Source organism: Apium graveolens, chromosome 5 (assembly GCF_009905375.1).
Source record: "Apium graveolens cultivar Ventura chromosome 5, ASM990537v1, whole genome shotgun sequence".
Taxonomy (NCBI): Eukaryota; Viridiplantae; Streptophyta; class Magnoliopsida; order Apiales; family Apiaceae; genus Apium; species Apium graveolens.
Genome location: NC_133651.1, coordinates 15,651,298 through 15,723,386, shown reverse-complemented (window position 1 = coordinate 15,723,386; position 72,089 = coordinate 15,651,298). Strand labels below are relative to the sequence as shown.

Sequence of the window (72,089 nt, the reverse complement as noted above, 5' to 3'; positions counted from 1 at the left end):
AATGTTTAAGTAAGTGTTATATTCTAGTGACGTGTCAGTTCGTATAAAGGATTGATTGTGAAGCGTAATTGAAACGCTTAGCATCAGGCCGTCAAGCAGAACGCGACCCGTTACGCGAAAAGAGGAATAATAATAAAAAAGGGAAATTTTGTGATCGATTATGAGTCGTGATATGTGAATATGTGCTATTGCTTGGAAATATGCTTGATTATATGCTTTGTTGATTTTCAAATGATTTTAAGGAATTTATTTGATTTAAAATAAGGTTTATTGAACCTTTAAATGTTTTATAAAATTATCTGAGTATGTTCAAGGTGTGAAGTTGGTTTGGTTATCTTCAAAATAGTCCTAAAGACTTTATAAAAATGATAGATGGATTTATTTCATGATCGGTGTATTTTAAAATAATTTTATTGAGTAATAATTCTATTTTGAGCGCAATCTCGTAAAATCCATAACAAATAAACCGTACGCTCAAAAATTATTTTAAAAATATGGCTGAAAAGCTAATTTCGAGATCTATATTCTAAAAATGTTATTCATGGTATTTTTATCTTTTCTGAATAAATTATCTATTAATCAAATTCGTTTTTGATTTAAGCATAAAAGGAAATTGGAAGTTTAAATTGCAAATTACCAAATTATCCTCCTTGGTGGCTATATAAGAGAGCACATTCTCCCCATTTCTTTCTCTTCCACCCAACTTCTCTCTTTTCTATCTTCTCTCACTCCCAAACTCTCTCCCTCTCGGCTCTATATCTCTCATACACTCCCTTCTCTCTCTTACATGCAAAGCTTAATTCTAGTTGGAAATCAAAGTTTTCACTATCAATCTTCCTTATTTCTCATTCTCTATCCATTTACCTTTTGCATATAAGTCTTTAAGCTAGTTTTGAAATTAATACCTAAGAAAATCTCAATTTCTTAGTGTATGATCATAGAAGAAGTATAGTGGATGATATGTGGTATTTTCTTTGGTTTTGTTTGATGTTAGTTCGAATTTTGTTGTTAAAAAAAAGGTTTTTGATTTTCAATGATGAGTTACTTATTTGTTTTAGTGTTAAAATTGATGTTGCATATAAATCTTTGTTTCTAAGAAAGTTTCATGGCATGCATGTAAGGTTTGAGTATAATCAAATGAGTTTAGTTTGATTTGTAAAGAAAATAAGTTGAATGGTTAAGTTAAGGGTTAAAATGAGTTGAAATTGTGATTTAAAGCCTTGCATGTCAAAATTGATTTATCCATGTATGTTTTTTTATGAAAAAACCGAATGGCTCTTATGATTGGAAAGGGATTCAGTTGATTTTGTGGGCTTATTTGCTAATTGCTTTATCTACTAGTGATAATCGAAATAAGTACTTGGTTTCCTGTCAGTTTTGGATGGTTTTTGTGTTGATTTTAGGTTCGAATTTTTGATAATTAAAAGAGAGTTTTGATTTTTTTTTTGATTCGGTATTTGGATTAAAAAGCATGAGACTTGATTGTGTAAGTGATTCTTGTACTTCATGTTACTAAAAGAGGTTTATTTGTGTTTGATTATGTATGATTGTAATTGAGTCGTCTTGATATGAGATTGTATAATTATTATTTTAACTCGAGTATAGAGTTTGGATACAAGGATTATATGCTATGTGTTGTAATTGCGTCGCAATATGTGATTCGATGGCTATTTGGTTAAAGTATACGAGTTATGGTATAAGTGTGCCTTGTGTATATGATGGAGTATATATATACTTTTAGGGTGTTGCGATAAAGGGAAACTATTAAGCGTTCCGGGAATGTCGAATGAGAATCTAATTAGGGTTTTGATTTTTGGATTGTAGATTCGGAGCGTGAGGGCATTCAGGCTAGGAAAGGGAAAGGTGTACTAGGTAGTAGTAGTTCAACCCTTGTGAAACAGGAAAGCGAATTCAGGCTAGTAACTTTGCCTACTTGTAAAACTTGTGTTTTAAAAAGTATATTGATGATGCCATGATACCATGATAGAGTAATGATCTTTTATAAACTTGTGATAACCTGTTATTGATTCTTCAGAAACCCTATTATTGTTCCTTGTGAACCTGTTATTGATTCTTGTAATGACTTGATATGATTATTGTTCAAACCTTTATAGTAACCTTTTTATTCATATCCTGATCACCTGTTGATACCTTGAATTCTTGTAAACCCTATAAGAACCTTTATGAACCCCCTTGCGTAATGATCCTTCATTTCTTTGTTTACCTTATTCCATAATGATCCTTGGAACTGTTTTGATTCCCTAACTTGTATACCTTGTTATCATTTGATCAAGATCCTTAGCATTGAACTTTGCTTACCTTTGATTCATTCACTTTCTTTGAATTCTTAAAATTGAACTTAAGAATGATTTTCGACTTAAAAGAGTCTGAATGATTTCATATTCTTGGTAATGTTAAAATGAACTTAGTAAAACCTTTCTTTTCCAACACAAGGTTTTCCAAATGAATTCCTGATGGATTGGATTGAGACGTAAGAGACTAGTGGGACTAGTCCAGTCATATAAGAGACTAGCGGGCTAGTCCAATTTAAGGCTGAAATTATGCCATGAGTACCTTAACGATCAGATGGAGGTCGGTACGGGCTAATCACCCATATTATTATGAATTGAAAGTTAAAGTAGTCCAATCAAGGGTTCTCTATCACTTTATAAAGGATATTGAATGCATTGCTTTAGCAAATTGATTCTTTGAAAATGAAATGGTTTTTTTTATGATTCAAAATGAGTTGATTGTGTTATTGTTTAACATACATCTTTGAGAACCCTGATTCTTATTCTGATATTGTTATCAATCATATAATTGATTTCCAGAGTTGAAAAGATTCTCTCTTTCTATTTGAAAGATCCTTGAGATCCTGTTAATGATTCGTGATGAATGTCGGCTTTCGCCTTAACTTCAACTTTGATTCTTGAAAGCCCAACTATCTCTTCATAAACCTTCCCTAGCCCAAAGATAGAAATCTGCCACCTAGAGATTTTCAGTAGAATGCCTTAAAAGTAATTGTGAATAGACATTGATTATTGTATCATAAAACTGTCATTTAGTTACTTGCTGAGTTTTATACTCATATATTATGCTTTATTCAAACCATGAAAGTTAAGCAAAAGGATGGCCAGACTTAGGCACACTGCTCGTAAGAGCGTACCTGGTGGCCCTACCGTGTTGTAGGCTTCCAGATGCCAGAGCAGGTAGTACAGGTTGTGTGTGAGAAAGCGCTTAGTCGGAAGGTTGTAAAGATACGATGGGTTATCTATCGGTTCCAAGTCAGAACCGATTGTGTAAATTAAATTTTATTTTGGGTTATAATATATATTTTATGGTTGGTAGTTGTAATCTTGTCTCAAACTTAATCCCGTTTGATCCTGTTATTAGTTAGTCGGGTTTTATGCTTATCTAATGTTAGTTTAATGGTGTGTGTGGGTCCTCATTTCCTAACCCCGAGATTTAGGGCGTCACAGATAAGTCAATTAGACTTATCGAGAACTCAGTTCTCTATATACTTTTGATCACTTTGATTCTGCCTTGTGTTAATTTCGCATATTGAAAATGTAAACCAACAATTAGACAGTTTTCTTAAAATTTGAAAATTTTCAAGCTGAATTTTGAATTTTGAAAAATAAATATGCAGAGTTTTCTGAAATATTTATAATTCATATTTCAATTAATTTCTAATAAAATCAAATTACTTTTATTTTACTAGAAATTAATCCGCTGCAACACATTAGTTGAGCTCTTGCCTTGGATGAAGAGTTAAGCATTCCAATTCCACCTACAAGTCTAGTAAAAGTTGCTTCATCCAAAGGTTTTGTAAAAATGTCAGCTAATTGTTTTTCTGTTGGAAAAAAATGAGCTCAGTGGTACCATTTGCAACATGTTCTCTAATAAAATGGTATCTTACATCAATGTGCTTTGTCCTATGATGATTAACTAGATTAACCATAATAGATATAGCACTAGTATTGTCACACATGATTGGAATTTTGTGTAACACTAGGCCATAATCCATTAGCTAATTTCTAATCCAAAGCACTTGAGCACAACAACTTCCAGCAGCTATGTATTCAGCTTCAGCTATGGAAGTTGACACAGATTGTTGTTTCTTGCTATACCAGGATATAAGTCTTTGTCCAAGAAACTGACAGCTTCCACTAGTGCTCTTTCTGTCAACCCTGCATCCAGCAAAATCTGCATCTGTGTATCCAACAGCTTCAAAACTAGTTCCCTTAGGATACCATAATCCCAAGTTTAGAGTTCCCTTCAAGTATCTGAAAATCCTCTTTACAGCCATCAAATGTGATTCTTTTGGATTGGCTTGAAATCTTGCATATAGACATGTTGAAAACATGATGTCTGGTCTACTTGTAGTTAAGTAAAGCAATGATCCAATCATTCCTCTATAGCTTGAAATATCTACACTCTTGCCCTTTTTATCTTCATCCAACTTTGTTGTTGTAGACATATGTGTAGATGCAGGTGAACAATCAACCATGCCAAATTTTTTCAATAAATCTTTTGCATACTTAGTTTGGCTGATGAAGATTCCATCACTTCTTTGACTGACTTGAAGTCCAGGAAAGTAACTTAATTCCCCCATCATACTCATTTCATATTCACTTTGCATAAGCTTAGAGAATCTTTGACAGAGCTTCTCATTAGTAGAATCAAACATGATATCATCCACATAAATCTGAACTAGGATCATATTTCCACCATGCAGCTTGTAGAAGAGTGTCTTGTCTATTGTTCCTCTAGTGAAATAATATTTAAGTAAAAAATCTGCCAGTGTGTCATACCAAGCTCTAGGTGCCTGCTTTAGTCCATATAGAGCCTTGAGTAGCTTCTGGATCTTCAAAGCCAGGTGGTTATTGCACATAAACTTCTTCTTCTAACTCACTATTTAGGAAGGCACTCTTGACATCCATTTGATACACTTTGAAATTTGAATGTGCAGCAAATGCTATAAAAATCCTTATTGTTTCAAGTCTTGCAACTGGAGCAAAAGTTTCATCATAATCAATTCCTTCTTCATGCGAGTAGCCTTTTGCAACCAACCTTGCCTTGTTTCTGGTAACTATACCATTTTCATCCATCTTATTCCTGAACACCCATTTTGTTCCAATTATACTTCTGTTCTTTGGTGCAGGAACTAACTCCCAAACTTTGTTTCTTTCAAACTGATTAAGCTCTTCTTGCATGGCAGATATCCAATCAGGATCTATTTGAGCTTCTTCAGTTTTCTTAGGCTCTACTTGAGACAGAAAGCATGCATGTAGGCACTCATTAGCAGTTGCACTTCTAGTCCTTACACCAGCATTGGGATCACCAATTATTGCATTTTGATTGTGACTCATATCCCATTTTTTGGTGTGAGTTTGTTGACTGGTGCCTTCATCATTTTCTTCATTATTGGTATGACTAGTGGATCCTTCTTCTCTTTCTCCCCATGAGTTTGTGCTATCAAATTCAGGTGTTTGAGATGAGCTTCTATTTCCATGATTTTCCTATTCAGTAGTATTTATATTCATCATTTATTGTACAATAACTTCAGCTTCTTTATCAGAATCACTATCAATGTTGAGATTTTCAAATGTATGGGCTTCAACTTCATTATCAAAAGTCACATATGTGCTCTCCATGATTTTCTTTTGATCAATTACATAGACCTTGTAGGCAGTTCTCTCCAATGAATATCCTAGAAAAATTGCTCCCAAACACATGAAGATGCTTTTAAAATGTAACACTTACTCCCAAACACATGAAGATGTTTTACAGTAGGATTTCTCTTAGACATGATTGAGTAAGGTGATTTGCCATGAACATTGTTAATGAGATATCTGTTTTGAGTGTAGCATGCAGTATTTACAGCTTCTTCCCAAAAACTAGTTAGAAAATTTGCATCTTGCAGCATTATTCTTGCAACTTCTATTAATGTTCAATTCTTTCTTTCAACTACCCCATTTTGTTGAGGTGTTCTTGCAGCAGAGAACTCTTGAACAATGCCTTTGTTTTTGCAGAATTCACTCAATGTTGTATTTCTGAATTCTGTTCCATTATCACTTCTCAATCTCTTCTCACAGTTTTGATCTTCAGCCTATTTTTCTATCTTCTTTATGTGCTCAATTATGATGTGTGGAGTCTCATTTTTAGAATGCATAAATTCTACCCATGTGTATCTTGAGTAGTCATCCACCATCACAAGTGCATATTTGTTCCTTGAAATTGATAAGACATTCACTGGCCCAAACAAGTTAATGTGAATAAGTTGTAATGGTGCACTTATGGAATTCACAGTTTTTGATTTGTGACTTGATCTTTTCATTTTTCCTTTCTGATAAGCTTCACATACTTCATTTTGTGCAAACTCTAATTTTGGAATGTCTCTCACCAGTTCTTTCTTGACTAGAGTGTTGATTTCCTTGTAGTTTATATGTGAGAGTTTCTTATGCCATAACTTGCTTTGCTCTATGGATTCCTTGGTGTAGAAGCAACAAATTTCATCCTCATTTGTTGAGTCCAAGTCCGCAACAAATAAGATTCCTTTCCTTGCTCCTTTCAGAGCAACTTTATTGGTTTTCTTGCTGATGAAGATACATTCTTCTTTGTCAAATAGAACTTTAAAACCTTTGTCTGCAAACTGGCTGACACAGAGAAGATTTACTTCAAGACCAGCTACCAATACTACATCATCAATGACAACATTTACAGAAATAATATTGCCATATCCCATTGTGAATCCTTTACTGTTGTCTCCAAAGGTCACCAAAGGGCCAACCTTCTCCTCAAATTGTGATAGTAAGGTCTTATCACCTGTCATATTCCTGGAGCATCCACTGTCTATGATCCATATGACCTTCTTCATTTTACTCTGCACACAATGAGTTTTAAGTATGTTTAGCAACCTAAGCAGTGTTGGGTACTTTCTTCTTGTTAACTGATTTAACAGAAGTAGAGTTAGAAGTCTCATAAAGAATATCATTCATAGATGTTTGTGCATTGTCCCTTGCAGCTGAAGATCCAATACTGACTTCTTTGAGATCTATTCTCTGTGGTAATTTTTTATTACTTTTAAGTTACAGGGAATGCAGCCAAACTTATCATAAAATGAATAGGGATCCTTAGTTTTGGTTTCATTATACTTGCAGGCTCCTTCAACTGGCTTGCTAACAACCTTTTTACAAAGGCGAGTTAGGTGATTCACAGATCCACACTTTTTACATTTCTTTCTTGGAGCATCTGGAATATAAGAAAAATTATTGCTTTTGTTTATCCCAATCTTCCCATTTTTATTCTTCTTCTTTTTTCTTGCATCTTCAGTTTTTGTTTCCTTGACAGGTGTCTTGGAATCTTGGTTATCCATGAGCTTCTTTTCAGCTTTTGAAGTTTGATCTGTCTCTGCATTTTTCTTTTCATTATCTTCATCAACAATTTTTTGCTTTATGATCAACCCCTCTTCACTGAAATCTACTTCACATGCTTTGAATATAGGTGAGCCAACCTTTTTCAGCATAGCTGGAACATCTTCATTTTCATTTGATTTCCCTTTTCCATCTATAGCTTTCTTCTTGTTGTTCAAGGCATCATAATCAAGACCAATAGAAATATTTATATATGACTTGTTCTTCTCATGATATTGTCCAACCAACTTAGATGCATTCCTGAAAAATTTCAACTTGACTTCATTCTTTTCTAACGTTTCCCTTAACACAGTTTCAATCTCATTTGCACACTTGAGCTTGTTCTTCAGATATGCATTTTCTTGTTTCACAGCTTCAAGCTCTACCAGCAACAACTCAGTTTCTTATTTCTCATTTTCAAACTTCTCATTTATCTTTGTCAGTCTGCTAACCTCTTCATTAGCTGCAACCATACTTGAGTGAATGTGAAACATTTCTGTGCTCATCTTTTCTACAGTTTCCTTATATTGACTCACATTTAAATCAATGGTGGTAAGAGTTGGTACATATATTTTTGATGAGGATGACTCTCCTTGCTCCAAGGCCAAAAGTGCATAATTTCCAACTTCCTCATCTTCATCATTATCAGAATCATCCCAACTCTTTCCTCTGCAATATAGGCTTTGCTTTACTGTTTTTTCAGAAGAGCTTCATACTTTGCTTCCAGTTCAAGATAAGCTTTGTCTTTCTTTGCTTTCTTGGGTTTTCTGCATTCTGTAGCAAAATGGCCTAGCTCATCACAGTTATAACACCTTATTTTTAATCTGTCAACAGATCCAGTTTTATAACCATTTTTGCTATCACATGTGTACTTCCCTTTTCATTTCCAGCTGATGTCTTTGTTGAATGATTGTCCTTTACCCTTGAAGAATCTTGGCTTCTTTACTCTAATGTTAGAGAACTTTCTTTCCAGATAGGCCATTGACTGATCTAGCTCATCAAGTTCATCCAGGGTGTAGAACTCATCTTCTTCCAATTCCAGTATGACTTGTTCTTATGAATCATTGTTTCTTTGCTCACTTGTTGAGGCAACCGGAGTCTGGGATCTTGGATCATCATTAGAGGTCTGGCTTTCATTGACAATTATAGCACTTGAGCCAACTACAACATGCCCTTGACCAACCCTTTTTAACTTCCTTTGAATCATTTCTAATTCATATGTTTTTAAGATTCCATATAGAACTTCCAGAGTTATTCTACTCAAGTTTCTCCCTTCTCTGATTACTGAAATTTTCTGTTCCAAATGGTCAGGGAGAGTGAAAAAAAACTTCAAGTTCACTTTTTCAGCTTCATATTTATCATGCAGTTGCAAGTCATTAATCAGCTTGTTAAACCTTTCAAACACATCAGTAATACTTTCCTTTGGATTAGCCATGAAACCCTCATACTGTGAAATCCGTATCCTTCTTTGATTTGACCTAACTTCCTTTGTTCCTTCACAAAGTATTTCAATCTTCTCCCAAATCTGTTTAGCGGTGTCACAGTTGACAATGTTACTGTACATTACATTGTCAAGTGACTCTATCAAGATTAGCTGCAAGCCACTGTCTAGGGAGACTTTTTATTTCTTAGGCTCAGTGTACTCTGAAGGATCTTTAGGAGCATAATGAGCTGGAATGACCATATCTCCATCTGTAGATTCCTCAACTCTTACCATAGGAGTGAAAGGCCCATTCTTGAGAATCTGAATATATAATGGATTGGCCATCCTAATAAACAGCAACATTTTCTTCTTCCAAAGAGTATAGTTAGTCTTATCAAATGTAGGGATTTTGATGCTACTGATTTTTTACGTATTCATTCTTTCAAGATCTTGAATCTGTTTACTTTCATATTTTACTCTGATACCACTTGTTAGACAATGAATAACACACAGAGGGGGGATGAATGTGTTTTTGTGTTTTTATGCTTTTCTTGAAGTATTTATGGTGATGACCAAAGTAAATTAAAATCTTATAATTAATTATATTAGTACTGAATTTAGACAGATAAAACAGTGAACACAAATTTTTTAAAACTCACTTAATTTTATATTAAAATTAAGAATGTTTTGCTACAAAATTTTTAGGCTCTTTGTTGATAAAGAGCTTAGCTTCTTCCTTGAGAGAATATAAGATTTTTCTCATCTTATTTGTTTTTTATCTAACAAAGCATCCAGTGTTTACTTTATAGAACAATAAACACTGGTTATTACACAGCATGCATTAGCATGTACTAAACCCTATTTTTGGATAATCAAATCTTTATATTTATGGCTTAGTGTATCTTTGCTAATCTTGCACGCCTGTGAATTTACTTTGCCAGTTAATCTTGGTTTTTGATATTGTACTGTTCAAACTGCTTTTGTAGACTTGTCAATCTAATTGATTAGATTGTTTGTTGATTGATAATCTTGGATATTAAATTGGTCTGCACTTTGTACTTTGAGTTTTACCTCGAGATCTCCAGTTTGGTATATAGAGAACTTGACATCTCGATAAGTATATTGGCTTATCGAGATCTCTAATCACTCTATAGTTGTTTTGACTTATCGAAGTCTTTGAGTTCTCTATAAGAGAATTTGGCTTGTCGAGATCTCTAATCTTCATGTCTTCACTTTGGCTTATCGATAACTCTGAGTTCTCTAGTGACAAATTGCCTTATCGATAACTCTGAGTTCTCTAGTGAAGAAATGACTTGTCGATATCTGCATAATTCATGTCTTCAAATTGGCTTGTCGACATCTCTGAGTTCTCTAGTAGCTTTTCCTAACTTGTCGATAAGTCATTCTGGAGTTCTCGAATGACTTCTCTATAACACTTAATCTGTGACTTGTAGAGATCTTGACTTAGAATATTTTTCCCAAAACATATTTATTCAACTCTAAGCTTCTTCATAATTCTTCTGAGGCATGATCTTCTTGATCTTCTTCCCGATAGAATTCTTAGGCTTGATATTATTTACAGAAAAAGACTCCAGTCTGCTTTTGAACATTTTTACAGACTTAAGTGATACAATACAAAATACAAACTTAGATTACAATACAACTTACTTAGGGTTGTCAATTGGACTTAGTCTTGTTATTGTATAGGCATGTCTTGCACAACACCTCCGATTTCCTCTTCTAACCGATGTAACAAATCCAATCTCGCTTGAGCATCATTCACACCCAAACTATCCTTTCTAAAATCACGCACCACATTTCTCACACGTTGGGCATGAAACCCTACTTGCTCCTCTCCTCTGTGCATTTTTCCAAATATATTCATTTGTTGTCTAGATGTGATACCCGAAACATGGAAACTCTTAATTAAAATCATTTGGGCGACGGTTATATGTCAGTCCCTTTTAATCAAACTCATCTTAGATGGCGACACAACATCGTGATTGTGATTTAACTCCAAGGACGTTATCTCCCAATTGTATTTGCCTATTAATCACATAACATTCACTTCTAGAAATTTTATCTCTACGCCTTTTTTTCTTCGCACTACCGACACTTCCTATAAAAACTTCTTCATCCTCTAAGGGTTCTTTATCGCGGTTTTCTCCCGCTAAATTACAAACATAAGTACAGTCATATATTGATTTGTCCACACGCCTTTGTGTATTTTAGATCTTAATTACAAACCCATTTTTCATAGCATAAGCCCTAATTATATTTTTCCCGACTACTAAATTAGGGAAATTTGACTCAAGAAAGGAATTACAATATCTTTTTCTCCAACAAAACTCTTATCCCTTGTCTCACCACTATCATGCATAAACTAACTATTTTCATGCAAATCTTTATTTTCAAACCCTATGTTCACTAACAAAAACAACTTCATCACAATCATCAACAAGATTCACATAATCTACGTTATCATTACGCAAGTAACTACCACTAACATCAACAACTTTATTATTCACAACATTATGAATCACTTTATCACTTCTTTTCAAAGCTTTTCTACCTTCAAACCTAGAAAACATCTTATCCATAATTAAAATAAGAAAAAAAACAAGAAATTTAACTTACCAAATGGAAACTAGTGAGTAAGGATGAACAAAAGCAATAAATCCCCCAAATTTGCTCTCCAATTTGATAAAAATTGCACAAAAAGAAAAGTGTGATCATTTTAGGGTTTTAAACTGCAAGTACAACCCATCTGCACTTAATATCCGCGGAATGGACAGCTGTTCCGCGCATAATATACGCGGAAGCTCTACTTTTCGCGAATATTATGCGCTGACAGGGGAATTTTTTTAAAAAATCCCGGCCGTTGGATCAACCAGGAAATGATGTGTTGGATAAAAGTTCCCTGATACACGATTGTCAGGGAACAGGACCCTAACTAACTTAAATGAATATCATGACAACACTTTCCTGAAGCTTCTAAAAGCCTTGAGTAATGAATATTAATACTTGTACGAAGTCTGACTAAATCTCAAGGAGATATAAGGTGGGACGGTCAACTCATATTAATGTATTCTATGTGTGTAGTACATACAAAAATATTATTGCGAAATTGGGGGACGGGAATTTGAGGACCCACACGAACCTGTCCCCGACAAACCCGCATCGGGCAGTGAGTCCGTTAAGTATTTCTTCCTATGTATATATGGGGCGAATATGATATTTATATGATACTTATGGGAAAAATTCGCAATATGTGTGTTTACACACACACACACATACACACTAGCTTAAAACTCGTTCGATGTATGAATATTTTTAATATTATATTATTGTTTTAATTTAATGAATCAAACTTTTTATAAAGTGAAACTTGTTAGTTTAAATTTTAATATTAAGTAACAAAACCCGAGTACCACACCGATCGGGCGACTATGTCCTTAAAAAAATATCTTAAATATTATAATCTTAAATACACGTTTATATTAATATAGAATATAGATACATTATTTTAATTAAAATAATTAGTAAAATAGTTTAGCAAACGCGTGTTTTAAAGTTGTATCATGTATGCATTTCAATTAAAATAGGTTCGTAAAGCAGTTATATTTGTATCTATTTTAATTATAATATGTTTCAGTTTGTAAAATAATTTAGCCATAAATATAATTGTATTTTGCTCGAATAATAAAAAGTAAATAATAAAATTTGAATTTTGTATCAACTACCAAACTTTTAATATTTTGGTTATTATATAGATGTAAAGATAGAACTAATAGTTTAATAGCAGTGTTCTAAAAATCGGTACTCGATTTAACTAGGTGAAGATATGAAGTAATGAGTACTCGGAGTACTCGGGGAGTACTCGAAAAGAGTACTCGGCTAAAAACTCGGATAAAATAAAATGCTAAATTTTAGTTTTAGCATCTTCTTAACTTAAAGTATATTACAAATGACAATATAAAATAATTAATTATGTTTCCAAGTATCTCGAAAGAGTACTCGATATAAAACTCAAAATTTTTAAACGACCGACAACTTTTAATTTATTTTTTAACTTATAAATATTTTATAAATAATATGCAACAATTTTTTTTCATTTTGGTTAACCTTTTACAATCATTAATACAAAAAATATTTAAAGTTGTATTTATTTTGTTATTACTAGTTTTTTGGGATCATTACTCATTTTTTTTAATTTTTTCTTCTAAAATCGAGTTTTTTCCGAGTAATCCGAGTTTTACCCGAGTTTGATCTGAGTCAAGTAAAAAACCGAGTTGTGATCAAATATACCAAAATCAGATCTAAATAGATCCGAGTTCGATTACTCCGGCAAGTAATTCTGACTTTTAAAAAACTAATCTTATATAGCATAGTTTCAAATAATTTGTACTGTTTTATTTATTTTCTTTCCTTGCAAATTTATGACATGATGGGTTGCTATTTTTTGGAAATGTGATTTACAGTTTAAAATTATCCATGTTGGTATGTAAGTAGGGCTGAGCAAAATCGAACTGAAACCGAAACCGAAAAATCGAACCGAACCGTACAATTTCGGTTCGGTTCGTTTTGGTTTGAGTTTTTTCAAAAATTCTGGTTAATTCCGTTTTTCAATTTGAACCGAAATAATATTGGTTTGGTTCGGTTTGTTTGAAAATCAATTTGATTTTCACCGAAATATGCATACATACATATTTTTTGAATTATATTTTATACATATATATATATATTATAATGTTGTAAATATATACAAAAGAACATACAGAGTCGACTAGAATGAGTGAATGATCATAAATAAAAAGTCACAAACATAGACCCTGTGTTGGCTGCTTTAATTTGAACAGAATCACCCATTTGATTTGTTCTAGTTTCTAGAATTCTAGTATCAAATATTCATATAAGTTCTAATCTTCTTACAACAGTATCAATTATCCAGCTTGCAGGGGCGACGCCGAGGTAGCGCGGGGTGAGCCACTGCACAAGGCCTCCGAAATTATAGGGCCCCGAATTTTTATTTTAAAAATTAACTAGAAATGAAAATTTAGTTCTTAAGAAAAAAATTGGTCAAGTTTTTCTTAAAAAATATAAGAAATTTGGATGAAATAGGACACTTAGATTCATTAAAGTTCGTCAAAAATTTTCGTGCTTTCATAATTTAAAATTATATATAAAATTTTAATAACTATTCATGTTACCATTGCACTTATAGAAAAGAATTTTTCCAAACTAAAGTTTTAAATTTTTTATTTATGAACAACTATATCGTAAGGAAGACTAAATGTTGATTATTATTTCATTACAAAATAATCTATTTAAGTGAATATATTGAAATGTATTTGAGGTCAGTGTTATAAAAATCAAAAATCGGAACAGATCGGTTGAGATACTGATTTGCGATTTATCGGAAATCGGGGATTTATCAGAATATTAAATCGGGTTAAAATCGGATATATTTTTAATATATTTTTTAAAAAATATTTATAAATTAAATATATGACACTGTCACATGTTAATATTATAAAATTACTGAGATTAATTGGGCTTCTTGGTAGATATGGGCTTATGTCCCATGACATTCCTCGTGTATAAATTGAAACAACGTCATGTACTGTAATGTACTAGTACTATAGTTGTAGTACTACTGCTTTACAAAACTTATATGCTTTATTGTAAACTGTGCCATTTTTATTAAATAATTATAAGTTTATTCTTAAGTCTTCTTCTTCATCGTCAGTTCTTTCCCCTTTGTCTTCGTTGCTATTAGTGTCAACTTCTTCTTCCTAATTTCTTTTCTCTCCAACTCACTACGATTTCACTATAATTTATTTTCTAATCTTCTTCGATTTTCAACGATATTGACTCATTTCTCGTAAAATGTTTTTCTCGGCGATTTTCCGTTATAAGATCTCCGATTAGCGATTTGTCGGTCGATTTATCGGACAGATCTCCTATTTTTAGAACCATGTTTGTGGTTTATAATGTATTTTTAATATTCATTTTTTAGACACCGTTACTTGAATTTCTTATTAAATTAAAGATTACGGGCCCAATTTTGAAATTTCACACATGGTCCTCAATTATCTTGCCCCGGCCCTGCCAGCTTGTTTACTTGGTTATATTACATTATTCACTAAATTGTTGATTTTTGAGCACTGCCCCAACTTGGATATATTTACGATATTGATACTGAGAAATCCTCTTGCAGGAGATCAATGTTTTATGTTAATTTTTTTAATATTTCGGTTTTCATAAACCGAACTGAATAAACTAAAATAATTCACTTCAATTTTCGGTTCGGTTTATGCGTAAGTTCGGTTCGGTTAGGAAAAAATTATTTTTTCAGTTTTCGGTTAATTCAGTTCGGTTCAATTTCTGACCGCACCGACCGAATGCTCAGCCAAGAAAGATAAAAAGTGTCGTCGAACCCAGACATAAACTTATAATGCATTTGGTCATTGGTCAACATTAATATATCCCTGGTTCACAAAAAATTGTAGTAGTCATCTTTATCCGATACCCATGACTTATCACGGATTTTAATGCGGCATTTGTTTCCTTAATATAGAAATGGTTTAAAATACAGTATGTTGTTTTTTCACAAAATGTAGAATAAAACATGATATTTTAGTAAGTTTCACGTGAATACTGTCATGTATATTACATCTTTTAATTTGTAAATATTCTTCAATTCAAAATGTTCAACATCACTTTCACGGGTTTACATGCTCCCAATGATTCCAATACATTTACGCACAATCATGCCTGAAAATTGAAGGGCCCAGTACAAGATTTTAAAAAAGTGTCCTAATAATTTTAACTTTTTTAATAATATATGAAATAAAAAAACATATAAATTATAAAGTAATATAACAATTAAAGTGCATAAATCAACTATATTACATAATGAAAATTAACAAAATTATAAAATAATAAAACAAGTTAATATATGATATAAATTATCATAAAATCATCATTCTAGGTTCTAGATTTTTTTGAAGCACACTTACTATTAATAATTTAATAATCAACTTTTTCCTACAAACTATTAAATTTTAGAAATCGGAAATTTATCTAAAAATAAAAAATTATATATGTAAATTTAAATTTATATGTACAGCTGTTTAAATTTGTATAAATCCATTCTTTATTTATTTTATACTTAAAACATAATCATTACTTGAATGATCGAGCAAGGGAGAAAAAAAGTTAGCTAGTATACATAGTTAAATTACTAATTTTAATTAAATCATTAAAAAATGGTACTTAAATCGGGAGTTTATCTTGTTAAAAGTGTAAGGAGGGCACTGATAAAATTTTTGATATAAGTATTTATTTCTATTAATATGATTTTTTATATTATTATTTCCAGAATTTATTTGACTTATTCAAGAAAGTAATCAAAATTATGTACGTGTATAATACTATATCTCAAACGTTTTTCTTTTCATTTACATTTTTTAACATTAAAATTTATAATTCTAACATTTTATACAATTTTTTTTATTTAACTATACATACACATACATAAAAAAATGTGTCCTAGAATGATAGAGGGCCTGTTCCATTTAACACCTTGCACGCTCTCAGACACGACTCTGTTGGGGTTAAACCCAATAGGTAGTATGGGCTTGGTGATATAAATCATAATTGAGTTGGGTAATAATTGTATGTGTTGACAATTATTATTATAATGGGAATGGGTAATAATTGTATGGGTAGATAATTATTATTGTAATCAAATTAGGTATGTCTTTTTGGCTAAGTTTGTTATGGCTATATATACATAGTCATGTTATTGTTTTGATGTATGCTTGAGTATTTTTTGACTTAAGTATCGCTTGAGTGAATACCGTTTGGTGAGATTGATTGTATTATTGATAATTGTTTGATTAATAATACAAGTTGGGACGTGGGTTTTTCCGCGTCATATATTGAGTGTGTGTTTTGTATTGTTTATTTGGTTCTATACTTGTGTGTGTTCCCCCTAACAATTGGTATCAAGAGTCAAGGTTCATGATGGAGAAGGTTGGGGGATTTAAGATTGAATATTTTAATGGAAGAAACAATTTTACCTTGTGGCAAAGCACGGTAAAAGATCTGTTAATTCAACGAGGGTTATATGCGACTCTCGGAGGGAAGAAGCCTACTGAAGTTGATGATACAAAGTGGGGAGACATGAAGTTACGTTCGGCATCAACGATCCGGTTGGCCCTTGCACCGGAAATCAAGTATGATGTTCTTGAAGAGGACAATCCCAAGAATTTGTGGGAGAAGTTAACGAAGACTTATCACTCAAAGTCTTTGGTCAACAAGCTGTTTCTCAAGAAAGATTTGTTCGGGCTCAAGATGGAAGAAGACGGAGATTTAAGAGATCATCTGAATTATTTTAATGGCTTAATCAACCAGCTGAATAATCTGGATGAAAAATTGAAGGATGAGGACAAAGCTGTTCTACTACTAGTGTCTCTACCGAAGAAGTATAATACTGTGATGACTTCTTTATTGGTTGGGAAAACGAAGTTAGATTTGGATGAGACTGTTGTTGTTCTTATGGAGGCCGAAAGATTGATGAAACAAGAATCGAGTGACACATCTGATGGAAGTGCATTTGTGGTACGTGCGCGTGACACGGAAAAGAAGAATGTGAAGAAATATAACCCTAATATCATGTGTTTTTATTGTGAGGAATTGGGTCATATATAATTTATGTGTCCAAAGGCAAGAGAATACTTGAGAGAGTTGAAGAAAAATTGAGGGGGTAGTGTTTCTCTTGTAGAAACTGATGAAGATGTTCTTTTGGTTCAAGAAGAGAAGGGATGAAAAGAAGAATGGGTGCTTGACTCGGGATGTTCTCATCACATATGTGGTAGGAGGGAGTGGTTCTCGTCCTACAAAAAGTGTGAGGGAAAGATTGTAACTTTACTGAACGGTAAAATGGTAAAGGTTGCTGGCATTGGTGATGTAACAATGAAACGTCACAACGGTCGTGTTCAGAAGTTAACTCAAGTAAGATACATACCGGAGTTAAATCGAAATCTAATTTTATTGGGTAAATTAGTTGATTTGGGATATACTGTTATGATGAAGAACAGTATGTTGAAAGTCACTAAAGGAGATTTAGAGATACTCAAAGGTCGAAAAGATAAGAGAAATCTTTTTGTACTAGAAGGAGGGGTTATTGTTCAAGGGGAGGTATTGGCGGATCGATGTTGATGGCTCGAGGGTGACCGTTAATTCGGTTGTGCATGAAATCATATTGGGTTGAAGGGGAGGATTGTTGGGGTTAAACCCAATAGGTAGTATGGGCTTGGTGATATAAATCATAATTGAGTTGGGTAATAATTGTATGTGTTGATAATTATTATTATAATGGGAATGGGTAATAATTGTATGGGTAGACAATTATTATTGTAATCAGATTAGGTATGTCTTGTTGGCTAAGTTTGTGATGGCTATATATACATTGTCATGTTATTATTTTGATGTATGCTTGAGTGTTGTTTGACTTAAGTATCGCTTGAGTGAATACCGTTTGGTGAGATTGATTGTATTATTGATAATTGTTTTGATTAATAATACAAGTTGGGACGTGGGTTTTTCCGCGTCATATATTGAGTGTGTGTTTTGTATAGTTTATTTGTTTCTATACTTGTGTGTGTTCCCCATAACAGACTCTGCATTTACAAGTTCAAATATAGTTTAATTTTAAAATGTCGTTTAATTCTCATTTTGAAAAATTATGCATTAAATGCAAGCTCTAATAAATCTGGTTGAGCGAAAATCGAAATCAAAATTTACGACGATAAGAGATAAATTCTTAACCGTTTAAGTTATGTCATCGCGCTCCTACTTATACACGTATTATTATTATCAAGTAATCAGTCGCTCTAAAACCTTAAATGAGATATTAGTATTGTTAAGTATATGGCTGTCAAACAGATAATTCAGATACGAATCTGCCTGTATTCGTATCCGGATTCGAATCCAAAAATTCGTATCTATATCCCTATCCAAATCCAGAAATATTTAAAGAATAATATCTGAATCCAGATCCGACGGATACTATCCGGATACAGATCCGATTTTCATTCAGATATTTTATTTTTATATTAAAAACTGAAATAAATATTGCAAAAATTAAAAAATCAATTTTAAAAATTAAAATAAGATTTAAAGTGATTGAACCATATTTTAATTTTTCAAAAAACTAATTTTATTTATCTTTTCATTATAATTGTTATCTTTAAATTGTTGAACTCAAATAATTATATATATATATCCTATTTTTATAACTATATAAAATTTGTATAAACATAATATTTAATATATATATACACACAGATACACATTATATAAATTTAATAAAATAAATTTTAATTTATTTGAATATTTAAATATAATATATATCCATTCGAATTCGAATTCAGATATTATCATATACGAATATGTCTATATCCGTATTCTTATCCGCAATTGTCGGATTCGAATACGAATAATATACATTTTATTTTGGATATGAATAATATCCGATTTATTTCGAATACAAATGCGGATTTTTCGGACAAATATCAACCTTTTCAAAAAAAATTGACAGCCCTAGTTAAGTAATCAGTCGGTCTAAAATTTTAAGGTGGGATACTAATATTGTTAATTAAGTAACCAGTAATTCTAAAATATTAAGGTGAAATATTAATATTGTTTAGTTACCAAGGTGGGATATCTTTAAGGTAAAATATTAGTATTATTTAGTAACCAATGTGGGGTATTAGTATAGTTAAGTGATCAATCACTCTAAAACCTTAAGTTGAGAGATTAAAATTGTTATATAAAATCTTAAGGTGGGAGATTAATTTGGTTAAGTAAAACCTTAAGGTGAGAGATTAGTATGGTTAAGTAATATCTTAAGGGGGACGATTAGTATTGTTAATTAACTTGTCACCGTAAAACCTAAAAGTGAGTGTTATACTCACAACTTAACAACCAGTATTAACAATATCTTATACTCCCTCCATGTCATTGGAATGTTCACTATTTGCACGTATTTCAAGGCTTTTATAAAGTATAGTTTCATAATATTTTTTTAATTTTTTTTTGAATAAAAGTTTAAACATAAAACTTTTATTAAGAAAAAAATTAAAAAAATATTATGGAATTATACTTTAAACGAGAATTAAAAAGCGTGTCGAAAAGTAACGTAAACAACTCAGTCGGACTGAGGGAGTACAACTTAACAACAAATATTAAATTAAACAAATGATGGTGGAGGACTCAAACTCGAGTATCTCCCTGAATGATTTCATGTTAAGCAAGTCGTTTTAAAATCTTAAAGTGTTAGAGAAAGATTCCAACATGATCTTATACCACTTAATAAGTATTAGTTGAAGTTGATAACTCCTGGTGGTGAGGCAGCTCCTTCGACGTCGTGCCTGGTTCGCCGTTGTGGAGGTGTAGCTGTCATAGGGCTCCTACAAAACAACACCGGAAGTGGAGTTTGGGTCCCGCGACACCTCCGGTGTGCGAGTAAGAACTCGCTTTTGAGGAAGATGAAGATATAAAGGAATGCAATGTAGTTGTGTGTGTATATGAGTATGAGAGAGTGATTAACGCCAAAACCTTTCTTCTTTGGGCTATTTATAGCCCAAGGATAGGGTTTAGGGGTTGGTACCTTTTAATCGTAGTCGTCGGTTCTAGGAGCGGTAACACCTAGCTGGAGTGGATGTTTTACACGTGTCGGGGCGGGACTGGTTGGGAAATATTCTGAGGATCTTCTGACACGTGCCTTGATTATTCCTATGATTGATGGGTGATAGTTGTCCCTATCATGCGTTTTGGCATGTGCCTCACGTGCTGGGACCTCCCAAGGTCGGGCTTGCGGGACTAGACCATTTAGGACTAGTGGTGTAAGCAACTGGATCGAGTTAGGAGTTCGGGCCTGGTCCTTGCAGGAGCTACATGTACCATCATGTGCCCCCCCACTCCCTTATGCAGATTTTCTGGATGGGGGAGTAAGGTTTGTTTTGTTTAGTGAATTTGGGCTTTGTTTACCCCCCAGTCCGGATTGTGTTGAGTTCGGCGAATCAGGACTAAGGCTAGTTTTCTTTAGAAGAATTTGAGCTTTGCTTGACCCCCAGTCCGGATTGATTTGAGTTCAGCCAATCAGGACTGAGATTATTGTCTTTAGAAGGATTTGAGTTTTGCTTGCCCCACATTCCGGATTGTGTTGAGTTTAGACAATCGGGACTGAGGTTAGATGTCTTTAGAAGAATTTGAGCTTTGCTTGCCCCCCATTCCGGATTGTGGTGAGTTCAGCCAATCAGAACTAAATTTAGTTGTCTTTAGAAGAATTTAAGTTTTGCTTGCCCCCCAGTCCGGATTGTGTTGAGTTCAGGGTTCCGGACTGGAAGTTGAAACGGTTTTGGGGCTTTTTCCCCAATAATTTGAATTATTACAGTTGTCTTTTTTCGAAAGACGTGCCGTAATAATTAACAGTAGTAATTACCGTGTATAGATATGTTATTGTGTGTATATCTGTTCTGGATGAGCGGCTTAGATTTGTGCCACGTGGCCTTGGCCCTTGGTATGCATACCGCCTATAAAAAGGCCTCCCCCTCCTATTATTTTATTTTTTACCTCTCTTCACTTCTTCTTTTGCTTTCTTCTTCTTCTTTCTTTGCTTTTTCGCTGTTTATCGCAGGGGTTCTTGGAGGTCTGAAATCGTTTATTGGGCGTCTCCAAACTCTCCATATTCTCTACACATATAAGCTTCCTCATTCCACTTTTCTGCTTTCTTTACGTTTCTTCTTCACCCAATTGTACCATAAATCATTTCTGTTGTTGTTGTTTGATTGTGTGTTTTGTGTTTATATTTTTGGTTTCGATTGATGTTGTGTGTATGTATATATGTGTATGTATTGCTTTTTGTTAGTTTTTGGTGTTTGGTTTTGGCTAATGGTGTTTCTGGGTTTAGGGTTTTTTAGGTTGGTCCGGACTTGAATGTAGAGTCCAGACTTGTAGCTTTGTATTTGGTTTTACGTTATTTCTGGCTGGTTATAAGTAGAGTCCGGACTAAAATTTTGGTGTTTTTGAGGTTATAGGTTATGTGTAGTCCGGACTTGTTGTTTGAAGTTTTTCTGTTATTAGGTTACGGGTCTATTTTGGATCTTGAGGTTCGGGTCCCCGGACTGGGTGCTTATAACTTTAATAAAATTGAACATAGGGTAGTCCAGACCATTATAGGATGCAAGATTAAAATTTGTAGGGATTTAGACTAACCTCTATCATTTGTTCTAGGTATATGGTCCGGATTAAAGCTCGTGTCATGGCTGGAGTGGATGCTTTACACGTGTCGAGGCGAGACTGGTTGGGGAATGTTCTAATGATCTTCTGACACATGCCTTGATTATTTCCATGATTGATGGGTGACAGTTGTCCCTATCATGCATTTCGGCATATGCCTCATGTGCTGGGACCTCCCAAGGTTGGGCTTGCGTGACTGGGTCAGTTAGGCCTAGTAGTGTGCGGGACTGGATCGAGTTAGGAGTCCGGGCCTGGTCCTTGCAGGAGCTACATGTCTCAGAAGTATTAGTTGGATGTTTGAATTTGCTGGATAACTTATAAAACACGTAATATTAGTCCTCAAACTTCTTATGGGCAACTCGCAAGGCCTATGGACACCTAGTAGCCCATGGTCCATAAACCCCGAAAAGTGGAAGACCTGTCGTTCTAATCTGCAAGTATATTAAGAATGAATATGACCCCATGTGCACATCTCTCTGCGTTTGCTCCCATGAAAAACAATGATATAAATCTACAGCATTACAATACTAATTAAGTAGTTAATTATATGCAAAGCAAGTCCTAATCTCAAGACTACAGGTGTTAAGCCAGCTAGAAAAATTAAGAATTTGATGTAGGTAAACGAGTCCTAGCATATAGAACACTATACTTATCCGACAACCTTTAATTTACAAGGACATAATTGTAGCTTAGATAAGAATTAAAACTATGTTTAAGACACCACTTGTTCAAATGATCATCACTTCCATTTGAATGCATTTCTTTCAAGATTTCTTAAGTTTAATTAATCCCACATGCTAATAAACTAGAGATATCACCGGTACTTCTTGATAGATTTTCACATACTAAAAGACTGGAAGACCTGAAAAGGAAAATTTTGGCTGTCCCTAAATATTTTGACATATCAATTCTTTATATATTTAATTTCATTATGTCCTCTTTTTAAGTAGTAGTCTGTAAATGTAGTAATCTTGTTTACAACTTGCAGTACCATTTGCAGTCCCCCCCTCCTCCAAATCTTGTGTAAGTTTACACTGTCACTAGACATGCTTTCCTCAAGCTGTTCCAACTCAAATTGGACGATTGAGCAGAACAAATTGTTTGAAAATGCTTTAGCTAAATACGATCAGGACACACCAGATCGTTGGATGAAAATAGCCAATGCAACAGGTGGGAAAACTGTAGAGGAAATAAAAGTGCAGTACCAGAAACTTATTCATGATATTGAGCTTATTGAAGCAGGCAAGGTTCCTCTTCCTAATCAGTGGCTCAATGTCTGAAGCAGGGATTACATGATGGGCACATAGGTTTTTCAACCAATCTTTATTACTGTTTGTTAACTATAATTTTATTTATGCGTAGGATGAAGCAAGCTTTACTGTGATGGAAGACTAGATAGCTTAGCTTGTTATGCAGTGCATGGACATCTTAAGATCACTTTTGTTGTTTCTTTGTTTAATTTGTAATGCTATGTGTTAAGTTTATCATTTGCTCACAAATTAAAAGTGATTTGAATTTATTGATGTGAACTTACAAAATTGTCTGCCACACATATTACAATAGTAAGCTACAATATCGCACATCACTTATAAACAAAATATGATACAAAAAAATCATGCAGAGTTAAAAAGGGGATGATTCATACTTGTTTTTTCTTCTTTTTTTGCAAATTGGTATATTGAAAATTTTAACCACATGAAATTTGAACCAAGGGAGAAAAAGGGTCAACTTTATAATTAGACTTTTTTTCGGAATTAATTCAATAATAAAAAGCATACTTTATTTATAAAAATAATCAAGTCGAATAAATATAAAACGGATTATATCGTTAATTAATTCATCCATCACAAATATAATTTATATTTAATATGTTAAAATTTCATTAATATTTATAGTTCATAATTTTTATAAATGGATATCATCAACTAGCGTACTTGCATTCTCTCCTCCATTTTAATTTAAACATGTACGTATCTCCCTCTCCATAATATTGCATAAAAACTTTCAAAATATATCGAAAAGGGCCTAAAGTTGGGCAGAAAGAAAGTACCTAGTGTTGCATAAGGCCTATTAAATAAAGTCAGCCCATTAGTAGGCCCAAGTAAAAAATTAAACTGGGCCTGGGTAATTTAGCAGCAGTCTCCCCTTCCCTCTCGCCGGTGTTTTGCCAGAGTTGTTCAAAGGGGCGACGCTGCTTACACTTAAGTCTGTGACCTAACTAATTTCTTCAGGTATAACTCATTTCATTCTCCAATTTGCATAATAGATCTACTCTTTATTTTTTTCATTTCATTTTTTTTGTTCTGCCTCCATTTTTAATGCTTAAATTCTATTTGTTAAGTATTTTTATTACATATAAGTTAGTCAAATTATTATTAACTACACATTTTCTAGATTAATTTAGGTAAAATTAAAGTAATGATAATATTATTTAGACCTCCACTTAGTATTGTATTGTTTGTATATAAATGAAGATGATATTGTTTTGACTTATTGAATAGAGGATATACTCTCTTCTTTGTTAGGAGAGGTTGGTTCGAGTTTGAGTGGAGGCTGTGAGGCACGATAGTGTGAATAGATTTTCGAGTATTTAAGTTTGTCGATTGGCTGTTTCTATTGAAATCAAGGTTTATGATTTAGTTTTAGGGGTATCGAGGTGTTCTTTTGCCTATAAGATAATATTTCGTGCTTTTTTAAGTTAAATTCTCAGCTTCTAGGTTTATATAAACGCTCAAAGTCTGGTTTAGATTTTCTGTAGTTTTGATTTGTGAGAAGAATGTTATCGTTGATGCTTCTTCTCATATAGATATGTAAAGTGCTTTTTGTTTTCTTTTTTTTGTGCTGGAGAGTAATTGTCTAAGTTGATTTTAGCATAATTTGATATCTTTACCGTTCGTGTAAACCTTTGTAACTCTGTTTCCCGGCACCATTAACATTTTAGAGAAAAGTCTCTAGTTTCATTTTTCCTTCCAACAGAGGTTTTTTAACTTTTTTACCTCAATGATGGACTTTCTGTTTTATAAATTTTAATATCATTACCTGCCCCTATCTTTCCCATTGACACATAAATCTTATTTAAAGAAACGCTTCTGAGTAGAATTTAGTGAAAATTTACGAAATTTCATTTTGTTTATGTGTTCATCCACTGAGTTATTTTGAAACTGGAAACTAGAAATGGAGCTGTAAGGAGTGTTATAATCATAGTCATACTTCTTTTGTTTATTTTTTTTTGCAATCAACAAGTTTTTGAGTTGTTAGTCTTATTACAGCTGTGATATGGAGGCTAAGTTCTTTCGCTTTCTGAAGATTGTGGGTGTTGGTTTTAAAGCGAGAGCTGAATCAGAAGGGCGTATTTTGTACCTAAAACTAGGATACAGCCATGAAGTTGAACTGGCCGTTCCTCCAGCTGTCCGAGTGTTTTGCTTCAAACAAAATGTAGTTTGCTGCACTGGAATTGACAAGCAAAGGGTGCACCAGTTTGCTGCTGCTGTTCGTAGTTGTAAACCTCCTGAACCTTATAAAGGGAAAGGTATCATGTATGTTGATGAAGTTATCAAAAAGAAGGCGGGGAAGAAGTCAAAATGAACTGTAGTTTTGTGCCAGATTTTCTGCATTTTGTTAAGTGGGTACTTTTCTAATTGAAAATTTAAGGTGATATCATATTGTCAACGCCGAGTCAGAGTGCTTTTTCTGCCTACTTTCTATTGAGAGTGATGCTCTCCCTTTCTGTTTGTTGTCTGTGCTTGGATTTCTGTTGAAGTTAACGGCTCCACATTTAGCGCTTGGAAGTTGGCACCAATTCCTTTATACTACATGTTGGTTAGTAGAGTTCTAGAACAATTGAAATATGTCATAAGTAAGATGTCTAGAATTATGTTAAGTAATATCTAGAATTATGTTCTGTATTGATGAAATCGAATTTGTTAAGAGCTTTAATAGACTCTGTGAAAATGTTGAATCTTGATGTTGGTAGTTTAAAATCTGTTCAGAGCTTTTAACTGACTCGGTGAAAATGTTGAATCTTTTCGTTGGTAGTGCAAAATCTGTTTAGAGCTTTAATGGACTTGTGAAAATGTCGAATCTTCCGTTGGTAGTGCAAAACCTATTATGCTTGGAAATGCCAAGTACTGCATGTAGATTTAATCTTTTAGTATTACTATTACAATTCTTTTGGTTAATGATGTTGTAATATTGATGTTAATGGATTTATATGTAGAGTTGGAGATTCAATTTTGAAGCAGCCGTGAGTCAGCTCTTGATTCTTGATAGTTTGATATATTTATCTTATATCTATTAAGTTCAAGAAAATGCAGAAACAACATTTGAACTGTGCATATATTTTGCTTAATTGAGTTGTGCATATGTAGTTACTAGCAGTGACCACTTTACTTTGGTTGATAGAACGGATAGAGTAGAAAATACTAGTATTGCTACAGCGATAGAATCAGAGGAAAAATGCTCCAAAGTGCAGCTGAATTTGATAGAACGCTCTCAGTAGTTTAGAGCTGAGAACTATCAAATTCAGTTGTACTTTTGCAGAAGATTGTGTACACTGGAGTCTGGACATAGCCCCTTTGTGAGCAATTAGTACATGAACACTATAGCTGAATACGCGGTTCAAAGAAATAAGTAAATTTTCCTGCAAGTTGCATATCTATAACTATTTGTAAATATTAGTATTGGCTTAATTTCATAATCTTCTATGCCAGAGCCTAACCGAAATCTGCACCCCGTAAATTTTTGTTTCACTGCATCTCTCAAAATCGGACTGCAGATCTTCAGCTTAAGAAGAAACCAACACCAAACCCTCAGTGTCTACCATCTGCTGAGACTTGGGATAAAAAAGCAGTGGGAGCAAGCCAGGAAACACAAAGGATCGTGTTACATATAGATCTTAAAGCTTTTTCTTTTACTGATAACCAAAACAGTGCCTACTATTTTCTTTTCCCGGATCAAAAATATAGTCGAAGCACATCTGTACGGATCATTGGATCACAAAGATGTTCATCGATTCTATATTTAAAATTGTCAATTCAACCATCCAAGCGTTTGTAGTCCAACGGTTAGGATAATTGCCTTCCAAGCAATAGACCCGGGTTCGACTCCCGGCAAACGCATTTTTATTAAAAAAACTTTCACCAAATTTATCCAACTGGCAGGATAACTCTTAACAACATTTTTTGCACATGGGGTATCATTTCATTGTTTTAGTATCTTATCTTTTCCTATTTAAAAAAGGATGCACTAATATTTTACATATCTGGAGCTTGTAAAGCAAAAAAGTAAACACGCATTTGAAAAGTCGCACTACAGAATAATTATTCTCTAACAAACATATATAGGTTTATAATTACAATAACATCATCACTGGTACTAAACAATACATTAAAAAACTGGGCCAAAAACCCTCGTGAGAGTCTGCTCCCATTTTTCAGATCTAGGTTTTTAAGAGCAAGGTTCAATACTATTGTTTTTTTTGAAGAAGAAGAAGGTTCAGTACTAAATTTTTTTTGAAGTAGGTTGAATGCTAGATTTTAAAATCAAATAATTTTAAATTTAACTCATTTTTATCTTGCTCTCTTAAATATTATTTAAAATTTACTAAAATGCATATTCTTTATGATTATCTGATGATTTGACATAGATGCGTAATATATCCTTAATTTCAAATTTAGAATCAATGACGCATATACATATTTACATTCCAACGATAGCACCCATTTGAAATTGAAATTTTTAATATTCGGTTTCAAATTATGAAAATGGTGTCACTTATGACATTACATTGAACTCGCTTTTATATCCTCCCTCTTCCATTCTCCATTTCGCATATTTTCGACCTCTCTTTTATTTAATTTTTTCCAAAAGTTTGAATAAATATCTTTTCTAAATGGGATCTAATTTGTTTTGGGTGATATCTTTTTAGTATTTTGTTATCAAGGTTGCACGTGCGTGTTAGTATATTTTATTTAAAATGTTTATGTGTTTTTGTGTTGGCTTCGTTACAAATGAGTTATATGACTTTCTGGAAAATCCGGAATTTTTTCATGAGATAATAGTGAATATCGCAAAGATTACTTTTCAAAATAAAAGATTGTTTATAATTTGGGGCATCTATTCCCTTGTAATAAATCGGTAAGAAATTCATAAGTAATAACCAAAAATTGATTATTATTATCTCCATGATTAATTTTATCCTCCATTTTTAGTTTTTCGCCAAATATATTCAACCAATTTATTGAAAAGATATTATTACAATTTACCTATATATATATATATATATATATATTATTTTTACTAAGTATGACAAAAAAAATATTATTTACCAATTTTATATTTCCCAATCAAACTCGAGAATATCTCTAACCATTTACGAAAAAAGTTAACTAAGATTTGCCGTTGTCTTGTTGAGGGACTCGTGATGATATTTCTTGTTGACAAAAACCAAACAAAAAATGAAATAACCCCACAACATTTCGTATCTTTAACATTCAAAAGCTAAAAAGGTGACACTACTCAAAACCTTATTAGGAAAATATAAATCCGTTACATTATTAATAAAGAAATAAATCTTAATCATCCTGATCTTATGAATCACCATTTGCTCCTTACTGAGTATAATTAACAATGGTGGCACCGGCCTCACAAGCCTTGGCAGCAGCAGTAGGCTCCACAGCAGGCGTTGGAGCGACTGCTGCTCCAAGCAACTCCTCGGGCAGCTGAGGAATGCCCTTCAAGTAAAAAGTGTAGAACAACTTGAAGGGGAAGATCAGTTGCTGCAACTTCACCTGACCTGACACGCCTTCGAAAATGCCCGTGCCACCAGTCACAGCTAAATATGTGTCCTGGTAGGTCAAATACTGCCCCTGCACTGTCATGCTACCGTAATCTCCGAAGTAGGTGGTGAAAACAGCCTCGTATCTGTCGCCTTTCTTCTCCTCGACGTGCTGGATCAGGATGCAGATCCCTGCTGTGATTCCGATACGTTTCTGCAAGTCCCCCGTGTAGAGCTGCAAGTATATGTACAAATGTTCGTTCAAATACAAACTAATTTTAATGTATGAAATTCGTTTCCTCGTGTTCGTTCAAATATAAACTAATTTAATAAATGAAAGTCGTTATTTGTAATATTGTGACCGGTGATTTATATTGATATTATATAATTTGCATCCGGTTTGTACGGTTTATAGTTTAATTGAAAAACCAGTGGTACAAGCAAGTGGGATACGATTAGTTAATGGATTTTTGGACAGAGACTGAGATTTATTTGTTGACTGGATTTATATTTAAGAAAATAAGAAAAGGCTAACCTTGTTGGAGAAAGGGACGAGATCGCCCAAAGAATTAACAGATTTCTGGCTCAAACGAAGGTAAGCAGGGCTGCCACGGTCACGTTCGTTGATCTCGTACACAGACAGCTCTTGCACTTTTGCTGCATCTATATATAAAAATTAATCTCAATTTAATTGAAATTTCATTTTCATTTCTGTTAAGGGGGATATAGTTTGAATATTTCAAACGGACCGTCTAATAAAAAAGTTCCAAAAAATGAATATAATTACCTGGTGCAGGAGAATCTTGAGGACTGGCCATGCTCTTGCAAGAAAAAGATGGCTTTGCAGAGGCCTTGAGGCTGAGAGTGTTGGTGCTCAAAAGATTTGAGTTGTTAAGAAGTGAGAGCTTTGGGGAAAAGGATGAAATAGGTGAAAATTGGTTAACATTTTTTGCAGAGATGGCTCCACCAACAGCACCAGAGGTTGATCCAAAAGCAATAGTAGCAGCAGCCATTGAAATATGAGAGAGAGAGAGAGAGACGAAGGATTGTTAGGATGAGTGATTATGTCAGTTGATATATTTTATTTTAGTATATATAGGCACACCCATGGCATGAAGCAGGGATTGCGAATAATAAAAACTTAATTTTCACGTGGGGGCCTTTTTTTCGTTAATTTTGGTCGGAGTGCGGGCTATGTTTGGTCAAACAGCTCGCAATGTTCGAGATTCAACGGAATTTTTCTACGACTCCACCGTCTAGGAAGGTTGGACGGTATCAAAATGTAACGTATTTCAACTGCTGTTCTTTTTTACACTAATCTTTTAACATTCAATGAGATCAATTTTACATACTTTCCAATGCAATTGGGGTGTACCATATGGATTCTTGTGGATTTGAAAATAAATAATAATATATATTTATTACACCTAATTTCTTTTTTCTTTCTTTTTCTATTATAGTAATTGCCATAATTTCGAATATGTTGTTGCCCCTTAAATCTTAATGCTGCATGGATTGCATTTAATTATTTGGATTTTAAATATTCATGAGCATACTCACGGCTAGTCGTGAGATGATAACGAGTCAAATGGATGCGAATATTAGTATAATAGGCTCGAATTAAAAATGTATACTTTACTCATATTTTATTCGAATTTGAATATAAATATTTGTATTTGATTTAATTTTACTCGATTAAGTATCTAATTACTCATTTCATATATATTCAAATTCAAATTCATTTATAATAATAGTAGATTAAAGAGCATGTCCAAAATGTTCTTCATTTTTGTATCTTAACTCAAAATTTGGGAGAAGAAAAATTTGGCTTCAAAAGATTTTTAATAACTCTTTAAATCATTGAAAATCAAGTTTTTTTATTATCGTAGATAATCCGTTACCGCTACACTCGGGGTACGTACTGGGTAAACCTCACGGATTCACGCAATAACCTATGAACCACGTGAATCAAAATAAACCGTACTGGGTAAACCCCACGGTCTCACACAATAGCCTGCAAACCACATGAACCAAGATAAACCGCGCTTAACCAGCATACTCTAGTTGAGGAGACATAATCATAAATTTTTCTCCCGTAAGATTTGAAACTTTGACCAAGAGAATAATTATCCCCTTTTTAAATAATTGAGCCAACCATTGCGGGCAAAATCAGTCTTTCTTCTCAACTTTAAAAGCCCAATTCAACTTTTAACTATTATTTAATTTTTTTACCAGAACTATTATTTTATTATATATTTATAATTACATTTTTCTTTCTTTTCACTTTCTTTTGTACTCCCATAATTAAAATAACAAAAAATTATTAAAACAAAAATATAAAGAGTACTATCGAAAATACATACATGATAATTGATAAATCATGAACATTCAATAATTTATATTATTTACAAAATTCATAATCTGTTCTAGATCGTTCTTAGAAATTTATAGGGTTGTATTAATTTCAGATTTTAAATGATTGATAATAATCCATCGATTTTGGAAGATTTTTGTTGATTTTAATTGTTAGTGAATTTTGACGTAGTTGGTGGAAAATTTTTACAGAATCTTGTTGATTTTGTGAAATTTTCCCCAAATCCTTCAAAATCTGATGTCTTTTAAAGAGATTTCAGAAGATAAAAAATAACTAGCAAATCTATTAAAATCCACAACTTTTTTAAATAAAAAAAATCATGAATTTTTGAATACCATCAGATTTTAATGGATTTTTAAAAATCCAAATTGAATACCGTCAAATTTCAGTAGATTTTTTAAAATATAAATTGAATACACTCAGATTTTAAAAGACTTTTTCTCCTAAAGAATTTTTTAAAATCTAAATTAAATATCCGTTGATTTCAAAAATCCAAAAAAAAAATTTAAAATCTTGATTGCCCTTCTTAGGGCCCGTTTGGCAGCGCACTTATAAGTTACTTATGGCTTATAAGCCCGTAACAGCTTATCGACGAGTGTTTGTCGACCCAACTTATAAGTTGAATTTACAACTTATAAGCTGATAAGTTGAATGTTAGTAACGACGTACTTTTTCTCAACTTATTTTGATTTTTGGCTGATTTGTTAACCTCAGTTTTAAAATATATATTTTTAAATGTTAATCTAACTTAAAATTCAAGAATTTAGATTATTATATTTAATAATTATTTATTTTAGCTCATTTAAGATTTTTTTTATTTTGACTTATAAGTAAAATTATCCAAACACTTATTTAAGTTATAAGTAATTTTTTACTTATCACTTATAATTCACTTATTCATTTTAAGTCGTAATTTACTTATTTTCAGATTTCCCAAACAGGCACTTAGTCTTCTGCCATGTACCATCATCACAATTCACAGTCACAGGTAGAGCTGGCCAAATGTGCGGGTTTGAACCGCACATTCGGGACCGATTCGTACGGAAACCGTAAAAAATTCGGACCGTACCGGGCCGGTTCAAACCCGCACAACTCGCTAAATTAAATGAACCGAATACGAATCGTAAAATCATGAACCCGGAACCGTACGAGCCCGCACGAGCCCGCACGAGCCAAGCCCGCACGAGCCGCACGAGCCACTCAACCCGCACAGCCCGCACGAGCCCGCACGGCCCGCACGCAACTGTGCTCACGCGCCAGCACTTCTCCTCCCTCCCTGCTGCTTCTGCCGTGCCTGACTGTCTGTAACGTTAACCTGCAGTCTGCACACTTCATCCAACGTTAACCTGCAAGTTCACCTCCAACGGCAACTTTTATCTCCTTATAAATATATACATATATTCAACAGCAATTTATAATAACCCATTTTCTTATATTCAACTTTTATCTCCTTATAAACAGCAATTTATTCACATTTTCTTCGAACTCAATTTCTGGTTCTCTCTCTCAATCTCAATTTCTCCGACCTCCAACTTCTTTTTCCGGCCTCCAACTTCTGTTTCTCCGACTTCTTTCTCCGACTTCTTATAATAACCCATTCGCAATTTTCAATTCAACAACAAAGAGGGAGCATTTATAAATTATAAGTTATACTTATAACAGAAAATGGAACAGGGAAGAGGGAGCATTTCTTCTCAAGGTTCAACCCCGTCCGCTTCGATGCTCCCGCCTCGACCCGGATCGACGTTTAATACCGAAGAAGGTATGTTATTTTCCGTGTTTTTGTGTGTTTTTGATGTTTGATTTTCCGATTTGTTTTTGTGTGTTTTTGATGTTTGATTTGAGGTTGAGGTTTGAGGATGAGGACGGAGTTGTTGTTGTTGGTGTTTGAGGATGAGGACGGATTTGTGTGTTATATATATAATATATTGTTTATTCGTTTTGTAAAATATTTTTTTTAATTGATGGTTGTAAATTGTAATTTCGTTTTCTATTCGTTTTTATTCGTTTAATTCATGATTGTAATTTTTTTAATTGGTTATTGTAATTTTATTAATAGATTATAATATTTTTATTCGTTTTTAATTTTATTCGTTTTTTAATTTCTGTAGGTGCTACGAGTTCGAGACAATCATCGCACGTGTGGACATATTTTTCGAAAGAAGCTATGCCGGATAATCCGAATAGATTTAAAGTACATTGTTTGATTTGTGTACAAAATGGTAGACCACAGCCACCATTTAGTTATGCTCGAGGGACCGGCACGGGAACACTAAGCCGACATTTGGAGAATATTCACTCTATTACGAAGGCGAGTCACGAAAGCGGAGAAGCACGAAGAGGTCCACAACAATCACAACTCGGTGGTTTTATGACATCAACGGGAGGTGGAGGTATGCCTTTTTCCTATAGTAGAGATAGAATGATAGAAAGTTTTGCTACTTATGTTACACTAGACGAGTTACCATTTTCTCACGGTGAGAGTGATAATTTAGAATATATGATGAAAACTACGATAAATCCGGCATTTAGAAAAATTCCTAGAAACACACTAAAACGGCACACAATAACACAATATCATTGCGCTAGAGCACAATTAATTGAATTTTTTCGAAAATTTGATGGTATGGTTTCGTTAACTAGTGATTGTTGGAGTTCGAGTCAAGGTGAGCCTTATATATGTGTTACCGTTCATTGGATTGGTGTCGATTACATGTTACAAAAACGAATTATTGCATTTGATGTTATGGACGAATCACACACCGGTTATAATATTATGTCTAGAATTTTAGATACAATTAAAGAATTTAATTTGTTTAACAAGGTATTCACAATTTCCTTAGATAATGCTGCTAATAACAACAAATGTATTAATTATATTAGGACCGAAATTCCTTTAATTTTAGATGGAGTATTTTTACACATTAGATGTTGTGCTCACATAGTTAACTTAACGGCTCAAGTAGGAATTCAACAAATAACTAATTTATTAGAACCTAATAGGAAGGTAATTAAGTATCTACGTTTGGCGGGTAAATATAGGTCTAGGTACAAGAAATTGTGTAAAGAAAATGGACTAAGGCCGAAAAAATGGGGTATCGATTGTCCTACAAGATGGAGTTCGACATATAAATTACTTGTTGAAGCAATTAAATATAAACCCATTATTACCATCTTATATAACGACGATCCAATTCACCAATACGAAGGAGGAATTATTACCGAGGAAGATTGGGAATTAGCATCTACTGTACGTGACATACTTTATTGTTTTGCGCATGCTACTAAAGTTTTTTCTTATGTTTATGAACCAAATGTACACCATTGTATCATTGAATGTGTTAGTATTGTTACTACTTTAAAGGAATACGAAGAAAATGATAATTTTAGTGATATTATTAAGGATATGAAAATTAAATGGATCGAATACTTTACCGAATTTCCGTATATTTATGGTATTGCATGTCTTCTTGATCCCGGTGTTAGGAAGGAAGGTTTAGAAAATATGTTAGAACATTATTATGCTGTGTTAGGAGTTTCATATAATCATGTTTTATATGTAACTAATTGTTTAAATTTGTTGTTTCGTCTTATAGATATGTATGCTCCAAAAACTCAAAGTACTATACCACCAAAGAGTAGTAATACTTCTAGTAGGTTTAGTAGTACCATTTCATCTATACTAACCAAAAAACAAAAATGTAGAATTTCCCAGTCATCTACCGTACCTTCTTCTGCCACTAGTATGGTTCACGAATTTATTTCATATAGTTATGAGTTAAATGATGATTTTGATATACTAACATGGTGGAAGAATCATGAGTTACAATTTCCGGTTTTAGCAAAAATTGCAAAGGATATTTTAGTTGTCCCAGCTTCTACAATTGCGTCCAAGTCCGCTTTTAGTGCAGGCAGAAGAGTGTTAGATGAGAAGAGATCCAGTCTTGCGCCAGACGTTGTAAAAATTTTAGTTTGCAAAAAAGATTGGGATCAAGCCGATAAAAGACAACAAGGAAGAAAAGAAGACTCCGACGATGACGACGAGCCATGGATGACAATGGATACTTCATCCAAATCGGGAACCTCAACTAGCGAACAACTTTAGAACAAATATTTAATGTAATTTTTTTTTTAAGTTTTAATATCATTTGATTTGTAATTTTTTAATGTTTGATACGGTTTGTTCCGTTTTTTAGAGAGAGAGGAGTCCTCTCACATCATTTGTAATAAAATATTTTTTAAAATTAATAAAATTTATAAGAGGTACCGTCCTCTTTTTAACCAAAAATTTAAAATAATAAAATTAATTGATTACAACTATAATATTTTGAATAAATTATGTGACATAATAGAAAATAATGTTACATTTTGTTATTTATTTTTTATTAATTGATTACTAATTTCGAGTTATTATTGCTCGAGTTTTCAGGAATTATTGTTGTCAGGATCTCAATTATGCAGCCCGCACACGGCTCGCCCAGCCCGCACACGGCTCGCCCAGCCCGCACACACGGCTCGCCCACGGTCCGCACGGCCCGGTTCGTAATTCAACCCGCACGGCCCGGTTCACGAATTCGTTCGGTTCGGTTACGAGTCATGTTTTAACGGTTCAAACCCGGCCCGAACCCGGTTCGTAATTCAGCGGTCCGGTTCAGTGTTCAATTACCGAGTGTTCAACCCGTGTGCGGCCCGGCCCGGCACGCACGGACCGCACACTTGGCCAGCACTAGTCACAGGTCAATCTCAATACAAAATATTATACGTGTGTTTAGTAGAAAACAGCAAAAACAACCAGGAAAATAATCTAAATCTAGGATATGATCACGTTTACATTTAAAAAATGGCGTTAAAGATGTGTATTTACTGGTTCACACGCAATTTCAGTGGCATGCATAGCTCAAAATGGCATATATAAATTAAAAAGCAAAAAAAACAAAATATAACCGGAATCAACAACCACATTGATGTTTCACGTTTATTTGATGTTTGGTAGTACTTGTTGGTGATCCTTTTGTTTTGTTGGTTCATCAAGAGAAAAGCACTTGCGAGGAGTAGAAAAGAGTGCAATGGTTAATCATAAAAACAGAGAGAGTTTAATAATTGTCTGTCCTTCACAATCACAGACCCAGATGGCCAGATAGCAGCTGAGCACTTGGGTGTTTACTCTGCCCTATTTGCTTGTACTTGTAGGAAAAAACTAATTGGGTGCTGTCGAGGACAAAAGATTGTAACAACATAGTATCACCGATCATTTTACATACCGTCCCAATAATAATATTGCAACATGATATATAACTAACGATCATTTGTTCTAGAACATCTGCTTTAACATTTATATCATCTTTAAAGTGTAAATATTTAATATATAAAAACTAAAATAACGTAGTAGTTGATACCACAATGGTCCATTTAACCCAAAGTATGTGTGTGGTTAAAACAGAGTGACATCCACAGACTGTGTCAAAGAATCATACTCTAATTCTCAAACGATTTTATCTTCTCTAGCCGTAAAATATTCCTGCTGCTTGGAGAATTCCGTGTAAAGAAAATACAGCTATCTAGATTAACTCTGTCTCTTTCAAACTAGCCATTCTAACGTTCAGACGGTCTCTTCTAAAGAACCAATGAGCAGGTGTGTAAAACAAGCAACACAACCCAAATGGAACTGCCATCATTGTGAAAAGCCCTTTGGACAATGCAAGGGCCTCTGGTAATGACCCGGTTGTTGGATCAACAGATTTTGGGTTGTAGCCATATAATTTTTCTGAAAGGATTCCGACCATTGGAGCAGCAAAAGCAGAGAAGGATCCTTCACAAGCTCTATCAAATGCGTAAATCATTGTCCGATTCTTGGCAGGGACAACCTCAGCAAACATAGGGGCATTTGCAGCAGTGTTACACCAGCTTATGCTGAGGCCCATGAGGAAAAGTGTGATTGCAAACGTATAGTAGCTGCTCACTGATTGTGGAATCATTCTAAGAAGGAACCATGTGAATGGGATCCCCATAAACGCGCTGAACTGTGCGCATAATATGCGACCTGAATTTGGGTACACACGTGATACTCTGTCTCCGAGCGCTCCACCCAAAAAGGATCCCATGGCAACTCCAGCAGCAAAAAGACTGAGGAGGGATGCTGTGCTGTTGTGATCAAAGCCTGCGAATCAAGTTAACAAAATTACACACCCTGTAAACTAGTTGGCAGCAAATACAGAACTTTGTATAGTAGACTCATGTACATTTCCCTCACCTTCACAACTTCGAACACTTAATTATTTATGTCTAGTTTATGAAAAAACTAGGCATGAGTTAATGACACTGTAGTAAATAGAACATAAATTTATTTTTACACATAAAATGACTATATATTAATGCATAAATGCTCACCTATTAGTTGAAACCACAGAGTGAAGAAAACCATGGATGTCCAAGGCAGTGAACCAACTAAACCCTGCAAGACAATGATCCGAAATGTTTTCACCTTTACAACTGCTTTCATTGCTTTTAAGGCCTCCATCCAAACTGATGCTACACTGATATTATCCTTATATACTAATGCTTCCCTGAAAAAGGGAGTAGCTAAGTTACCAGGCACTTGAGAATTGATAATAGATATATGGCCACACACTGATTTAATGTGCACAATTTACACCATTCTAGATAAATAAATCCTCACCTATCAGTACTCGCATCAGTTGTGGGGTCTGTTCTTCTAGGGTCAACAACAAACAAAAGAACGAAGTATCCAATCAGGGCACTCAAAGTTGCCATCATAATGAAGGCACAACGCCATCCAGGCATACCCCAGAATTCATGTCCAGCCATTACAGTGGCAAGAACTCCACCTCCTATACCACCCATGTGGCCAATAAGATGCAAAAACCCAAATCCAGCTCCTCTTGCAGCATCTTTGTAGCTATCAGCTATAAAAGACTGAAGCGCAGGTATCACAATAGCTAGTCCAAATCCATTTACTGCTCTCCAGAATGCAACTTGCCGAAAATGGTGACTTGCACCAACTGCAGCTGTTGCAAATGCCCAGATAAAGGTCCCAGTTGCAAGAACAGTGCTGCGGTCATAGTTTATAACTAATACACCTGCCAGTGGTGATGAAATTCCCCGCACAAAGTTTCGTGTGAATGACAGATAACCAAGCTCAGCTGGCCCAGCACCAAAAGCTTCACTAACTTCTTTGTAGACAGATGGAAGGAGATTCTCATCAGCACGCTCCATTACAGCAACCAGGTTGATAATAATTAACGAGAGAGAAACCCCAAAAATTATTCTTGCTCTGCAACAAATGAACATATGACCACAATTATAAAACAATGTACAAGAGCACCAGAAACAGAACTCTTCCAAATGCCAGCTATATAATTAATGGATGCATGCTACAAATATAATATGTGATCCAATTGATGCCTCCTTCTAAGTTTTAACAACTTAGTTTGGCAGAATTAATTACTTAACATGGTACCGAAGCTCGGTGTAGACTAATTGTACACTCATACAAGTGAGGCCTCTGTTTTTTTCTAACAGTTTGTTGTATTATTGGCCAGTGGCCACTCATACGAGTAAGGGAGAGTATTTACTACAAATCTATTAGAGAAAAATCACAAGTCATCATAACATTTTAAATTACAAATACACTCTGTGTAGATATGAAAGAGTAGCATTTTAAACAACCATCAAACAACCCTATATCTTTTTCATTAAATAACCACAAACATTTTAGCGAAGTAGTGATAAATAAGCATCCTATTTACACACAAGGCAAGAGCTTAAATTCAAAATTCATGACGGTACCCCTAACACGAGAGCCCAGCTCATTTTATATATCAAAGACCAAATAACATGAAAGGTTATCTTTCCAGATTAGCCAATTGTAGTTGCATAAGTTGAAATAAACAGAGCACAAGATCTATACTTACAGTTATCTAACACACATACCAAACCAAACAGTACAATAGGAATTCATTAATCTTCCATAATTTCCTAATCAGGTCTCCAAATTCCTAATTTAGTAGCTCTTTCGTATTCAAGCATCTAAATTCCTAAAAAAAATTAGCTCTTTCGTATTAAAGCTTCCAAATTCCTATAAAATAAATACTTACAAATCGAATTTTCCCAATGACTACATAACCAAACAATTTAAAAAAAACAGAAACCAAGAAAAAAACTAAAAAATACAGTATATAATATATATCTTTCATACATTTATCCCAGCTACAAAATAAAGAGTGAAGCAGGGACAACAAAAATATATCAAACACATCAGTACATTGCAACAAAAATCAAATGTACATAAATTCCAATTAAGCAAACTATAAACCCTAAAATACATGGAAAAAACACATAAAATCATAAATATAAACAGCAGAAATGATTAAATATATGGAAAAAGAAGCTTACTTCAAGATAGCCATTTGATGATGATGGGTAGAGAAGCTTGGATCTGAGTCGTGCAAATGTTGGATCTAACACAGCCGGCTAACAAGCATCGAGTAAAACATTTTTAAATCTTGTAGCAATATTTTAATTATATATAACAACAGTGTATATTACTCAATAACTGTAATTATATGCTATATTTATTTATATTTTATATACCTAATTAGGTGCAAGAAAGAAGAAGATCAGACGTTGTATTCGAACCAGTAGTAATAATATACAAAAATGAAATATTTATATATTGATTTTTAGGTATGAATATAATAATATATAAATATGCGACATGAACACAACTAAACAAGTAAGAACTGGGCTATTAAGATTTTGTTGTGTTGATGAATCTGAGGAGGTTCGATCTAAAACTTGTTTGTAGTGCTGTAATAACGTACATGTATGATGTATGTATAATTATATGTAGACGCGTATAAAATGTATGAGTAAATCTGGATTGTTTGACTTTTATATTAAGGAAGAGTCCGCCTTCTTTGGAAGCAAGCTTAAAAACATGATTTCTGTGTTTTGCGCTCTTGATTTTTTATTCTTCGCTGATCTTTGGTATAATGAGATATGGGTGGGCCATTTTTGTACTTGTGGCATTATTATTATCGGCCGAGATAATCGTTCTTTGGTTGAAAAAACAAATTCATTAAACGAAATTTGGGTTAAAAGTTATATTTTATGAAATTAATCAAAACTCATGAAAAATTAGATAAATTAGTAAAAAATCGGGTTAATCGGTAAAAAACGGTTTCATTGGTAAAAATTTGAAAAAATATTTAGAAAAATACAAAGTAAAAAATATATAAATTTGTAGAGATTTTAAGAAATATAATAATTTCCTATACATATTTACTATTTTAAATGGTTAAATAATAAACTTTCTTAATTTTTCATGTCAAATTGATCTAAATTCATAAGTAAGATTTTAAGAATTATATTTATTTTAATAATATTCCATGTTTTAAAATTATTTTTATAAATATTAATAAAAATTATATAAGTATAATCAAAATAGTAAAATAATTACATGTATTATTATTTATAAATAAAAATAATATTAAATTAATTTCGATTAATGATCTGATTAATGCTCGATTACCCGATTAATCCCTGGACGGTGCCTCCATAGATTAAGTCCGATTTCCGCTTTCAACAACACTAATTATAAGTGATTATTGGAAATTTAAATATTTATCAATTTGAAATTTTGAGGTGCTAAATATATTCTTATTTCAATTAAAACTTTTAATGCAATGTAAAGATAATCGAGAAATATATTTTAGAACTCGTTTGAGATATCAATCATAATTTACAATTTTTACAAAATTTTATCACTAAATCAAATCAAGCCTCACAATAGAAAACGAAACAACCTCTCAAGAGGAGCAATAAAAACTAAAAATTCAAAAAAAAAATTATAAAATCTGAAAAATAAAACTACTTAAAAAAATATTCTAGCTCTCCAATCTAACAAAGTCCGCTCGAATCGAAAACGAGAAGCTTCGAAATTGTGATGGAAAAACAAACCAAAATAATTAAATGGGTAGAAATTCTTTCCAAACACATGATATTACTTCCCCTAAACGTTAAATTTGATTCTTTTGTACAAGTGGTGTTAATTTTTTTCTTTAATCGGGATAGCTCAAAAAATATGAGTTGCATTCCATATTTTCCAAAATTTATGCCAACCTAGGTATAAATTCAAATAAATTCTTCCATTCCATTTTAACTTAAAAAAATATATATATTTCTATTTCATGGCCTCTATTATTATACAAATAAATGGTATCACGCCATACTTTTTTTAGAAAAAAGTAACAAAAACATGTTATAGGAGCTCAATTTTGCACTATGTAAGAGTATTATTGCAAGTGATTTTTGGAAATTTATCGAAGGATTTAGATATTAAATTACTTTAAAATTTTGAGGAGGTTATAAATTTTTTTTTTTTAAACTAAGACCGTTAACGCTTGTTATTCCTCGTGACAGTGGAATGAAATCCTTTAGATATGGTTGTTAACGGAGAAATTTGGTAACAACAAAGTTTGAGATTCGTAGTCGGAAACAAGATCCGTAACGGTGGTTCTCCGTCGAAAAACGTGAACAGTATTCGTCGGATTTTATAAATAGTGTTCGTCGGAAAACGTGAACAGTGTTTTGGTGGTGGTGATTATTAGAGACTGAGATTGTTTAGGGTTAGTTGTGTCTCATTTGCGCTCTCGCTTTTGACTCCTTACAATTTGCCTACGTATCCCTATTTATAGGGAATCAAGCCAACGTAGTTCTTGGGGAACAAGAAATCTAATGGACTTAGATTTCTTGTCCCGAGACCCAGTAGGAAACCTACTGAAAAATGTCTTGTACTAGCTTTAGGAATGTCCGCTGATAAGACCCAACCACAAAGACTCAAGTCTCGTCCGCGGCTTCGAGACTTCATGGATAAGGCATCTCCCTGGCCAAGGATAACCCTCCGCTACCAGCTGTTTTTCTAATCCATGGATGCAGGTATAGCCGTGGTTCACCCCAAATGTTGGACGCATCCTTCTCCCCCGGATAAGGAGCCCCTACTAGATTGCAGGACAAGCGATCCCAAACTTTTGGGTGCAAAGTGCACGATACTCCGAAGTCTCCCAACGAGGACACCCGTTGATTACAGAGACAAAACTCCCAAAGTACACACCAGAATCCACCCCGCATCCCTAATGAGGACACTTATTGACTATAGGAGAAGACTTTCCGTCCAGGCATACTCCTGGATGTTTCTGACCACGGACACCGCCTTTATGTGATTGCATTACAGGAAGGAGTTCTTCAATAAAGTAACTGCAGCAAATATGTTAGTTATAATATCTCCATCTTCCTTGAATCATCCAAAGAATCTGTCCAAATAACCATGCTGATATCCCTATACAAACCATCTCTTTTACTTAGGGCGCGCCCTAATACCTTCCACGGGTAAGGGGTCAACCCTTATAGAATTATCCAAAATCTCCCTTTCAATCAACAAGGCGCGCCTCCCTATCTAGTTAGGGCGCACCTTTAGTATCTATAGATGCACTTTATCTCCCATACTCATATGATGCGCCTACTTTCCTTTCATAAAGGAAACTTGCCTTGTTCTCTCTCTCCTTAATTCTAGACATTTATATCTTAATTTTGACCAATTTCCCTGCTTTTGACCTGAATGATGTTTATACTAATATTTGGGCATAACAACATTCTATTGTAAAATAAATTTAAATGTCATTCTAAATTTTTTTAATGATACTAATTATACCAGTTTGAATAAACTCAGAACGCTAAACCTTGAGACTTTCCTGACAAAAAAAAATACACCTTGAGACTTTATTTAGATACTCAGACAAAGACAGATGAAGACGACGATTAGCTAGACAGAAAACAAGATTAAATGAAAAGATTATATTTAAGCTACCAGCAAAAACTCCTATCATATAATTCATTGTGGCAGTTGCCATTTCTTTGTTAAACTTAAAGGAAAATTTATATGATAGAGGAAAAAAACCCTATCTACAGACAATGATCTTGTTAAGAAGCTCAACTGCTGGGCAGAACATGAGCATACAGCCGGCTTGAGGTTAATAGGAAGCAGCTTTTTGAGTTAACAAACTCTCAGAATCTGAATTTGGGATCTACATCCATAGCCCAAGCAAATTTGGCCAGAAGAGACTTGTTGAATATCTGCAGTAACATTGGAGGTAACTATACCTTTTGACAAACTTGAAAAAACTAAGGTCTAAAACACTATTTGATAGCCCTATGTAAGAGACCGTGCAACCTGGGTACTTCCAAGAAATTGTAAAAGCCTCATTACAATGTTATAGCATATTAATAAAAGTTTACCGACCTTCTCAATCGGAACGTCATGCCGCTTGCACCATGCGACTGTAATCCTAGGATCAAGGTAATTAATCTTTGATGTGCCAAGTGCAACAGTTTTCAGATCCTCCTTGGTCTCCTTGTCCCTCTCCATTTTTTCAATTTTTGTATTAGTTTGAGCAATTTTCCTTTGTAACCTGCATTTTGGAGCATGAAAAGGTTAGCGTGTAATTTAGCAAGAGAAAAGGTTAGCGTGTAACTTCTGAGAAAAAGAAAAGGCAAAAGGTTTAATAATGTAGAGAATAGTGAAAACTCAATATATTTTCAAACGGGAAGTGATGCGTTACACTTCTGGGTTCAAATTCCTCTTTGGCTTTCCGTCAGATTTCTTTAATGGGGGCTTTCCTTTATTCACCCTAGTCAAATCTTCTTGTAGCTCTTCTAAGAAACCCTACAAACAGGAAGGTAGGATTCTAATAACAAGACTGCAATTGAAGTCGTTACTAGACAAGCATTCCGTTAGCTGCACAAAAGAATTTAATCTCTACAAGAACATGCTGTACAAGCATGTCCAACAGCCACATATGCATACAAAGATGAAGATTGAAGATTACTATACTTTGTTTGGATGGTTGGACGGAACAAAATTTGCTGACAATGGGATAGAATTTTGTTCTATTTCGAGGCTAAATATTCATAATTTTCATTATTTCCACCATTCCCTTCGTACGAATTTAAATTAGAGCTAAATCCCACAAATTTGGGGATTGATGTACTCATATGTACTGCTACACATTGCCTTCAAAAACCTCGAAAAAAATTTAACTCTCGAAAAAATTGCCTTCAAATTTCGCACATAAAGAAGAAAACAAAAATGATATAAGAGAACATAGAGACAAAATTAAGACTTAATAGTACCACCCAAATAGGGGACAGAAATCACAACGTAGCAAAACATACAAATATAAGTACCTTAAGTTCGTTTATCTTCTCATTCAATCTCAACATTTGTGCACTGTGTGACTTTGAAACAGTACGCTGATGATTGCAAATGATCGCTACCTGCAGCACGAGAAAGTTTGAAGTTACCATTTGATCTTAAAAAAATTATTTTTTGATGGAAAATAACCACCACCAATTTCTCAGCTATACGAAAACCTTATTAATTACCTCTTTATTTGCATGTTGGTAAACTACAACCTTCGCAGCAACGTCTCCGCCCTTTGTTTCCCTACTTAGCTGTAATGAAACCAAACAAAACTCAAGAAACAATAATGCTAGTGTCTCAATGTATTCAATACAATATATAAGTTCAACTAAATTGATCCAATGCAGTGTATATGGAATGCAAAATCAGCACTAGGACTCTGGACTCGCAATCTAGTGGCTTTACACCTGTAGTGAGCAAGATCTCAACCAGTATAGATGCCTAAAGGGTGTAGATGGCTATTGACGTCAACGGAAGAATTAAGGCGTGTTGGTTGCAATGGAGTCTGTAAGGAAAGTTTTACAGGACTGCTATTAGGCCTGTACTACTTTATGGGATGGAAGGTTGGGCTCCTAATTGAAGTCAAGTCTACAAATGAATATAGCATAATAGAGAGTGGGAGGGGGGATTAAGGCGAAGGTAGGGTAGCTTCCGCAGAAGGAACATTGCACGAGCATTGTTTGTGGTGCTTCATTCCTATAAGCATAAGTGGTCGATAATGGGTACCAGATATTCTACATAAGACACTGGAAGATAAATGGACATCACTGCAAGTCTACTATAAAAAAGGCTACAAACTCGTAGCACAAGTAGGAGTAGATTGCATTTTACCATCTCATCCAACGTTATGGATGCATTATATGTCCGAAAAACTTTTGCTGTAAGACCAGGCATCAACTCCTTTAAATGGCAATTTAATTTACTAGTATCGAGCTGGTCAAAAAGATCATCTCCCCCTTCTTTCCCTAGAAATAATTATATATAGAATACTCAGCTTCCACACATTAGAATATATTATAGATAATTAGATATAATACATTCTATAACACTGAAAATAAGGCAATTAACTGACCACTTCGGAACTGCTCAATAGCACTGAAAACTGGAGGTTCTACCTCTACCTCATTCTGGTATCGTATGGAATCTTTCCCAAGAAAATCAAACTGAAACAGAGACATGTAATTATAACTATTTGGTAATTGTTATCGAAATTCCACATTTTAACGAATAAACTAACTTCACCTTCAGAGCATATGATGTTCATTCATAGTCCACAAGACAATAAACGAATGAATCTCAATTCTCCCAATTCACTTATACACTCTTTGACATGTGGATTTGGTTTTGACATATCTTTATCATAAGAATAATTTCACAACTGCGGTTATGCCATCTCAAACACAAACCATTTACCTTCAAGATATTGGGAGGTTTTGTTTCAACATTTTCCACTTTCAGTGTACAACAGCCAACTGTATCAGCCTCGTCGTCATCCTGTAAAACACAAGAAGGTCAAGAGAAATGTCAAATAACAAGGTTATATATACCTTTTAATAGTTGCAAGTAAAATAAGAAAAAAAGGCACTTGAACATATAATACTGCAATTGTTTGCACTTGTCATGTTCTCTGTAAGAAATTTAATAACCTTCCCCCCCCCCTCGCATTCCCAAATAGCAGATCCTTGCCAATATTTATATAAAGTGCTAATTAGCAACTACTGATCCTTTTGGAGAACCAAAAATGAAAACGAGAAAGAAAGATGAGATAATGATTTCAAATATTAGGAGAAGATATCTATTACACATTTATACCTTCTCGTTGCCTGCTCTCAAAGCTAATTTGTCTATCAGATATGTTGCTACTGCTATCTGCCTCTTTTTGCTATCCTTACTGGCGAAATTCTTAGTGTAAGTTGCCCTGATGCCTTCTATGTACTCCTGGGTTATATAAATGTCAACATAAGTTTAAAGTCATTTTTTTAATCTGCAGAAAATTTATAGGTAATAGGTCATTGTGCAGAAAATGATGCTCGTAAGAGGTGTCATCTAGTACCTTCAACTTCCTTGATTTTTCATACTTTTCCTTGTCACTTTGTCCTTTCAAGGAACTGCTAGCTGCTAAGAACACATATTTAAATTCCTTTGGATTGATTGGATCGTTCCAAAAAGCCAACCAAGTGACGGTGTTGTCATGCCTGATCTCTTTCCATCTACCACCAGACAAAATTGCAGCAGTACATAGATATTCTGGACACGAACTTAAAAAAATTACAATTGAGTGAAAATAAGACAAAACAAATAAATTTCCAACCTTTCCCCAGATATTGGGGGTTCCGGAATCGGGGCACCCTTTCCGATATTAATAGTGATGTCTTTTGGGAATATACGTTTTTTTAACTTTCCCATCTAAGACAGAAAATAACATCAAGTTTAGAACAAACTTAATTAGTAATGCAAATCTTAGCAAATAAGCTAGTAAAGATACCACGATATATAAAGAAAAAGCTAAATAGTGGCACTTGTAAGCCAATTAGCAATTAGTGGAATGGTATTAATAAAAACCTTTGGATGCTCTCCACGGCCCCTGAACAACCCTGGTGGCTCAACCCGAAAATTCCCAACCTGCACACCGTTCCATACTCAGATGTTAAAAGTAGGCCAAGATAGCTAAAAACTCTCCTGATTATACCAATAAGAGAATATACAGAATGCAGATGAACCATATATAAGAATATATTGACAGTATTATCTTATATCTATATTTATATATTATGAAAGATGGATCCACAAATTGGTATTAAGAAAAACTTTCTGCAAGATGCATATGACCCAGTGATTGCAATGAGCCAACAGAATTTAGCTGATGAATCCTGTTATGCATAAACTAGTTATCACAATATTTACCATTGCAAAAAAAACAAATCAAAACAAAAAGTTGAAGTTCAGATGCAATTAACAATTTCCCACTACACAACATTGAAAGATGATAGGTTAAACTGTGGCTGCAACAACCAACTTCCCTGCATCAACTTGGCAGATCATGGGCCACATAAAAGGTACAGTTGTTTATACACTTAACAGTAAACGTAATTAGATTTAAGCCTTATCAACCGGGTTTACAGAAGATTTATGTCTTCTATCAATTTATCACAAGTTACTATATCCACGGGCTCACTTAAAAGAACAAAAAGTGAAATTGAGGAGGTCAGGTGGTGCATTCCGGAGAGACTCGGAGAAATAGAAGCTTTTCTGTTAATGAACTAGCATTGCATCTCCATTTAACAGGTCAGTTGTATATTTATAACTTCAAATAAAAGACAAACCAGATTTAAAACATAATGTACGACTCAAAGTAGTTAACCTTTTCTTTGACACCATCAACAATGGCCCACATATACTTCTCTTCTTGTTTCATCTTTTCTTCTTTTATGGCTTTCTTCTCCTGCACAAAGGAATCCTTTGATCAACTAAAATGATCATTGATGATCACCGACATTTAACATTGGAATTACAAAATTGCTCTACGTATGTAATTACATAGAGAAGTACCAAAACAAATATTTGCATTTTGATCAGAAGAGAAGTGACGACCATTATAAAATTAAACATTACAGAATTGAGATATACACATGTTTTTGCAAAAATATCTTACAGAGTTCCAGTGTTAAAAGAATATCCACTGTTCTCAAATAGTTACATTTACAACAAATAAATTATATGCATTGATAGGAAACTGGCATTATATGCAAGTACATGTTGATTACTGGGAAATATGGTAGGGTGTATCTGTAAGATGTACACCATTCGAACTGCTTCTTAACCAAAGCTACAACGAAGGTGATAACAAAAAGTAGCCATTAATAAGCAGCATCTCAAAGTAAGTTTCACAATCCATTACTAAGTAAGAGCATCACTTTATTAAGATATGTAAGATCTTTGTATTGTTTAGCACCTTTAATAGAACTTACCTCTGTACTCATTTGCTTCTTCTTCTCCTTTTCCCTCTGATGCCATTCATATATTGGGGTGAAATCACATTCTTCCAAATTCTGAATGATGTGCTTGTTTCCAAGTATCTTCTTCCAATCACTCATGAAGTTTTCCCTAAATTTTGGTTTGGTCATGTACTCAGTGTCTAGCATCACTGCAAACATTGTCGCAACCTGCAAACAATTAGAATACAACTTGAAGAACAATACTACAAAAATCAAGGATTTTAAGAATTTTTCCTGCAAATGAAAAGTTATAGTATATGTCTAAAATTGTAAATATACATGAGATACTGACTGGAATAAGAAACAGTAACAGAAAGGCTCACTTCTTCTTGTTCAGGAGTTAGATCAACTGGCTTTCCCTTGTAGAGCATCTTTACCCCATGGGGCCTGTAGAGAGGCGGAAAAATGACACCATTATGAACTAAAGTTATCCATTTCTGTCCTTCACCAGAACCAGGGGGGACTTTTAATGACTTGGAAATATTTGTTTCCTTGATCACTTTTTTAGACTTCTTATTAACTTTGTCCAATGAAGCAGAAGCATCTGTTCGTTTCTTTCTATCAGACACTTCACTAAATGGTGGACCACACTTCTTGCTTGTCTGGGAAATTAGAAGATCATCAACATCATCAACATCATCATCATCATCATGAGCTTCTTTTCCCTTTGGTTGTTTTTGTTTACTATTTGGTGATGCAGGTGCTTCTGAAAGCTTTGCCTTTTTGTTAAAAGCTGGGACTGAGTTTTTTGTTGGAATTAAAGGTCTCTTATTTAATGAAGATGAAGGCTCATTCTTAAGTTCTGATTCCAGAGGTTTGCTTTCATCAGTCTCAGAGGACTTGCCAGTAGATGTCCCTGCATTTAACATTGACCTGAACTTCATAGACAATGCCATTTCATCTTCTGGGTCTTTGTTAATTCTTGGCTTTGGGAATGTGCATGGACTAGGACATGAAGCGTCGGATTCCATTCCAGTGTGGTGGGAGTTTTCATTCGCGGCTCGAAATAATAGTTTATGACTAAGAGGCTTATCATCATCAGAATCCTCGGGATCGTCTTTTAATTGACCTGCTTCTCCTAATGCTTTCTCGATTACCATATCCGATGCATTCTGTTGTTCAATATAATTTGAATGATCAGCTGCTGAAGTTGGTTCTTTCATATTAATTACAGGTTGACCCTTTAGTTCTGCCTTTGCAGATGAAGAACATGCTTTTTGGCTCGCCAATGATGATTGTACTACAAGAGAAACTGTTTTGTCTACTTGGGCGGAGTTTTGACCATTTGGACATACATCAGACACTTGCCTTCCTGATATATCATCATACTTCTGAGACACGGACTTTGTAATTTCTGGATTCGATTGACTTTGCTTTAATGTTGCATTGTTCCGTTTAAAAACCAATGGCTTATCATCTTCAGAATCATAGTCACTCATCCTCTCTAGCTTCTGATGTTGCATTAGCACATGCATCCATTGTCAGACCATACAACCATCAAATTGACCACAAAACAACCATTTTTAATCAAATTTGAAGTTTGAAACATAGGTAGAATGACAAAAAAAATTATCATCACATACAGTTTGAAGTTCGAAACATAGGTAGAATGACAAAAAAAAAATTATCATCACATACCAGAGAAACCTATCTAAGACTTTGAAATTATGAATAAGCAGCGGAAAATAACAAAACCTCGTTGAGAAACGCAGAGTAAAATTCAGTAAAGGTAATTCCGTAATAATATTTCATAATTTCTATTATCAAAGATCAATAGTGGCATTTGATCACGCAGTTAGATGCCACAGCAATTAATTATTGCACCATCCTCTAACCCCGAAACAATGTCTTAATTATATACCCTCATTATTATCAAACTTTCATTTTATCCACACACACATTAACTGATTATAACCTTCTGTGAAGAGTTATTATGCGCCTTAAACTATCATTTTCGAGTCACAGAGGGATCACATAAGAATACATGTTTATACGACTACTAAAAATCACATAATTGGAGACATGCTACAGTGAACACAAAATGCTATCATTTCATTCAGAAAAAAAACAATAAATGGATTATATCAACCCTAATTGTACATATACAAATACACACGTTAAAATATGCAAATATATATATACAAAATTACGTATAAAAATTAAAATAAGAATTATGCATGTACCTTTTGTGAAAAATATCAGCACCGCCTGAAATTAATATTAAAACCAATATATACAATAAAATAAGCGTTAATTTGAGTGAATATTAATAATTTTGGGGATTGAAAATGAGAAAATTATTTAATTTGGAGGAGTGTGACAGGTCAGCACGCCGGCGGTGGCAAAACGGTGGTTAAGTTGCGGTGGTTAACGGTGGTGAACAGTTTTGATATTGGAAGAGGATTATCCCCACACAAAAAGGAATGTGGACCCCTAGTCTACATGGATTTCGTGAAGAGAAGGTACACCGTTGGATCAAAGACTAATCTAACGGTATGTGTTTTATGTGTGAGGTATAATATTGCTTCATTTATTCCTCAAGAGTCTGACGGGGAATGTGTATATTAACGCAATCACTCCTCTTCATTTATTTTATTTTGCATTGGTCTGTACACACATACTTTAAATTATGCTAATTAAAATTTGTTTGTTATAATTCTTGTTGATATATTTGTATTCTTACTTAATTGATAAATAATTTAATTATTTATGCATATGAGTAGGCGTCATTGATGTGTATGTTTATAATGATGTATTCGCATGAAGTAATAAATTATGTTAGTATATATTTTTTTCACTTCATAATTTAATGGTATTTGTAATATGTTAATGTTTAGAAATTAAATAAATACAATTGATTATGTGTGTCTGATGTATATCAATCACTCTAAATATAAAATAATTATTAATCTGTTTTTTAATTATTTAATATGTTTATGTGTTGAAAATGTGATTGATGAATTATACTATATAGGCAATTAATGTTAGTATTGTAGGTTTACTCACTGAATGACATACGATACTCTCCGTCACAATAATTTTCTAATTTGGATATTCCAACAGATTGTTAATATTTCCCAACATGGCATTTTATCTTTATAATAGCTCCAAAATTTACCCCTGCTTTCTTAATTTTTCTTCAACATAATTCATATTTTTAATCTTTTTGTCTAACAACGATGATAACAACCTATGGGCCAGTGGGAATATATGATATATGTCATGGAATGATTAATAGTGAAGTATAAATCATATATATATATATGTATAAATAGTTTATTTTATTTTTTATTTTATTGAATTTAAGATAATATTTCGTCTTTTCATTTTGTTGGAAGACGATGTTAGATTGATGACAAATAACAATGTACGAGTATGTATGTGTGTATGGCCCTGTATTAATTTATATATGTGTATATATTTATTTTATGCATGTATTTATGCACATAATAATTATACAATAATTGATATTTTTTAATAAATGAACAACGAGGTGAATTAAATATTATATAGATATTAGTGCAGAGGTATAATTGTCATATGAATTCATTTGCATAACAAACCCCCTTACGATGTTAACAAGGTCACATAATTATTAATTGTGAAGTATAAATCGTACATGTGTGTATATGTAGTTTATTAATATTTTTTATTTCATATAATTTAATATAAAATATGGTCATTTCATTGTGTTGGAGAACGATTTTAAATCGATGACAAATAAGAATATACAAGTATATATCTATGCATGTATGTGTGTGTCTGTGAATGTATGTATGTGTGTATGCATGCATGCTTGCGTGTATGAATGTGTGCATACATGCATACATGTATGTATGTATGTAAGTAAGTATGTATGTATGTAAGTATGTATGTATGTATTTATGTATGTATATATTTACGTGTGTATGTATGCATGTATGTATATATGTATGTGTGTACGCACGTATATATCTACATATATATATTGTGTATATGTATATATGTATATACAGGTCCAATCAGGAGCCAACGCGGGTTGGGGAGGAATGGCAGCCAACCAACCGCAAAGAAACATTGCGGGGGACGCATTGTTACAAAGCGGCCCCGGATCTCCGCAATGATTCATTGCGGCAGGTGGCCATGCACAGGAAACATTGCGGCATCCGCAATGTTTCATTGTTAGGCAGGCCTACAGTTTTTAATGCCCCAACTGCCCCTCTCTTTAACTTTAAATGCTCCTTTAGCTTTAAATGACACTCTTCTTTATAATTAAATATCACTTAATATCAGTACAACTCCAAACAAACAGTAATTAAGAAAAAGAAAACAAACAAATGCGTGAAAATATCATCTCAACACAATCAAATGATTACAACACATGTTTTCTAAATTTTTATGTGTACTACTTTGCACGTAAATTCACATAAAATTAACAAAAACTATTGTATATTTTCCATTTTTATTCGAATTATTCACTCAATAAATCAAAATTTTACATATAAAATATAGCAAATTCAAATTAAATTTACACAAGGGGAATATAGCAATCGGTTCTCTCTTCTCTCATTCTACTATTATTATTTATGAGTATATATATAAATATTGATATTGAATCAGTCTAATAATTTTTATAAATTGTATTACGAGGATATAAACCTCTTTTTCAGGGCATAGTTGCAGTGGTTCAAATGATGTATTTTTCAGCAGTTGTGCTTATGTACAAGACTCTCTATAAATGAAATAATAACTCAAACAATCATTGCACAATTGCAGTATACAAATTTAAAAGAACAGAATTTGAATTCAACTGTCACAGCAACCTTTGAAGCACTTGGTCTCTCTTCTGTATTAAAGTCTACTAGTCTTTTAAAAAGACTAGTAGACTTCCTAACATGTCTAAAGAACTACTAGTCTGTTAAAAAGACTAGTAGACTTCCTAACATGTCTAAAGAATCTTGTATCGATGAAGATTTGATGTATAAGTTTCGAATAGAGCATCAATTAAATTGTATCAAGGCCAGTCTAATGTGAAGCCTAATTTAAGTTATCCTAGGAACCGGAGTATAATAAAATATCTTCATATCGAAACAAAGTATGTCACATGTGCTTATGGCCTTGTGTTCCCAGTTATTTATTCTTCGAACTTTGTTCTCTTACTAAACAGCAACTTAATCTCATTGACTAGTTTTTAGGATCCTAACTCATAAATATTGTAGTTTCTAATGTTCTTTTAGATGCTTGGGACTTTGTTTACACAGCTCCATATGCCATTTTAAAATCTATAATAATATCAGCTTCACTGCTTCTTTTTTTTGCAATTTTTGATATGCCAATGACATTTTTTAGAGGTTTCTTCTTAAATTTACTCGCAGTTGACTGCATTATAGTGCTAATTGTGTATATAAACTTGAATGATCATGTAATTATATGTAAACATGCCAACCAGAAGGTATGATCTAACTTCCTTGAGCTACTAATTATCTAGTACTTTTTTGTGACCGAGCTACTAATTATCTAGTACTTTTTTGTGTCTCTCATTGCAGAATTCTTGGTTCACATGTTGGACAAAACTATTGCAAGGTATCCTTATCATTTTCCATGACTATTACAACAATTGATTTTAAGGTGTCATGCTTGCCAGCTCAACTGAAATAATTGCATATAGAACATATATATTACATTGTGTGAACAAAAATATATTTTCTGGATCGTTGCATTTCTATATTGCTGCTTTTGATCTATAATAAGTTATAAATATAAAACTGCAAACTAATGGTAAAACAAATACTCTATGCTAAGAACATATCAAATTCGCTACAAAATGGATTGATTGAGGCTACAAAGTAATCAAACCTGTTTAGATGGATTGATTGAGGCTACAAAATGCCGATTAAAGCTTAAAACTCGACTCCAAAGTGTAGGCCGATTCCTGATTAAAGCTTGATTTCGTGATAGCTGAACGGGTTTACCCGATTTGAATGATGAAACCTCGATTAGGCGTGTATATAAGCTGAAGAACAAAGCTGCTTGATTAAAGAAGATAGCTTTCGCTGAAATCGCTTTCGATCAGGTTTTGTGTTTGTTTCTAGGTTGGGTCGGGTATAATGGTTGTTTGTGGGTTGTAAAGGAGGACGACTACCGCAATGAATCATTGCGGATTCCACAATGAAACATTGCAGTCGTTGATTCATTTTTATTTGTTATTCGATATAATATTTAATATTATTAATATTTTCAAATATTCAAATATTTTCATTTATTATTAAAAATATTGAATAATTAAAATAAGAAAATATCAAAATATTTTCATTTATTATTATAATATTTATTATTAAATATTTGAATATATTATTTTCAATTTAATATTTCAATACTTTTAAAATATTAAATATTAAATATAATATTTAATAATACTATAAAAATATTTTATAGTATTTTTTAATATACATTCTTTAATCAGAAATATTAAGAATAATTTCTTATTAAATTAATATTTATGTAGATAAAAAAGTATTGATAAATGAATTAATACAGAAAAAGGGCAAAAAGAGAAATGGAGATGTGGGCCACAGCCGCAATGTTTCATTGCGACTACCGCAATGAAACATTGCGGTTGTAGCGGATCCCAGCCTTCCGTTTACAGCTTCAACGGTCCTGATTTGTTGGTTGTAAGGGGTCCCTATCCAACTATGGTTGTGGATAGGGACCCATATATATGTGTACATATATTAATTATACACCAATTAATAAGTTTTTATAAATGAATGATGAGATGAAATAAATATTATATAGATTTTAATGTAGGGGCAGAATCGTCATATTAATTAAATTGCTCATCAAATCCTCAGGTTGTTGTATTATATATACTAGCTTAAAACCCGTGCGATGCACGGATCGCACAATTTTTTTTAATATTTTATATATTTTTTTTAAATTTTGAATTCAATTTTGAATTTTATTAATTTAAAACCTTAAATGATATGACTTTATAATAATTATATTAGTAGACGTATATTTTCATAATGCTTTAGAACATTTAAAGTTATTTAAAGTGATAATATGTGTGAGGGGAAAATGTTATTATAACGAAATTATTATTTTATTGTGGGTAAAAATATAATGTATCCATCATGTTGGGACCTTAAAAATAATATAATTGTAGCATGGTGATTAATTAATCGATTAACTATAATTCTATAAAAGATATTTGAAAAAGACAATATTACTGACTGAACGATATAGTTTTATTGATAATTCTATGTGTATTTTAAAAAAAATATTTATGTTTTAATTAAAATTTGATTTTTTAGTTCACATCAATAGGATACGAATTATACTTAGTCTAATATTAATTTGATTTATCCCGGATCAGTGGTTTATATTATTTTATTTTAGTCCGATGCCCAATGCACCAACCAAATAAAACTAATTATTTTAATTTTAATTTTTTTAAAGTATGGATCAATAAGATAATTTTCTTTTAGACTGAATAATTAGTATATATGATTTTATTTTTGTTGGTCGAATTATATTTTTATTTTAGTTTTGTGTTAGTCTGAATCAATTGTATAATGTATTTTTTTGTCCTGGATAAATAAAATATATTATTTTATTTATTGAAGTTCATTAGTATAATTTTTTAGGAGAATTGATAGTATTATTATTTTATATTATCCTGATTCACATTATATATCAACTAAATCTTAATAACTATATTTAGTTTGCTTAAATTTAATTTAGCCCGAAGTAGCAAATTAGAATAATATAGAACTCGATATGAATTAAAATATAAATTGATAGAATAAGTTGAATTTAATATAAATTATAATGATATAGAGTTCGATATAAAATGTTAGATGTATTTGTGATGTCATGTATAATCTGATTTGTTTAGTTTCAGAACTTATTATCAGAATATCGGAACTTAACTGTAAATCAGAACTTACTGAAGACAGGAAGTTATCAGAACTTAAGGCGTCAGAACTTATATCAGAACTTAAGTGCGGATACACTTCAGGGATGAAAAGCGGCTGATTTACAGGAGAGGATATGGATTAAACAAATGAAGATATGCATGGAGAGTTGGACAGCTAAAGGACTATCGAAGATAATTTCTGATTGATATATTTTAGGAAAAAATATATTTCATATCAATTAGAAGATATCTTGTAACTGTGTACTATATAAACACAGCTTAGGGTTTACACTATAAGTGTTATCATTCACGAGAAAAATTATTCTTTGTAACCCTAGCAGCTCTTAGTGATATCATACATCACTGAGAGAGTAGATTACCAACTGTAACAGAGTTTGATATATTGAATAAACTTGTTTCCTGTTACATACTTGTGTTCATAATCGAATTGATTGTAGATACTATATTCAACCCCTTTCTATAGTATCATTGAGGCCTAACAAGTGGTATCAGAGCCAATCTGTTAAGATTACAAACAGTTAAGATCCAAACAAACAATCAATCATGTCTGATCAAGCAAAAATACCAGACCCTCAAGAACTTGCAAAGGTTCAACCCAATCATAACACCAGTAGATATAAAAATATCAGGGTTCCTATGCTCAGGGTGCTGAGTACCCTGTATGGAATGTAAGATGGTCATGTTTATGGAAGCTACAGATCCAGAATATTTAGACAGAATTTATGATGGTCCACACAAGCCCACAAAGCTTTCTGTTGCAGTTGGGAATGAGCCACAGAGGATGATTCCCAAAGAAAAGAGAGAATACACCACTGAAGACATCTCTTCACTAGGCAAGGATGCAAAAGTAAGACACTTGCTTCATAGTGCACTTGACAATGTCATGTCAAATAGGGTGATTGCATGCAAGACTGTAAAAAAAATCTGGGATGCATTGGAAGTAAGATGTCAAGGAACCAATGCCATCAAAAAGAACAGGAAGACAATACTCACACAGGAGTATGAGCACTTTGACTCAAAATCTGATGAGTCACTAATTGAGACATATGACAGATTCACAAAGCTGTTGAATGATCTGTCACTAGTGGATAAGGAATATGATACAGAAGATTGAAATATGAAATTCCTACTAGCTCTTCCTGAAAAGTGGGATTTGAAAGCTACTACAATAAGATACAACTATGAACTTGTTGATATGTCTCTTGATGAAATCTATGGGATGCTCAAGACTCATGAACTTGAGATGGAGCAAAGAAAGAAGAGGCATGGAGGGAAGTCTAAGACAGTTGCTTTAAAGGCTGAAGAAAAGCCAATTGTCTCTAGGAAAACAAAAGGAAAGGCTCTCATCATATAGTATGATTCAGAACCTGAAAATTTATCTGAAGTGGATGTTGATGCAGAGATGATTCAACTGTGTGCTCTTATGGTGAAGGGTATCACAAAGATAGCCTACAAGAAATTCAGAAAGGGTAAGAAATTTTCCAGGAAAGGTGGAAGTTCTGACAAGAAAGGGCTCAGAAAGTCTGAAGGCAAAGGAGGAAAGTCTGACAGAGGAGACAACTCAAATGTCAAATGCTACAATTGTGGTGAAAGAGGCCACATCTCTCCTGATTACAAGAAAGGAAAAGGTGATAAAGGCCAGGCACTTATCACAAAGAAGAAAAACTGGGCAGACACTTCAGAATCTGAAGAAGAGGTGAACTATGCCTTAATGGCAAATGCTGATAATAGTTCTGATGCTGCTAAACTAGAGGGCAACAGGAAAAACATCCTGGTTCTAGACAGTGGATGTTCAGGACATATGACTGAAATAAAGCCCTGCTATCAGACTTTGTGGAAAAAGCTGACCCAGGAGTTTCTTATGGAGATGGCAATATGGGAAAGACTCTGGGATATGGAAATATCAATCTTGGGAATGTTATAATTGAATCAGTAGCTCTTGTCTCAGGACTTAAACACAATCTGCTAAGTGTGAGTCAAATCTGTTACAGAGGTTATCATGTGGATTTCTTTGAAGAACACTGTGAAGTTGTAAGTAATTCTACATGCAAAGTGGTTCTGAAAGGTTACAGACATGGTAACATATATGAAGCCAGACTTTCAACAAATTCTGATGGTTCTGCAATCTGTCTGTTAAGCAGAGCATTAATTGAAGAAAGCTGGAATTGGCACAAGAGACTCTCTCATTTAAATTTCAACAACATAAATGAGCTAGTAAAGAAAGATCTTGTGAGAGGACTGCCAAAATCAATATTTGCTCCTGATGGTCTTTGTGACTCATGTCAAAAGGCAAAATAAAGAAAATCTTCATTCAAGAGCAAAACTGAATCCTCAGTTCTTGAGCCTTATCACTTACTGCATGTTGATCTATTTGGTCCAGTCAATGTCATGTCTATTGCAAAGAAGAAATATGCTATAATTATAGTGGATGAGTTCACAAGATACACTTGGGTGTATTTCTTGCACAAGAAGAATGAAACTGCATCTACTCTAACTGATCATGTCAGACAGCTGGATAAGTTAGTCAAAGATTCTGTTAAAATAATAAGAAGTGATAATGACACTGAGTTCAAGAATTCAATCATGAAAGAGTTCTGCAAAGAGCATGGAATTAAACAGGAATTTTCTACACCTGGAACTCCACAGCAGAATGGAGTTGTAGAAAGAAAGAACATGACTCTTATTGAAGCTGCATGAACTATGTTTGATGAAGCAAAACTACCAACCTATTTTTGGGTTGAAGCTGTGCAGACTGCTTGTTTTACACAGAATGCTACACTCATAAACAAGCATGGAAAAACACCATATGAGATGGTGAAGAAAAAGAAGCCAAATCTGAAATACTTTCATATATTTGGATGCAAGTGTTTTGTTCTTAAGACTCATCCTAAACAGCTGTCAAAATTTGATCTAAAAGCTGATGAAGGAATTTTTGTTGGATATCCACTTTCCACAAAAGCCCTCAGAGTCTACAATTTAAGAACAAAGGTTGTCATGGAATCTATCAATGTATCTTTTGATGATAAAAAAGATTACTGGACTTGAAGATTTCAATGATCATGATCAGCTGAGATTTGAACATGAAGATGTAAATTCTGATTCTGTAAATTCTGATGACCTAAATCCTGATCCTGTAAGTTCTAACGGGTTAAATTCTAATGTCATTAAAACTGTGGTAACTGCTCCAAAGGAAAATGCACTTGTTCAGGGGGATCAAGCTCATACCACACCTCAAGACTCTCAAGAAGCAACATAACCAGTCACTGGCTCTTCAAGTTATGATTCATCAAGTTCTGATGAGCCAAATTCTGACAATTCTGGAAACTCTAATTCTTCAATTCCTGAAGGATCCAACTCAAATTCTGGAATCTCAGAGAGCATAACTTCAAGGGGAGCATCAGAAAATGCTGATGAAGACAGCATGGATCATGGGGGAGGATCCAGTTCTATAGATCAACTTCCATCTGCAAGGAAGTGGATCATACACACCTGACTTAATAATTGGAGATCTTGAAGCAGGTGTCAGAACTAGAACAGCAACAACAAATGAATGTCTCTATCATTCCTTTCTATCTCAGACTGAACCAAAGAAAGTGGAAGAAGCTCTTCAAGATGCCGATTGGGTGCAAGCAATGCAGGAAAAGTTAGATGAATTTGAAAGAAATAAAGTCCGAACCCTAGTGCCAAGACCAAAGAACAGATCCATTGTTGGCACAAAATGGGTGTTCAGAAATAAAACTGACAGTGATGGCATAATTACAAGAAACAAAGCAAGACTGGTTGCTAAAGGTTACTCTCAACATGAGGGTATTGACTATGATGAAACATTTGCTCCAGTTGCTAGATTGGAAGCCATAAGAATATTTTTGGCTTATGTTGTTCACAAGAAGTTTAAAGTCTTTCAAATGGATGTGAAAAGTGCTTTTCTCAATGGAGAATTGGAAGAAGAGGTATATGTTGAACAACCTCCAGGCTTTGTAGATCCAAAATTTCCAAATCATGTCTACAGGCTTGACAAAACACTTTATGGCCTTAAGCAAGCTCCTAGAGTATGGTATGAGACTCTGACTCAATTCCTTCTGGAAAGTGGATTTCACAGAGGCACAATTGACAAAACTTTATTCTACCTCAACCATGGAAATGACTTACTTTTGGTACAGATATATGTTGATGATATCATCTTTGGCTCTACAAATATAAAATTTTGTGAAAGATTTTCCAAATTAGTGTAGTCAAGATATCAAATGAGTATGATGGGAGAGTTGAGATATTTTCTGGGACTTCAAGTCAAGCAAACTGAAGAAGATACTTTTATCAGTCAATCCAAGTACACCAGAAATCTACTCAAGAAATTTGGAATGCAAGACAGTTCTACTGCATCAACTCCCATGGCCACTGCCACCAAGTTAGATAAAGATGCTGGAGCATCAGTAGATATTACTAACTACAGAGGTATGATTGGCTCTTTACTCTATTTAACTGCAAGTAAACCAGATATCATGGATGCTACCTGTCTTTGTGCAAGATTTCAGGCTGATCCAAGAGAACCTCATCTAATAGCTGTGGAAAGAATTTTCAAGTACCTCAAGGGTATAGCTGATCTAGGATTGTGGTATCCTAGAGAATCATATTTTAAGCTAATAGGTTACTCAGATGCAGATTTTGCAGAATGCAAAATAGACAGGAAAAGCACTAGTGGAAGCTGCCAATTTCTTGGAGGCAGATTGGTTTCTTGGTTTAGCAAGAAACAGAAATCAATTTCCACATCAACTGCAAAAACAAAATATATTGAAAGAGATATGTCCTAAATTCAATCATGTATGAGAATTTAGGAATAACTTTTATGTAATTTGTTTTGATTTCATTGATATTAATAAAAGGCTTGTTTTGTTTTTATTGTGGGCTCTATCTATTTAAATGTTTAAATAAGATATACCACAGTTTAGAGTAAAGATTTTTATGGATTGTGATGAGATCATAATAATGAGACCTAAAAGATGATAACTCTAAACTTAAATAGTTCCGGGTCGTAGGATTACTAACTGGTAATTAATAATCCACAAAGATCGGTACTTACTATGCTTGCTTCATTATGAAGGATTTCTGTTCTCATACACATTTGTGTGGTGACACTATAGCTAGTATGTAGGTGCTTATTATAGAATAAGTTCACTGAACATGACTCACACAGCTGAACAACTGATGGAGTTCACTCACGTGTCAGCAGTTGTTCACATAGTGATAGTTGTACAAGTATCCTTAGACTTGAGGTCATCATAGTCATCTTGTGTACACTGAACTATTCTTTGGTTTAGTTCTTAGTCTCAAGAGACAATTATAAGGGCTCTACTGGGTATAGGAATTTATACACGAAGATAGTGTATGATCAATAAAGGATCTACCCCTTCCAGTGTAGGAAGAGAATGTTCAATGCTGATCCACTTATGTTAGTTCAGGAATCTCTGGCCAGAGTGAATGAAATTAGAAAGGAGTTTCTAATTTATATTAAATAGAACTAAGCATAGTGAATGGGAAAGCAAGTGATTAAATAAGATAGGCTTGACACAAGTTTCATGCCTTGTATTTAATCGTGACATTGCAGGGTAGAAGGAATTAATTTTACGGTAACTACTCATTGAATAGGTTCTTGGTATTCTAAGCAGTGAATTCGTATAATCCGGATAGTCGCGATATGCTGAGAAGTATCCCTCACGATGTAGAATAAATATGATTAATTAATTAATCATATTTAATGAATTAAAGAATTTATATAAATAATGATAATATAGTTTTATTATTATTTATTTCTACTACCGGCTTAATATTGAACCTACAGGGTCACACCATAAAAGAGAATGCTTTAATGGTGGAGGAATTAATTAATAATGGCTGATAATTATTTATCTATGAAATAAATAATTAATTGGAAAATTTAATAATTGTTAAATGATATTTAATTGATTATAAATTAATTAAGAAAAGGTTCTTAATATTATTAATTAAGAATTTAATTTTTGGAAATTAAATCAAGTGAGAGAATTATTTCTAAAGAGTTTAGAAAAAGGATTAATAATTAAAAGGTGTTTTAATTATTAGTGAGAATTATAAAGGGTTAATAATAATAATATTTTATGGGAAAATTTTCAGCTGAAAATTTTGCCTATAAATATAATATTATAAAACCTATTTTTGCCTCAACCAAATTTTTTTATAAAACCCTAATTCTCTCCATCTCTTCCTCCTTCATTACATCGTTTTCTTGGTGGATACCGGTGGAGTGCTTCACACTTGAGGAGCAGCTGCTAAGGATCTCCGTTCATCATTCTTGGATCGCTATTAAAGACCTCCATTTTTCCATTAACGTAAAGTTTCTTAAGGTGAACATACTGAACTACGAATTAAATATTATTTTTCGCATGGATCCTGCGGAGGGTTTCGTTTTTTTTTAGGATTAAATTTACGTTTTCGCTGCGTTTATGTGCTAAAAACCCTTCATATATTACTACAGGAAGCTGTTGTGCACAGATTCTTATTCAAATTTACTTCCTGTATCTTATTACTAAGTCACAAACTAGATTATTGCTTCTTATCTGTCAAATTCCGATGTCAGTAAATCTTAAGGATGAACTACATGCTTGATAAGCCTCACTTATCTGAAGAAAATAAAAGAAAAGAAAAATTGAAATCAGGTACTCCTTTGAGATCTAAAGTAAATATGTGCAAGGCAAGATCCAAGTGCATTGCTGGTATTAAGTTATATGTATTAGAAAAACAAATTAATTTTTCTTGGTGACTTTTCACATTCTCTGATTACTGGAGAAATATTCTGATAACAGCATAAATTCCGATGACAGTTGTAACTTATTTACACTGAGAAGCCATTGTCAAAAGAATTTCAAAAGATGCATAAAATAAGCACAAACAGTTGAGGTGGATTCTTGAAAGACATATGTCCTAAGTCCAAGCATGTATGAGGATTTAGGAATAACTTTTATGTAATCTGTTTTGATTTCATTGATATTAATAAAAGACTTATTTTGTTTTTATTGCGGGCTCTATCTATTTAAATGTTTAAATAAGATATACCACAATTTAGATTAAAGCTTTTTATGGATTGTGATGAGATCATAATAATGAGACCTAAAAGATGATAACTCTAAACTTAAATAGTTCCTGGTCGTAGAATTACTAACTGGTAATTAATAATCCGCAAAGATCGGTACATACTATGCTTGCTTCTTTATGAAGGATTTCTATTCTCATAGACATTTGTGTGGTGACACTATAGCTAGTATGTAGGTGCTTATTATAGAATAAGTTCACTGAACATGACTCACACAGCTGAACAACTGATGGAGTTCACTCACGTGTCAGCAGTTGTTCACATAGTGATAGTTGTACAAGTATCCTTAGACTTGAGGTCATCATAGTCATCTTGTGTACACTGAACTATGATTTGGTTTAGTTCTTAGTCTCAAGGGACAATTATAAGGGCTCTACTGGGTATAGGAATTTGTACACGAAGATAGTGTATGATCAATAAAGGATCTACCCCTTCCAGTGTAGGAAAAGAATGTTCAATGCTGATCCACTTATGTTAGTTCATGAATCTCTGGCCAGAGTGAATGAAATTAGAAAGGAGTTTCTAATTTATATTAAATAGAACTAAGCATAGTGAATGCGAAAGCAAGTGATTAAATAAGATAGGCTTGACACAAGTTCCATGCCTTGTATTTAATCGTGACATTGCAGGGTAGAAGGAATTAATTGTACGGTAACTACTCACCGAATAGGTTCTTGGTATTCTAAGAAGTGAATTCGTATTATCCGGATAGTCGCGATATGCTGAGAAGTATCCCTCACGATGTAGAATAAATATGATTAATTAATTAATCATATTTAATGAATTAAAGAATTTATATAAATAATGATAATATAATTTTATTATTATTTATTTCTACTACCGGCTTAATATTGAACCTACAGGGTCACACCATAAAAGAGAATGATTTAATGGTGGAGGAATTAATTAATAATGGCTGATAATTATTTATTTATGAAATAAATAATTAATTACCAAATTTAATAATTGATTAAATGAGATTTAATTAATTATAAATTAATTAAGAAAAGGTTTTTAATATTATTAATTAAGAATTTAATTTTTGGAAATTAAATCAAGTGAGAGAATTATTTTTAAAGAGTTTAGAAAGAGGATTAATAATTAAAAGATGTTTTAATTATTAGTGAGAATAATAAAGGGTTAATAATAATAATATTTTATGGCAAAATTTTCAGCTGAAAATTTTGCCTATAAATATACTATTATAAACCCTATTTTTGCCTCAATCAAAAAGATTTACAAAATCCTAATTCTCTCCATCTCCTCCTCCTTCATTACATCGTTTTCTTGGTGGATACCGGTGGAGTGCTTCACACTTGAGGAGCAGCTGCTAAGGATCTCCGTTCATCATTCTTGGATCGCTATTAAAGACCTCCATCTTTCCATTAACGTAAAGCTTCTTAAGGTAAACATACTGAACTACGAATTAAATATTATTTTTCACATGGATCCTGTGGAGGGTTTCGGTTTTTTTAAGATTTAAATTTACGTTTTCGCTGCGTTTATGTGCTAAAAACCCTTCAATGGCATCAGAGCTACTTGCGAAAAGTTTTTAATTCGTTTATGTGTTTAACTGTTTTCGATATATGAGCATGTACGTGATTTGCCATGATTTGATGTTGATATAATATGCTTATATATGTATGGTTTTAAATATATGATATTCATGTGAGTTGTATAATCACAAGATGATTATGTAATCTGTATATATACTGATATATACATGATTTATGTTTGTTCTAATTATGAGAATCATGTTAGATACGGATTCTGAATTGGCTGCTGCAGATTTGCTGAAATCTGGGTCTGGTGTCCGATTTACGCAAACGAATACCCTATTCCATTGGTAAACGAGCGTCTGAACAAAACTGATAGCTAAAGCTATCTACGACTAGTCTGTAAGGCGTTTGACGTCGTTTACTGCCCGTAAACAGTGATTTTTGTTTTTCTAATTTGATTCTGATTTTTGTCATATTTTCTTTTTATGATTAGATCATGGATAATATGATATGTTAAGATTAGATTATGTGTTTTAACATGCTTTTATGTGTTATATGAGCATGGTGGATGGTTATGGCCTTTCGACCTTAGTGTAATGGTTTTGGTTTTGGTTTTAAATACGACTTGCATGTCGTCAATCTTTGTAATCATAAATCTCGAATGTAACTCGAGTTATTCTTGTAAGTTCATTAGATTAGTTTTACTTTCAATCATGTAATGTAATTGAAGACTCAAGAAGGCTATCCAATGGAGGTGATACAAAGAAGAAGACGAGGCATACAAGAAGTCTAAACAAAGAAGAAGACTTATGTAATAAGTAGTTGTATTTATTTCCTTCACCATATTAGATTGACCTTGATCTTTATCATGAGCTTGATAAAGATCACATAGGATGGGGCCATAACCAAACACATTTACTTTATTGCACTTTACATTTACTTGTTTATTTAATTTTATATATGAGATATATGCATATGTTTACCATGCGATGATAGATTTAGGTGAACTTAAATCAATATAAGGCGTGCTCTAGAAAATCTAGAATAGGAATCGTTTCTTGCCTTAACAATAAATATTATGAATACGATCATGAGATTCTTGTGTCTATGAAACACGTAATTGAATATGAATTTTCAATATTTAGAGAAAGGATGATTCCGTCAACAACATATTTCTATCTGTAAGAAAGGGTTATTAAGTGACGCCTCTTGACAATGCTCCACCCGATCTGGGAATCATCTGATTATCGATTATTGATTTGAAATATTTAATTTAAAAGGAAGAATCTCTTTATGATATGATTATGACTGCAACGTAATATAATCCCTCTAAAATTAAATAATATCAAGTAGTAATTGGCCAATGACACAACGGGCTTGTGTCGGTCATAGCCTTCCAACATGGTAGAAAGTGGTTCTTATTTTTGAATCATTGTCGTTTCATGCTACAGCCGAGGGTTTTGATTTCGAAATAAGAAATACTTGTCTATTACATAGAGATGTGTACACTGAATTAGAATCTAAAGGTCGGTCCGCGCCACAGTCGTGGGTCGTTGGAGACTGATTCAATTGTACGAAATGTTGGGTTAGACTTGACTTAGAATATTGAGTTTGTCGTGCCACAGCCGTGACTCAATTATTCAAGAGGCTAAAGTTATATTAAGGAATAACATAAGATGTAATTGACAAGAGTTGTCTGCCTATTGAACATCATATGACGTTTCGTGCCACAGTCGAGGTTGTGAGATGGAATGTAGGATCCCTATTCCCACTAGCATTATGAATGCTTAATTTTCACTTAGGGGGTTGAAAAAATTAGATAAACTAGTGGGAGACACTTATGAATAAAGACCCGATTCATATAGTATTTTGAAATGAAATTGAATAGTTGCTAAGTGTTGTTATGTGTTTATCATTTACAAATTTACTATATTCATCATGTCTTCTGCACTATCACTCCGGAGCATAATAGATGATCACAAGTTGACTGGTCCTAATTTAGCTGTTTGTTTTCACTGTAATAAGTTGGGGCACTGGAAGAGGAACTGCAAGGTTTACCTTGCAGAATTGAAGAAGAAGAAGGGTAGTAAGACTACCGCTTCTGATTCAGGCATGTTCTTGATCGAAGTTAATATGTCACTAGGTCAAATTTCTACTTGGGTATTAGATACCGCCTGTGGTTCTCATATTTGCAATTCGTTGTAAGGACTAAAGGGAAGTAGGACTCTTGAAAAAGATGAGGTGATTCTACGTATGGGAAATAGAGCAAGGGTTGTGACCATATCTGTAGGATCATTTAGTTTACATATGCTTACGGGCAAGACTATTATTTTGAATAATTGTTATTACGTTCCCTCTATTGTGAGGAATATTGTTTCTATTCCTATGTTGGATGTGGATGGTTTTTCATTTATTATTAAGAATAATGAATGTTCTATCCTTAGAGATAATGTTCTTTTTGGACGTGGCATTTTAAATAATGGTCAGTATGTATGTGACGTAGAGCATGATTTACTTCAGATTGAACAAACTAATAAAAGAAAACGAGATGATGAAAATCTGACCTATTTATGGCACTGTAGGCTAGGTCATATTAGTGAAAATAGACTGCGGACATTGCATAAGGAAGGGTTACTTGACCCCTTTGATTTTGAATCATATCCTACATGCGAGTCTTGTCTATTGGGTAAAATGACCAAATCTCCATTTAGTGCACATGGAGAGAGGGCTGCAGATTTGCTAGGATTGGTACACACAGATGTATGTGGACCAATGTCTACGCAAGCCATGGGTAGATTTTCATACTTCATTACTTTCATAGATGATAGATCTAGATTCGGATATGTGTATTTGATGAAACACAAGTCTGAAGCCTTTGAAAAGTTCAAAGAATATAAACATGAAGTGGAGAAACAAACCAAACATAATATTATAACTCTTCGATCAGATCGAGGTGGTGAATACTTGAATGGATAGTTTCTAGATTATCTCAAAGAATATGGTATAGTCTCCCAGTGGACTCCTCCATATACTCCACAGTTGAAGGGGTATCTGAAAGGTGAAATCGAACTTTGTTAGACATGGTTCGGTCCATGATGAGCTATGCGAATCTTCCAGTATTCCTATGGGGTTATGCATTGGAAACCTCAGCATATTTACTGAATCAGGTGCCTTCCAAATCTGTTCCTCAAACACCATATGAGATATTGAAAGAAAGGAAACCGAGTCTTAAACACGTTAAGATTTGGGGATGTCCAGCTTATGTCAAGAAAGTTGACCCAGATAAGCTGGAATCTCGATCCGTAAAATGTAATTTTGTGGGATATCCTAAAGAGACTTTGGGGTATTACTTTTACACCGATCATCGGGTGTTTGTCTCCAGACATGCTACCTTCTTGGAAAAGGAGTTTATCCTTGAAGGAAACAGTGGGAGCAAAATTGAACTTGATGAAGTTCAAGAAGCACAAACTACTACGGATCAAGTGGAAACACCTGTTCAGACTGAACAACCTTCTGTGGAACAGCCCACTCGTAGGACAGGGAGAGTGTTTCGCCAATCTGAGAGGTATTATGGCCTTGTCATTAAGAATGACAGTGAGTTGTCAATCATTGATGATGACAACCCTGTGACCTATAATGAGGCTATGAGTAGTGTTGACTCAGAGAAATGGCATAGTGCCATGAAATCCGAAATGGATTCTATGTATACCAACCAAGTATGGACTCTGGTTGAGGCGCCTGAAGGTGTTAAGCCTATTGGGTGCAAGTGGGTATACAAAAGAAAGATTGGAGCAGATGGCCAGGTGGAGACGTATAAGGCCAGGCTCGTGGCAAAAGGATTCAAACAAAGGCAAGGGATTGACTTTGATGAAACTTTTTCGCCTGTAGCCCTGTTAAAATCAATTCGGATTTTGCTTGCGATTGCTGCTTACTACGACTATGAGATCTGGCAAATGGACGTGAAAACGGCCTTCCTCAATGGGGAACTTGAGGAGGAAGTGTATATGACACAGGCAGAGGGTTTTCTTTCCAAGAGAAATGAACACCTAGTGTGTAAGCTGCTGCGAACCATATATGGTTTAAGGCAAGCTTCTCGTAGATGGAACATCCGTTTTGATGAGACAATCAAAGAGTTTAGTTTTATCAAAAACATAGATGAACCATGTGTCTACAAGAAGGTTAGTGGGAGCGCGGTAACATTTCTTGTATTGTATGTGGATGACATACTTCTTATAGGAAATGATATACCGATGCTACAATCAGTCAAAGTATGGCTATCAAAGAACTTCACCATGAAGGACTTGGGAGAAGCATCCTACATTCTCGGTATGAAGATCTATAGAGCTAGATCTAGAAGAATGATAGGTCTTACACATGATACATACATCCAGAAAGTGCTTAAAAGGTTTAGCATGGAAAACTCCAAAAGAGGTCTCATACCGATGAGCCATGAAGTGTCCCTTTCCGAAAAAATGTCTCCTAAGACACCTGAGGAAAGAGAGCGTATGAGTAAGATTCATTATGCTTCAGCAATAGGATCTATCATGTACGCGATGTTGTGTACAAGGCCTGATGTTGCTTATTCAATTAGTGGGACGAGCAGATATCAACCCAATCCAGGTGAAGACCACTGGAAAGCAGTGAAAAACATCCTTAAGTACTTGCGAAGGACTCAGGACATTTTTCTTGTTTTTGGTGGTGAATCTGAGTTGAAAATAAAGGGTTATACTGACTCTAGTTTTCAGATTGTTGAAAGAGGAGATGTCAATGTCGAGAGAGTTGACACACATAACAACTTAGCAGACTCACTCACAAAGCCACTTTCTCAGAGTCACTTTGATCGTCATAAAGACAAGATGGGTATTAGATACTAGAGTGATTGGCTTTAGTACAAGTGGGAGATTGAAAGAGATATGTCCTAAGTCCAATCATGTATGAGGATTTAGGAATAACTTTTATGTAACATGTTTTGATTTCATTGATATTAATAATAGGCTTGTTTTGTTTTTATTGCGGGCTCTATCTATTTAAATGTTTAAATAAGATATACCACAATTTAGAGTAAAGCTTTTTATGGATTATGATGAGATCATAATAATGAGACCTAAAAGATGATAACTCTAAACTTAAATAGTTCATGGTCGTAGGATTACTAACTGGTAATTAATAATCCGCAAAGATCGGTACATACTATGCTTGCTTCATTATGAAGGATTTCTGTTCTCATAGACATTTGTGTGGTGACACTATAGCTAGTATGTAGGTGCTTATTACAGAATAAGTTCACTGAACATGACTCACACAACTGAACAACTGATGGAGTTCACTCACGTGTCAGCAGTTGTTCACATAGTGATAGTTGTACAAGTATCCTTAGACTTGAGGTCATCATAGTCATCTTGTGTGCACTGAACTATGCTTTGGTTTAGTTCTTAGTCTCAAGGGACAATTATAAGGGCTCTACTGGGTATAGGAATTTGTACACGAAGATAGTGTATGATCAATAAAGGATCTACCTTTTCCAGTGTAGGAAGAGAATGTTCAATGCTGATCCACTTATGTTAGTTCAGGAATCTCTGGTCAGAGTGAATGAAATTAGAAAGGAGTTTCTAATTTACATTAAATAGAACTAAGCATAGTGAATGGGAAAGCAAGTGATTAAATAAGATAGGCTTGACACAAGTTCCATGCCTTGTATTTAATCGTGACATTGCAGGGTAGAAGGAATTAATTGTACAGTAACTACTCACTGAATATGTTCTTGGTATTCTAAGCAGTGAATTTGTATTATCCGGATAGTCGCGATATGCTGAGAAGTATCCCTCACGATGAAGAATAAATATGATTAATTAATTAATCATATTTAATGAATTAGAGAATTTGTATAAATAATGATAAAATAGTTTTATTATTATTTATTTCTACTTCCGGTTTAATATTGAACCTACAGGGTCACACCATAAAAGAGAATGATTTAATGGTGGAGGAATTAATTAATAATGGCTGATAATTATTTATTTATGAAATAAATAATTAATTGGCAATTTTAATAATTGATTAAATGAGATTTAATTGATTATAAATTAATTAAGAAAAGGTTCTTAATATTATTAATTAAGAATTTAATTTTTGGAAATTAAATCAAGAGAGAGAATTATTTCTAAAGTTTTTAGAAAAAGGATTAATAATTAAAAGGTGTTTTAATTATTAATGAGAATAATAAAGGGTTAATAATAATAATATTTTATGGGAAAATTTTCAGCTGGAAATTTTACCTGTAAATATACTATTATAGACCCTATTTTTGCCTCAACTAAAAAGATTTACAAAACCCTAATTCTCTCCATCTCCTCCTCCTTCATTACATCGTTTTCTTGGTGGATACCGGTGGAGTGCTTCACACTTGAGGAGCAGCTGCTAGGGATTTCCGTTCATCGTTCTTGGATCGCTATTAAAGACCTCCATATTTCCATAAACGTAAAGCTTCTTAAGGTAAACATACTGAACTACGAATTAAATATTATTCTTCGCATGGATCCTGCGGAGGGTTTCGTTTTTTTTTAGATTTAAATTTACGTTTTCACTGCGTTTATGCGCTAAAACCCTTCAATTCTTGCATAAATTTATTCTATAGTAGACTTCACAATTCAAGACAAATTTTAAGCATTTTTCTTAGTTATGCCTTATTTCTAAGATATACTGAAGTTTATCAGACTTTAATCTTTATCTGATCATTTGCACATACACACACTATCACTCCATATGAATGATGAAAATTACTGTGGTGATAAAGTTGTTTCAGATAAATTGTTAAGCATTATTTGTATAAATTCTGAGGATAAGTTCTGATTATATTCTGATGATTAAACTCTGAAGAAACCAATCAGTATTTGTGTGAAGAATCACAGAAATAGTCATTCACTTTTTAACTACAGAAGCCATGTTCTGATGACCTTTAAATTCTGATAATAGTCAAGTTC

The 72,089-nt window shown here is 33.5% G+C and overlaps 4 protein-coding genes and 1 non-coding gene across 7 annotated transcripts; 2 read left to right on the top strand and 3 right to left on the bottom strand.

Moving 5' to 3' along the window:
* The first annotated feature begins 24,233 nt into the window (after positions 1-24,233).
* Positions 24,234-26,151, top strand: LOC141723507 (large ribosomal subunit protein uL6m). The gene is made up of 2 exons (XM_074525328.1): positions 24,234-24,380; positions 25,419-26,151. Exon 2 carries the CDS (start codon positions 25,426-25,428, stop codon positions 25,732-25,734), a length of 309 nt encoding a protein of 102 aa, XP_074381429.1. The 5' UTR covers positions 24,234-24,380; positions 25,419-25,425; the 3' UTR covers positions 25,735-26,151.
* A 1,043-nt stretch (positions 26,152-27,194) lies between these two features.
* Positions 27,195-27,266, top strand: TRNAG-UCC (transfer RNA glycine (anticodon UCC)). The gene has a single exon. It is a non-coding gene; the product is annotated as a tRNA-Gly (tRNA).
* A 1,344-nt stretch (positions 27,267-28,610) lies between these two features.
* Positions 28,611-30,006, bottom strand: LOC141723506 (allene oxide cyclase, chloroplastic-like). Of its 2 annotated transcripts, none has more exons than XM_074525327.1 (3): positions 29,712-30,006; positions 29,460-29,581; positions 28,611-29,159 (listed from the first exon to the last, which is right to left on the bottom strand). In XM_074525327.1, exons 1-3 carry the CDS (start codon positions 29,935-29,937, stop codon positions 28,758-28,760), a joined length of 750 nt encoding a protein of 249 aa, XP_074381428.1. In that variant the 5' UTR covers positions 29,938-30,006; the 3' UTR covers positions 28,611-28,757. The 2 variants fall into 2 exon arrangements, with proteins under 2 accessions (XP_074381428.1, XP_074381427.1); XM_074525326.1 differs by having other exon boundaries at positions 29,460-29,587; positions 29,712-30,005.
* Positions 30,007-36,514: 6,508 nt separating this feature from the next.
* LOC141723505 (uncharacterized) lies at positions 36,515-40,270 on the bottom strand. The gene is made up of 4 exons (XM_074525325.1): positions 39,711-40,270; positions 37,975-38,589; positions 37,686-37,861; positions 36,515-37,455 (listed from the first exon to the last, which is right to left on the bottom strand). The coding sequence occupies exons 1-4, from the start codon at positions 39,722-39,724 to the stop codon at positions 36,857-36,859; spliced, it is 1,404 nt and encodes a 467-aa protein (XP_074381426.1). The 5' UTR covers positions 39,725-40,270; the 3' UTR covers positions 36,515-36,856.
* A 2,927-nt stretch (positions 40,271-43,197) lies between these two features.
* LOC141723503 (DNA topoisomerase 1-like) lies at positions 43,198-50,989 on the bottom strand. 2 transcript variants are annotated; one of them, XM_074525323.1, is made up of 16 exons: positions 50,753-50,989; positions 48,893-50,020; positions 48,543-48,737; positions 47,936-48,016; positions 47,137-47,196; positions 46,886-46,980; positions 46,628-46,784; positions 46,387-46,512; positions 45,988-46,068; positions 45,647-45,737; positions 45,406-45,539; positions 44,757-44,825; positions 44,559-44,648; positions 43,934-44,037; positions 43,615-43,783; positions 43,198-43,448 (listed from the first exon to the last, which is right to left on the bottom strand). In XM_074525323.1, exons 2-16 carry the CDS (start codon positions 50,006-50,008, stop codon positions 43,380-43,382), a joined length of 2,637 nt encoding a protein of 878 aa, XP_074381424.1. In that variant the 5' UTR covers positions 50,009-50,020; positions 50,753-50,989; the 3' UTR covers positions 43,198-43,379. The 2 variants fall into 2 exon arrangements, with proteins under 2 accessions (XP_074381424.1, XP_074381425.1); XM_074525324.1 differs by lacking the exon at positions 50,753-50,989 and having other exon boundaries at positions 48,543-48,718; positions 48,893-49,016.
* Between the last annotated feature and the right edge of the window lie 21,100 nt (positions 50,990-72,089).

Coding starts and splice junctions, on each gene's coding strand:
- LOC141723507 (XM_074525328.1), top strand. CDS start 25,426: ATGGAGGCTAAGTTCTTTCGCTTTCTGAAGATTGTGGGTGTTGGTTTT.
- LOC141723506 (XM_074525326.1), bottom strand. CDS start 29,937: ATGGCTGCTGCTACTATTGCTTTTGGATCAACCTCTGGTGCTGTTGGT. Junction 29,588..29,711: donor TCAAGATTCTCCTGCACCAG/GTAATTATATTC, acceptor TTTTATATATAG/ATGCAGCAAAAGTGCAAGAG. Junction 29,160..29,459: donor TCGTCCCTTTCTCCAACAAG/GTTAGCCTTTTC, acceptor ATATACTTGCAG/CTCTACACGGGGGACTTGCA.
- LOC141723505 (XM_074525325.1), bottom strand. Junction 37,862..37,974: donor ACTGATGCGAGTACTGATAG/GTGAGGATTTAT, acceptor TCCCTTTTTCAG/GGAAGCATTAGTATATAAGG. Junction 37,456..37,685: donor TCTGTGGTTTCAACTAATAG/GTGAGCATTTAT, acceptor CTTGATTCGCAG/GCTTTGATCACAACAGCACA.
- LOC141723503 (XM_074525323.1), bottom strand. CDS start 50,008: ATGAGTGACTATGATTCTGAAGATGATAAGCCATTGGTTTTTAAACGG. Junction 45,738..45,987: donor AACCTCCCAATATCTTGAAG/GTAAATGGTTTG, acceptor TCTCTGTTTCAG/TTTGATTTTCTTGGGAAAGA. Junction 44,649..44,756: donor ACCAACATGCAAATAAAGAG/GTAATTAATAAG, acceptor CTCGTGCTGCAG/GTAGCGATCATTTGCAATCA.